Below are 70313 nucleotides of genomic sequence, written 5' to 3'. Positions count from 1 at the left end.
CCAAAGGCAACACCTTTTTGCCGATGATTGTGGGCGTCGTTGCAGAGGCGTTGCTTGGGCAGCCAGCGTAGAAGCCATGTTGGATGGGTGACGTAGTCACATTTTGCACAGTCATTTTTTTTTCTTTTTTCCTTCCAGGCTTTGGTGCTCGAGTCGGACATGTACACTATGAATCAGTTTTTAAAAAAAGTGCTGTAGCATACCTCGCGACATGCCTGGTAATGTTCGCCGGCAAGCATTTGGTGTGACGTCATGGTTACATTCGAGAGTACGCATGCAAGCAAGCACGCGTGGCTTTGACCTCTGGGAAAAAGAAGGTTGCAGTTTTAACATCTTTGTAAGCGAAACAAGAAACTTCAAGCGGACTAGGGATAAAAGCAATGCAGTGAAGCCAGCGCCGCCACTGTCGGTGCACAATGCTGGTTGTGCAAGGGTGGACGTCGGAATTGCTTTGCTACTGTTTGCCTGGCTTTTGGCCAGGACTAAGTACGAGGTGTGAAAGAATGGACTTTAATTCGGTGCTAATGAATTGCATCGCTTCTCGGCCTTTTGGCTAGGATCAAGTTGTTCGGGTGGCCGTTGTTTCAAGCCTCCCTGCGAGACCTGGGGTCACGTCACGTCACGTTGGCGTCGGCTCCGGTTCCTGTGAAGTCCGTCCCAGCGGTCGTTCCTGTGGCTGCGCCGCTCCGCGCGCACGCCTGCTGCCTCGGGTTCCCGGCTCCTGCCTGGTGCCGGCTCGCCCCATGCCTGGTGGTGCAAGGTCCCCGGCCCACGCCTGCCGTCCCGGAGCCCTCCTGCGGTACACCGGGCTCCACCTAGTCCTGCGCGGCCCTCGCCTCGGCTGAGCCGCGTTCTACCAGTGTGCAGCTCGCCTGCACGTAACCAGTCCCCCTCAAGCCTCGCCCGACCCGGCGACTTGCGGAATCCACCTACGAGTATGGCCACGCCATTTGAACTCCCGGTGAGGGAGAATTGTTTCATGTTCTCAGCGCCCGAGGGCGACGTTTCTGTGGACGATTTGATAGATGCTATAGAGGAAACAGCCGGTGACGATAGCGTTTTGATGTTGCAGCACATGGGGGGAGCAAAATTTCTGGTTTGCACCCGCAACGCTGGTCAGGCGACGAAGCTGATGGTCGCAGAGGGTTTTAGGGTTAGCGGAGTGAATGTGCCGGTAGAGGCCATTGGGCCGCCGGTAACGTATGTAAACGTCTACCGCTACCCCGGCTTTCTGTCGGACGAGACCCTCAGTAATGCCTAGGCTCAGTTTGGTAAGGTGAAGGGAATTTCGTTTGCCACCTTAGCCACTCGCCAGACCAAGCTGAACGGGGTGCGTCTCGTTAAAATTGAGATGCGTCGCCCTGTCCCCAACTTTATAACGATTGCGGGGCACAAAGTAATGTGCGAATATAGAGGCATGCGTCGGGTATGCGCGCGCATCGGCGAGGTCGGGCACATGGCGACCGCGTGCACGGCCGCGTTTTGCAAGCGTTGTGGCGTCTTCGGCCACGACACAGAAGGCTGTATAGCCGAGTGCACGCGTTGCGGGGGCCGTCACGGGACGCGCGATTGTTTCCGCAGGCGCTCCTACGCGGCCGCAGCCCGCGGTTCATCGGTGCTGACAGTCACCAACGCAGCACCTAGCCAGCCATCCGGCGCCCCTTCGCCGAGGTCGAGTGAGTCCTCTTCGCGCCTTCAGGTCCTTGCGCCTAAGACCGCGTCCCGCACGACTGCGAAGGGCCCTCTCTCTTGGCGTCGCGACGGGGAATCATACTCGAGCTCCGGTAGCAGTGCGGAGTCATCATGCGTCAAGGAAGAGATGCGCGGAGCGTCTGCCTCCGTTGCTTCCGCGTCGGCGTCTTCTGGCGCAGATACAGCCGATACCGAGACGGGCCCGACGCGATCGGCGTCCCCTACGACACCCGCAAGCCCATCGGGTGCCGAGGACTGGCCGCCTTTGGCTACCTTGGATGACGCGTCCGCGGCGCCTCGTGATCAAGAGGAGACAGACCACTCAGCCTCCAACGCGCCGACCAACTTGCTGGCCCCTGTTACAGCACAGGATTTAGGAGGGCTTCCGCAAGCCCCAGCCCGGGAGGACAGGCCCATCGTCAGCCGCGGGCACTATGCCCTGCCTGAGGTCGACGACCATGCGTCGTCGGACCCTTCCCCGGAGCGGGCTGTGCCCCACAAGGGCCGGCGACCGGACCCGCCCGTGGTTCACCCGGCGCCTGGCCGCGAGCGGCGATCTCGTTCGCGTTCGCGTCGTCGCCGCGGGGACGGGGCTGGTCACGATTCGGGCGCGCGGGCCTCAAGTCGCGACGCGAGCCGTGGGCCGAGGTCTCGCTCGCGTCGTCGTCAGGGAGACGAGCCGCAGCATGACTCCCGTGAGGGTTCCCCCACTCGCGAGGCAAGGCAGCGGCGGACCAGGCTTGAAGTGAGCAGCAGCGACAGCGACGCCCCGCCGAAGGCGATGACCCCGAGGTTGGGAAAGACCACCGCGTCCAAGGGGGACCCCGCCGCGGATGGCGGTGAAACAACCGAGTAGGCGGTGGCGTTGCGGCGCCGTGTTGTGCCGGGGAGGGGGGGGGATTTACTCGGTTGTGTTGGACGCGTCCGAGTCCATTTTTTTTGCGTTGCCGCGCCTTTGTGCCTGAAGTGTACGAACGCTGGTCGCGTCCCGTGCTCCAAGCGCGGTTTCTCATGTCGCGTCTCATGTTTGCTAAAAAGGCTACCTCAAAATCGAAGCGGCGCGCCTGCTCCGACGGCCTCGCCGCATTCCGCTCTCCCGCTTTCTCTCACCCTCTGCTGTCTCGCTCACCTGGCTGGGCCCCTTCCACTCTTTAGTGCAGCATTCTTCTCGCCCCCCTTCGCCCGCGCTCCACTGATGCCCAACTCTCCTAGTTATCGCGCCTTTCATCGTTCCTTCTCCCCCCCAAGAGAGGCAGCGCGCTCCGACTGACGGAACATGACTACGCTGCGGTTCGCCACGCTGAATATTCGCGGCTTTCGCGATACGGGCAAACAAGCAGCCGTATTGTCGTTTGCCCGTTCCAAAGGCATTGATCTCCTCTTTGTCCAGGAGACAAACTTTCGCTCCCCGCTCGACGTAATTAGCTTTAAGCGCAACTGCCAAGCTGAAGGTTTTTTTTCTCTAACATGTGCGAGGGCTTGTGGCGTCGGGGTCGTATTTGTGACGGGCAGGTTCCGACAGAAGTCCCATTGTGTCTTCGGTGCAAACGGGCGTACACTTGTGCTCGACGTCTTCGTTGACGGGTCGAAGGTGCGCTTCGTTAACGTTTACGCACCGGTGACGAGGTCGGACACCAACAATTATTTTAAGGAGCTGCATGGCTACCTGGTGGTGTCCGTTCCCCACGTGGTTCTCAGGGACTTCAATTGCGTCGTGGACTCTGTAAGAGACGTCCGGGGCCCGGGTCTAGGCGGCTCAACTTTCCATGCCAAAGAGCTGGTCAAGATCCTCCGGCACCTGCGGCTCATGGACGCCTGGGTACACGTACATGGAAACGAGTTCGCCCCACCCGAACCTCGCGGACAACGGCCAGCAGGCTGGACCGAGCCTACGTCCCCGAGCGCCTCGTCGGTTCTATTGCGGCGTGCGAAGTCCTCACCCTCCCCGACGGGCTGGTGGACAGAACCGACCACCTCCCGCTGGTCACAACGGTGAGGGGGACGCCCGGCCCTCGTCCAAGAAACGAAGCTTGGCGCCTCGACCCGGCGCTCATAAAAGACCGCACGAGCGCCCTCAGAATATCCGCGTTCCTGGAGGAGACGATTGAGGCCTCTCCCTGTACCAGCCCTGCGGAATGGGACGACTTGAAGGCGAGATGGAGAGCGTTCCTGCAAGAAGGCAGCGTGATGAAGAAGCGCATCACAAAAGAGATGAATGAGCTACTCCGCCGGATGCGGATTGTACAGAGCGCAGACCACCTCACGACTTGTACACGCGACTATCTCCACTCGCTTCAAGTTAAGCACGATCGCCTCTTCCAGGAAATCGCGCGCAACGCACGTGAATCCCGAGTCGCTGCGGGGGACGTGCCAGACCTGGACATGAATGAGGTGCGAGGTACCGGTTCCCTTCGAATCTCGGAGGTGCAAAGGCCCGACGGCAGCCTGGTCACTGACCCCACCGAGATCGAAGCGGAGTTCCATAACTACTTCGAGGCCTTTTTTCATGAGCCGGACCCTTGTGGCCCACTCCCGGAAGCGGCTCTCATGGCCAGTCTGTGTTCGCGCCTGCCCCGACTCACCGAAGATGAGGGCACAGTTCTGTGTGGCGCAGCAACGGAAGAGGAACTTTGCGCTGCCATCCGAGCCATGCCGCCTAACTCGGCTCCAGGCACTGATGGCCTGACAGCCGGCTTTTCCTCGACCTTCTTTGAAGTTTTGCGAGCCCCGCTGCTGGCCATGGTCAACCTGGTCCTCCAGAAGCACGTGAAACCGGATTCATTCAGCGAAGGGCTCATCACCCTCATTCTCAAAGACGGCGCATCCCCGCGCGAACGGTCGTCATGGCGCCCGATCTCTCTACTCAATGTAGACTATAGGATCGTGGCGTCCATATTGAACACCAGGCTGAGGACCTTCTTGCCGGACTTGATAGCTCCCCACCAAGCCTGCGCCGTGCCTGGCCGGTCAATGTTTGCCAACCTCATCGCCACAAGAGATGTTTTTGAATACGCGACCCAGAAAAGAGTCACCGGTGCCTTCCTGTCTCTCGACCAAGCCAAGGCGTTCGACAGGGTGAGGCACACGTACCTCTTTGAAGTGCTCTGTCAGTTCGCGCTCCCGCAGGAGTTTGTGGCTGCCATCGAGCTTCTGTACACCAACCTGCGTAGTTGCGTCGCGGTGAACGGCACGACCACTGCTTTCTTCCGGTACACGAGAGGCATTAGGCAAGGGTGCCCCTTAGGCCCAACCCTGTTTGTCCTCTCGATAGAGCCTCTGCTCACAACTCTGGCTGGCGACGAACGCATTCGAGGCCTGCCAATGACCGGTGCCGAAGAGATTAGAGTCCTGGCGTTTGCCGACGACATATCCCTGTTCCTCAAGGATGCACGAAGTCTCGACCGCTTCCGCAGCGTATTTGAACTATACGCTAAGGCGTCAGGAGCCCAACTGAACGAGAGAAAGAGCCGAGCACTGCTCGTCGGTCCGTTCCCTTCTGAAGCAATAGGCGACATAGAACCGGTCTGCACGGTTAAGGTCCTCGGCGTCTACTTTAACCGAGAAGGCGTCGACGTTTCCGCATGGACAAGGGTCATCGACAGGGCTGCACAGCTCACCGAGCGCGCTGCACTGCTCAACTTGATCCTGCGTGAAAAGGCCGTCGCAATCAAGACTAGTGTTCTTGCCTTGGCCTCCTACGTGAGCAGGGTGACAGCGATGCCGGCGCGGGTGGCCACACGACTCGGCACGTTAGCCAACGACCTACTATGGGGCAGGACACCACCCCCTGTCAAACGAACCCTCCTCCAGTTGGAAGTTAAAGAGGGGGGGCTGGGCCTCCCACACGCACTCACCTTGAGCAAACTGCTCGCCTTGAAAACGGCTCGCAAGATGGCGCAAGCAGAAAACTACATCGGGAGAGGCTTGCTGCACTATTGGAGCGGCCCGTCGAACAGTTGGCTCGATGCCGGTCGACGCACTGGCCTGCACGCTGAATCGCCCTCGCCCTTTTACAGGGTAGCAGCGGCGACGGCACGCATGCTGCAGCAAGGAAGCGCCGAATTGTGATCCCGACGCGGAGCAGCCGGCCCGCATAGTGGAGGCACTCACGGCAAGCCAGCTCAGCGACGAGGACAAGCAACGAGCAGAGCAAGCTAAGCGCGACCTTTCCCTGCTTCATAGCCTGCTACCCTGCGATATCCAGGATTTTCTCTGGAAGAGGGCGTGGGAGGTCCTCCCTACTAGGTGCCGCCTGAAGAAACTAGGCATTGTGCCCGACGACGGCTGCCCAAATTGCAGGGAACCAGAAACGCAGAAGCACGCCTTGCTGGAGTGTTCAGCTGTGCGGCCAGTCTGGCGCATGGCAGCGCACACCTTTGGGATCTGCCCCCCACCAGGTCACAGACGCAACAAGGGCGCGTTTGCGCGGCTTGTGACCGCCTGTACCCTTTTTGTTGTGTGGCAGCGCCGCTCCCTCGCGGAAGTGCGACGACGGCCAGTTCAGGCAGCACCACCGGCCGTTACGCGTATCAGAAGGGTGGTGTGGGAGCTCCTCTCCCGGGAACTTGAGGCCAGTGGAGAGGAGATGTTCCTCCGCCGCTGGCACACGAAATTTTTCTTCATGAGAGAGGGCAAGTTGGCTGCCCCAATTTTGCACTATTAACCCCTCTCGGTTCCCGAGGAGTGCCTAGCTCAGGAGCAATCGCATGTTTTGTCCCAAACAAAGGTGACCCCCCCCCTCCCCGCTCCCCAGATACACCTCTGTAGCACCGGTTTACATATAAACACTTGCTTGACACTGTAGTGTTGCCGCTGGCCCCGCCCGTCGACACCAAGGCGTCGCTGGTTATCGTACATATGTATATGGCATCCCGTTCACAACTGTGTGTGTGTTTTTTTCCTGATTAGTTTAACTCCATCTATGTAACAAGCTCCTTTGTATTTGCTTGTGTAAGCGTACACTTGTATATATTCAATGTTCTCCCGCTTGTTTATTTTGTAAAACCCATGTCATTTTACCTGTCGTTTCAGTTTGATGTTCAATAAACTTCTCTTTGTGTAGTGAGGAATCAATCAAAGCCACACCTCGCATCACTACGGAAGCCTGGCATGACCTGAAGGAGTCCTGGAAAGTGCTCCTCCAAGAGGAGGGAAGGCAGAGGAAAAGGCGCAACACAGCCAGAATCAACGAAATTCTGCGCAGAATGCGCATTGTCCGGAGCACCGACACCCTCACCTGCTGCACCCGGGACTACCTGGACGCTTTAAAAAAGCAGTACAACCGGCTGCTCAGAGTCTCCCTTGGAGACCGCAGAAACATCCAGGCTGCCTCAGAAGACCCGAAGGAGCCCTACTTAAAAGACGTCTCTGGCAACGGCTCCACCAAGATCGCGCAGGTGAAATGCCTTGATGGCTCCCTCACTGAGGACCCGGCCGAGATCGTGGCTACGTTCCACGACTACTTCAGCTCGGCTTTCCGTGAGCCGAACCCTGACACGACCCATTCAACACCCCTTCTCATAAGGGAGTTATGCAAGAGCTTACAACGTCTCGAAGAAGACGAATGCCTGACGTTGTGTAGCCCTGCGACAAAGTCCGAACTGAAAGCCGCCGTCGCGTCCATGTCGCCACAGTCGGCCCCAGGGACGGACGGCCTCACCGCCGGGTTTTACGTCACCTTCTTTGAAACTTTGGCTGCACCACTCCTAGCCATCGTAAACTCTGTCCTGGAGGGACATGCGAAACCCGCTTCATTTGGCATGGGCCGAATAGCCCTCATCCTAAAGGACGGCGCCTCACCGAACGAACCTTCATCATGGCGCCCAATTACGTTGCTTAACGTTGACTACAAAATTGTGGCGGCCATCCTCAACAACCGACTGAAGGTTTTCCTCCCCGACATCATCGCCTCCCACCAGGCATGCGCCGTCCCAGGTCGATCGATGTTTGGGAACCTCAACTTGACCAGAGACGTCTTCATGTACGCCACCGAGAAGAGAGTGTCAGGAGTCTTCCTTCCACTCGACCAAGCGAAGGCCATCGACTGGGTGCGCCATGCCTACCTCTTTCAAACCCTTCCTGAATTCGGCCTCCCGGAGACCTTCGTGCGGACCATCGGGCTATTATACTCGGACTTACGGTGCAGAGTGGTCGTCAACGGCTCGATGACAGACACCGTCGACTACACAAGAGGCATTAGACAGGGGTGCCCTCTCGGCCCGACCCTGTTCGTGCTGTCTATTGAGCCACTCCTTACGTCCCTAGCCTGCGACGTGAACATCCGAGGCCTGCCGCTGACTGGTACGGACGAACTGAAGATCTTGGCGTACGCGGGACACATATCCCTTTTCCTTCGAGATTCCCGAAGCCTTCAACTCTTTCGACGAACCTTCGCCACCTATGCTGAAGCGTCGGGGGCCATGTTGAATGAAGAGAAAAGTAAAGCCCTCCTATTCGGCCCTTTCCCTGCAAGTGAAATAGGAGGTTTTGAAGTGGTCCCCACTGTGAAGGTTCTTGGCATATACTTCTCATGTGAAGGGATGGCGCCGACCACGTGGTCACGAGTTCTAGACCGAGCCCGCTTACTTGCTGAGCGTGCAAGGCTCCTGGAACTCACGTTGCGAGAGAAGGCTGTCGCCGTTAAGACCAGCGTCCTCGCCCTGGCCGCTCACGCCAGCCGAGTCGCGACGATGCCCACGAGGACTGCAAACGAACTCGACACACTTGCCAATGCCCTCATGTGGGACGACAAACCACCTCTCGTAAAACGGAACCTCCTGCAGATGGCAGTGTCCGAGGGGGGCCTGGGACTCCCACACGCCCTGACCCTGAGCAGGGTGCTAGCTCTGAAGACCGCCCGCATCCTCGCGCACACCAGCAGCTACTTTGGCCGCAAGCTGCTCCTTTACTGGTGCAGCACAAGGCTCGATTGGCTGGAAGTTGACCGGGCCACAGGACCTTTCGCCGAGTCACCGGCACCCTACTACAAGGCAGCGGCGGCAACGGCGCGAATGCTCCGCAAAGAACTACCCACCGGCGACGTTGACGCGGACCCACCTGCGCGAATAATTGAAGACCTCTCCCGTCGTCAGCTGAGCGAAGAGGACGCGAGAAGAGCGAAGCATGCGAAGAACGAATTATCCACCCCCCGTAGCGGTGCTCCCCGTGAGGCGCAGGACTCTAGAACTTTGTTTCGCATATGTATACTAGTACATAACTATGTTGTACATGCATATTTGTCCGCAAAAAAGGGTACGCTTTGTATAACGTCAACAAACGCGCCCCTTTCCTTTTCATTAGCCAAGTGTGCCTTCCATTCTTCCTTTCCGATTTGTGTCTGGCCAAATTATGTCCATGCATTATGAACACTTCGTCGTGTGATCGCTTCTTGTTAGATTTGAAACAAACTCCTCTTTCTACTATTGTGTCCTGCCAAATTATGGCCGAGTATTGTGTATCACTGTTACCTGAACGCGCCCTGATTTGAATTCAATAAACTTACTTTTGTGTAGTAGTACTAGCACATAACTGTGTTGTACATACATATTTGTACACGTGAATAAAATTTAAAAAAAAAAGTACAAACTGTATAATGTTAACAAGCGCGCTCTTTTTCCTCCTATTGGCCAAGTGTTCCTTCTATTCTATTCTTCTTTTCCGATTTCTGTCTGGCCAAATTATGTCTATGCATTATGTACACGTCGTCATGTGAGCGCTTCTTTTTAGAACTGAAACAAACTCCTCCTGGTACTATTGTGTCCGGCCAAATTAAGGCCGAGTATTGTGTATCACTCTTACCTGAACATGCCCTGATTTAACTCAATAAGCTTCTCTATGTGTAGTATCTGTTCTTATCAGCTTAATATCTGATACGGATCCTATTTGGATCCAAGATATTAAACTTATTTTTGCATTGCGGTGGAGTGCTTGAAGCTTGCTTCACCTCCACCACGGGTTGGCCCGGTATTGCACTACCTCCGGGATCGGCCCACTCACCCCTGCGGGGGTGAGTTCGACAATAAATTCAATGACAGAAAGAGTGTTCGAATTTACCAAGGATATCGGGGTAAACGGCGTGGGTGCGGCGAGTGTCCGAGACGGTGGCGTCACGCCGCCCCGGCTGACGCGGTATTCGCGTGCGGGGAGTGCGCTAGCTGTGTTTACACGTACGATTGCTGTGGGAAAATAAATGTTTCTGTGGAAATTTCATAATTAGAGGCCCCACTTTTTTTTGGTTATGTTCACGCGTACATACTCAAGTTTTTTTATTTTTTTAAACATCCCTACACATATTAATAAAACTATTGAGTAATTTATTATTACTGTTTCGGAGGAAAGCTAGAAGTGTGTATACGATGTGTATGTACATATGTGTGTAGAAGTGTGTATGTATGTGCCAAGCTAATTCCGCTTTTCCAATTCACCCGTTTCGGAACGAAAAATAAAACAGCCTCTAGAAAATGGTTGTTGGTGTTTCTGTTTACAGTTGCAGTGACAAACGAAGGCATTTTTATTTCACATCTTCACGCGACGTCTTAACCTGAAGATGCGTGCTCTCACCGCGTCTATGCATCTACACTATTCCCCATCACAAATTAAAATCGCAAAGAACGCCACAGGACCCACCCCGCACACACCTGCTGTACGGTGGAGCGGCAAAGCCCCGATTTGCTTTTTCTATGTCCACTGACCTGGGTCCCAGCTTCTGCCAGCGGTGGCTGTAATTCATTGCCACGCGGTCAGCTACCTCGCTGGCGCCCTCAGCCATCACCTTGATGACGATATGATGATATGTTAGGTATGACGTCCCAAAACCAACATATGATTATGAGAGACGCCGTAATGGAGGGCTCCGGAAATTTCGACCACCTGAAGTTCTTTAACGTGCACCCTAATCTGACCACAGGGAAATGCAGCCGCCGCGGCCGGGTTTCGATCCCACAACCTGCGGGTCAGCAGGCGAGTACCTTACAGCCACTAGACCACCACGATGGACATCGCCTTGTTGATCACACACTACATTTCTGAACACCATCTCATACCAGCTCATCCACCGTTGGCTCTCGTTAATTACAACAAACATCCTCGCACGCTCACCTCAATGGAATTGCCAGTTGCTGGAAGTTCCAAGAAAATTGCGCACTAGACGTACGGACGCACGACGCACGTACCTGAAGCGCAGTGGAACCCAGGACGCGTGACATCACGTCCCGGGCGAGCTTTGCTGTGCTTTGCCTCTGTACCCACTCATTACTCCTCACAGCTTCACTAAGCCGAGTATGTAGAAGTCGAAGAAGCAGAACAACAAACCGGCCAATCCCCCACAGTGGGTGTGAGCCACAAGTGAAGGCCAACAAAAACGAGCAACACCAGCGAGCGCAGTGACGAAGCTATCGTATGGGGCGAAATAATCCACAAATATGGCTGCACGTTGACGCACGGTCGCATTTGTGCAACCACCCGTCTCCCGAAGACCGTCTGTCGCGAGTCTTCTCGCACGTTACTCAGCGGAATTCGACGAAAAGCGCAGGCGAGTACTTCTCCACTGATTTCCGCGACCACTTGACGACCGCCTTCTGACGACCGCCTCATGTCCGTCTGGCACGATCGACGGAGCGCCGCACCAGCGCCTCGTACACGCCACCATAGCACTCCTACCCCTCGGAATCAGCAAAACTTGGACAAGCATTTACGACCACGACAGGCAGAGCCTGCCGGCCCGTTGAACTCTTGAACGACATCACAGCGGCATGTCGCACACTCACGTTCCGTCACCCTCTGCCACATGACCCTTCATTCAACGGCTTCACAACGCACGCGGTAGACGTTTCGCACGCATTCCCGGGTCTGCCTTTTACGGCAGGACCTTCGTCAACCTCGGTGCCGTGTTCCGCCACGTCGGAACTTGCAAGGCATACGTTGAGCGCGCTGAAGCAGCCAAAGGCAACACCTTTTTGCCGATGATTGTGGGCGTCATTGCAGAGGCGTTGCTTGGGCAGCCAGCGTAGAAGCCATGTTGGATGGGTGACGTAGTCACATTTTGCACAGTCATTTTTTTTCTTTTTTCCTTCCAGGCTTTGGTGCTCGAGTTGGACATGTACACTATGCATCAGTTTTTGAAACAAGTGCTGTAGCATCCCTCGCGACATGCCTGATAATGTTCGCCGGCAAGCATTTGGTGTGACGTCATGGTTACATTCGAGAGTACGCATGCAAGCAAGCACGCGTGGCTTTGACCTCTGGGAAAAAGAAGGTTTCAGTTTTAATATGTTTGTAAGCGAAAGAAGAAACTTCAAGCGGACTAGGGATAAAAGCAATGCCGTGAAGCCATCGCCGCCGCTGTCGGTGCACAATGCTGGTTGTGCATGGGTGGACGTCGGAATTGCTTTGCTACTGTTTGCCTGGCTTTTGGCCAGGACCAAGTATGAGGTGTGAAAGAATAGATTTTAATTAAGTGCTAATGAATTGCATCGCTTCTCGGCCTTTTTGCTAGTCCAATTGACGAGTTAGCTGCTTTTTCGCGCGAGTCGCAGGACGGACCTGGGGTCACGTCAAGCCGACGTCGACCCCCGGGTCTCGCTGCAAAGGAAGTCTTCCAGCCTCCCGGGAGCTGCCGTTCCAGCCTGCAGTTCCTGGCCTCCGGTCCCGGGCCCTTCTGCTCGGTGACCCCCACCCCATGCCTGGCGACGCACGGACTCGGACCCGCCTGCTTCCCTGGCTCCTCCCGTCCCGTCGCCTACCTCTTTGCCACCAGATCTCGGACCCAGCACCTGCTGAGCCTGTATACTAGCACGCAGCACTCCTGCGTACCCACCAGTCACGCCCCCCCTCGTCTTCCTTGGAGGAGCGCCCCACCAGTGCCCATCATGGCAGCTCAATCGAACCTCCCGGTGAGGGAGAATTGTTTTTTCTTTAATGTGCCTGACGGCGATTTTTGTATAGATGATTTAATTGACGCTGTAGAGCGTACCGCGGGGGAGGATAGCGTGCACGTCCTCCAGCATATGGGAGGCGCGAGATTTCTTGTGTGCACGCGCACTGCGGCTCAAGCCACCAAATTAATGGTGGAAGAAGGTTTTGTAGTGCGTAACGAGAAAGTAGCAGTGAGGCAGTGGGGCCTCCGATTACGTTTGTCAACGTGTTTCGTTACCCCGCCTACCTCCCCGAGGACCCCTTGGTTAATGCACTGGCCCAGTACGGGAAAGTGAAGAGCGTGGCTTTCGCGACGGTCACAAACCGGCAAAACAAACTCAATGGTGTGCGTGTTGTACGCATCGAAATGTTAAAACCAGTGCCAAACTTTGCGACCGTCGCGGGGCACCGTGTAATGTTTGAGTACAGGGGCATGAGGCGTGTTTGCGCGAGATGCAGCGACACGGGGCACATAGCCTCTGCGTGCCAAACTCCTTATTGCAAGCGCTGTGGCACTTTTGGCCACGAGACAGAGGGCTGCGAAGCCGAATGCCAAAGATGCGGCGGCCACCACGGGACCAGGGAGTGCTTCAGGAGGCGTTCTTATGCGTCAGCCGCCCGCGGGCTCTCATTGGTCTCAGACCTCGCGTCCAACCCGAACCGACCAAGTGGTCCGTCACCCCCCAGGCCGGGAGAACAGAAGTCGAGCCTTCAAGTCTTGTCGCCCAAGACAGCGCCCCGTACGACCGCAAGGGAGACCCTCACTAGCGACCGAGATACGGACACTGACCCGTCCACCGGGGGTAGCAGCACAGCGACATCATCTGCCGACGAGGAAAAGAGTCCTGACAGTAGAGAGGATGCGTCCACCTTGTCTTCTGAAGCGGAGTCAAGCGAATTTGCCACAGATCCGGCGCTGTCACCCCCCTCTTCCTCGCCTGCCCCCCCGACAGCTCAGGACGACAGTCCAACCGTGACGCCGGAGCGGATTGAGGTAGAGTCTTTCACCGAGACAGGAGAGCTCCCCCCCCCCTCCAGCCTAACACCCGCCAATGTGCTGGCGCCCGTAACTACACGAGATTTGGAAGACGGCACCCAAGACCCCGCCCGCGAGGAAGCACCTATTGTGAGCCAGGGCTATTACTTCCTACCAGTCGAAAGTGAAGATAACAGATATGCCAGCGCACCTCCCTCCGCCTCTACCTCGGCACGCCTTGCCCGAGAAACAGATGCGCCCACAAGCCAGCCCGCAGCCCGTGAGCAACGCGCGCGCTCGCGCTCACGAAGGCGGCACAAGGAACACGATAAGAAGGCAACGCGAGAGCGAACGGCCAGCTAAGAGCCAAGACAGCGCCGACCGGGAGTCGAGGGACGGAGCAGCGACAGTGACGCCCCGCCCCACGCCAAAGCAAAGAAACTCGATTTAGGCTGCGAGGCCAAAGGGGCACCGCCACCCTAAGACGCCGCCTTCAAGTTCTTTGTATGCGCTGCTCGGCGCTCTCGCCGGCTGCGCAGTTCCCCCCCGCCCCTTTTTCTTGATGCGCCTTTCCTCCTCGCTTTCCTCTCGCCGCCAATGCTCCCCCTCACCGGCGTAGCTGCTGCTGCTCGTTCCCTCGCCTGCTCCATTACCCTTGCACTCGTGCCCGGCCGCGCTAGCTGATGCCCCCTCTCCGCTTTGCCACGTGGAACGTGCGCGGCTTTTGCGATCGCGTCAAGCAAAGCACGGTCGTTTCATACGCGAAATCACAGGGCATCGACCTGCTATTCGTCCAAGAGGCGAACTTTCGGACCCCACTTGACGTGTCCCGATTCCGCCGCACCTGCCAGGTGGAGGGGTTATTTTCTCTAACCAATGCAAAGTCGTGTGGCGTCGGCGTCGTGTTCATTTCCGGCAGGTGCCGGGAAAAGGCGCATTGCACTTTCGGAGCTGACGGACGCATCCTCCTCGACATTTTCATCGATGGACGGAAGCTCCGCGTTGTCAACCTCTACGCTCCCGTGACGCGCAATGATACAAACCGCTTCTTCCGGGAATTGTACGAATACCTGTTCGAACCCCTTCCCCACGTAGTCCTCGGTGACTTCAACTGCGTCATCGACACTGCGAGGGACATCAGGGGCCCGGGGCGCGGCGGTTCAGCTTACCACGCTAGGGAGTTATTAAAGATCCTCCGCCACCTCAAGCTGTCGGACGCCTGGGTTCAGCTTCACGGGGACGCCTTCGTGCTGACGAGGACCTCGAGAGTCACGGGTAGCCAGCTGGACCGAATATACCTTCCCGACGCATTGCTCCCTTCGCTTGCCTCGTGCGAGGTAATTGCGTTACCAGCCAGCCTGGAGAAATTGTCGGACCACGCCCCGGTGGTTATAACGGTGAGAGCGCAGCCGGGACCTCGACGGCGAGGCACCGCTTGGCGCCTCGACCCGGCGATCCTAGAAGACACTGAAAGCGTCACCAGCTTGAAAGCCCGCCTGGAGGCGACAATCTTAGCTTCTCCCCGCGAGTTCCCGGAGGCATGGGATGACCTGAAGACGACGTGGAGGGGCCTCTTGCCGCAGGAAGGTAGCGCAAGGAAAAAACGCAACGCAGCGCGATTGAACGAAATCCTACGAAAAATGCGTATCGTTCAAAGTGCCGACGCCCTCACTGCTTGCACCCGAGACTATCTCCACTCGCTTCAGGTCCAGCACGACCGAATCCTCAGAAGGACCGCCCGGGAAGCCCGTACAGTACGCGCCGCCTCAGGAAACCCACCCGAGGTCGACCTGCGCGAGATGAAGGGGAACGGGTCCCTGCGTATCACGGAAGCGCTCCGCCCTGACGGCACAACCACGTCAGACCCAGCTGAAATAGAAGCCACATTTCACGACCACTTCAGGCTAGTTTTCAGCGAACCTGACCCGGCGGAATCGCGCCCAGACCCAGCCCTTGTCAGAGACCTTTGTCGGAACCTGCAACGTTTGGAGGCTGATGAGTGCGGGACCCTGTGCGCCCCGGCATTGCTCGAAGAAGTCCGCCAGACAATCGCGTCGATGCCCCCAAACGCAGCGCCTGGCACAGACAGCCTGACCGCCGGGTTCTACATTACGTTTTTTGACGTCCTGGGAGACCCTCTCCTCAACGTCGTGAACACGGTAATCGGCAAGCGAGTCAAGCCAGCCTCCTTCGGTGCGGGGCGTATTGTCCTGATCCTGAAAGACGGTGCACCCTCAAACGACCCGTCATCATGGCGCCCCGTCACCCTACTAAACGTAGACTACAAGATCGTGGCGTCCTTCTTGAACTCCAGACTTAAGATTTTCCTGCCGGACATGATCGCCCCGCACCAGTCCTGCGCCATCCCAGGGCGCTCAATGTACGCCAACCTCACCCTGACGAGAGACGTATTCGAGTTCGCCTCCTGCAAATGCATTGCGGGGGCCTTCCTGTCCCTCGACCAGGCGAAGGCGTTTGACAGGGTGAGACACTCGTACATGCTGGAGGTGCTACGCGAGTTTGGTCTCCCGCCGGACTTCGTCGCGGTCATAGCGCAACTATACACGGACCTGCAGTGTGGCGTAGTCGTTAACGGCACCATGACGACCCTCTTCGCATACACAAGAGTAATTAGGCAAGGGTGCCCCCTAGGCCCAACCCTATTCGTCTGCTCAATCGAGCCTCTGATTACATCAGTCGCCTGTGACAACCTCATTAAGGGCCTGCCTTTAACAGGCCAGGAAGAGCTTAAAATCCTTGCGTTCGTAGACGATATATCTCTCTTTCTAGGAGACGCACGCAGCCTCGCCCGATTCCGCCAAGTATTTAGCGCCTACGCCGCGGCATCTGGAGCAACACTAAACGAAGCGAAGAGCAAGGCCTTACTCTTCGGCCCCTTTCCTACCGAGGTCATCGAGCCGATTGAGGCAGTACCGACGGTGAAGGTGCTGGGGGTCCTATTCACCTGTGAGGGCGTGGCGGCATCCACGTGGTCGAGAGTACTGAGCAGGGCACAGCTCCTCATAGAGCGAGCCAAACTCCACGAGCTCAACCTGCGAGACAAAGCCATTGCGGTTAAGACAAGCGTTTGCGCCCTCGCCTCCCACGTTTCCTGCATCGCCATCATGCCCTCCAGAATCGCCAGCGCCCTTAACAAAGGCATCACCGCGTTCATGTGGGAAGGCAAGCTCCCGCCCGTCAGGCGTCACCTCCTGCAGCTGTCAACAAGCGACGGTGGACTCGGCCTTTCCCACGCTCTGACCACGGGAAAAATTCTTGCTATCAAGACCGCCCGAACCTTGGCGAAGGCAAGTGTGTATGCCGGCAGGAACCTGCTCCTTTATTGGGCAAGCGTGCGTAACCGCTGGCTTGACGCAGGCAGCTACCGCGGTCCGTTCGCTGAGTATCCCTCCCCCTTTTACAGGGCCGAAGCGGCGACAATGCGTATGCTCACCTGCGAAGACCCAGGCGGTGAGATAGACTCAGACCCACCAGCCAGACTGATCGAGACCCTCACAGCCAACCAGCTCCACGATGAAGACAGGAGCCGCGCGAAGAGAGCGAAGCGGGAAATTGCCGCACTCGGCCGCTATGCCCCCCGCGGAGTGCAAGATTTCATTTGGAAACGGGCATGTGACGTCCTCCCCACACGGCAGAGGCTATACCGCCTCGGCATCGTCCCCGACGCCCGTTGCCCGAACTGCCAGCAAACAGAGACCCTCAACCACGCTCTGTTCGACTGCGTGGCCGCGAGGCCCGTGTGGCGCATGACCGCGCACTCTTTCGGCATTCGCCCCCCTCCTTATCACAGGCGCAATAAAGGCCCCTTCGCTAAACTCGTCTTCGCCATCACCCTCTTCGTGATCTGGCAACGGCGATCACTAGCCGAAGCGAAGAAGAAATCTGTGAGGGCGGCGTATCCCGCTATGAGTAAAATCAGGAGGTTGCTGTGGGAGCACCTATCAGAGGAACTTGAAGCCAGCGGCGAAGACACGTTCCTCCGCCGTTGGCATACCAGGTTTTTTTTCTTGAGGGATGGCAAGCTGGTCGCCCCTATATTCCCCTACTAACTGCCCCCCTCACCGCCTTTCTTTATTCTTTGCGCCGCAACTTGCGCCCCCCTCCCCCTCTATTCCGGCCTCCACTTCATATATGAGGCCTCATCTCGCTTTCCCGTGTTGGTGCGAACAGTGCCTAACTTACGTGGCGCGGAGACGTGTCTGAACGGTGTGTAGCAGTTAGAGCAGGGTGCGCCGTTTCTGTTTCTCACAGGCGAGCAGCACCTAACGGCGGGCCGTAAACGCGGTATGCCCATATGCAACCCGCAGCCAACACTACCTTTGAATACATATGTATGTAAATAGTCACTTGTAAATAGTTATGCACTCTCACGTATCTTTGTACATATGTAAATAGATGCCTATATATGTGCGTGTGTTTATGTATCAATAAAAAAAACTTTTGTTAAATGGTTAAAAGTGTATTTCTTCGCGTATTTTTTTGGCGTCCTTGCAAAATGCAAGTTACCGGAATTTGTTAATTTAATCGAAGTACCTATATGTGCTCCTTTAACCAGTCCTGTAACCAGCCGAACTGTCGGCTGTGTATGATGTTCACCCTGTAGCATCAGTGTACAACTTTATGTGTCAAGAGCCAAATAAATTCTCTTTGTGTAGTGTTGGCTTGTCCATCCTACTCCTGCTCTTTGAAGAAGCAATCGACCACCCGCCCGGTTAGTGCGGTGTCTTTCTCCGTCTCTTCTTGTGTTGTTGTTGTTGTGTGCATGCCATCTTAGCTTGTTCGAGCGACCAGCAATTACTGCCTGCGGATTCTTGGACCCTCCTGCTGACGCCTGGTTCCTGCTGCCCTAGATTTCTGGCTCTGATCTTTGGTAAAATGCTAGTTCTTTAAAACACTTCCTTTTTTGCCCCTCTTTTCCGCCCCCCCCCCCCTTGAGGGGTGGATTCTTGTGCTCGGCGAGGCGGGCTGCTCCAACCGGCCTTGCCGGCAGCTCCCCGTCCGCAAAGCGCCCTTTTCTTGCGTATTGGTTGGCTCAGCGGCTCTTGCATCACCTGCCCAAGTGATGTAAGATAGCGCAAGTTTTCCTTGCACGCATTCTCTTCGGAGCGCTCCTCTACTCTGGACACCAGCGAGCTCCGCTGGTGATCGGGTGGAAGCGGCGTCCCCGTTCTCTCCTCTTCCTTCTTCACTTTCTTTTTCTCTCTTTTTCTTTTCTTCTCTTCTACTTTCCGTCCACGTGGCCCTTGCTAAGGCTTCCCTTGCGCTTCCACTGTTGCCAGCTACACTAACAATGTAGTCAGGCGCCTTTTTTTTCTGCCCCCGCGCGCTTCCTATTTTTTCCTTCCTTTTTTTTCGGAAGCGCCTCTGCTGACACGTGTCAGTAGAGGGTCCGCTCAACTGGTATCTCCTGCCTTCCTCTTTTTTTTTCTTCACTCGTTCTCGTTCTTCTGTCTTCTTTACTAATTCCTCCTCGTACCCTCCTCTCTGCTGAGCCAGTCAGCACTCCCTCTGCCTTCTTGGGGCAGCCAGCTGCACTCACCATGTAGCTGGTAGCCTGCTGCTCTCACTAGGTGCGCACGCCTTTTTTTTCTCTTCCTTTCTTTCTTTCTTTTGTTTTTCCTCTCTGGGCGAGCGTACCCCTCTCCTCTCTTCTCCCCCGACCAGGGGGAGGGGGTCACACACTCCTTTCTTTTCTTCAGCTCCACTTCAGCATGGGTTGACGATCACCCCCCGCGCTTTCTTCTTTTTCTTATTCAAGTGTACAGTGCTGTCTTTCATTGAAGTGTTTCATTGCTTACATGATGCTCAAGTGCCAGTACGTTGATGTACCTTTTACTGCGCATACCCCGGTTCCTCAGACAGGGTTCACTGTCCAATAGGTGATGAGCGAGGAGGCAGGTCCCGCAAATGAGGGGGTGGATTGCAACATACCGAGGCCAAAGGACGCCCAAAATCAAGCAACGCTCGCTGATGAAGGAAAGGCTCTCAACATCTTCTTTCCTATTCCCCACAGCTTTACCTGCCCTATAGATCTCTGTGGGGTACGGTACTCCGGGGTCTCCTGGACGAGCAGGCGCCAGAGCATAGTAAGGCACCTTCTAGACGAGCATGAGAGCAGGGTGAAGGTGACCTACACCTGCACCCTATGCTCTACCACTGGCCTCGGTCTCCACCCTACACGCCACCCCTGCTTCGCGAGAGAGGGACACGAGCTCTCACTCCTCGACCTCTATAGGCACAAATGTCCAGAGTGTCCGGTCACCCTCACCTCAAGGAAAGGTCTGGACAACCACATGAGGAAGCATAGAAGGGCACAAGCGCAGGAGACAACCCAGCAACCAATGACTGCGAGGACTACAAGCGCGGCACCTGCTGCAACTCCCACGGGAAGACCCCGCCGTGCCACTGCCAGCAACAGAGCCCCACGGACCATGACACTTCGATCGTCGCAGAGCTCAAACTCGACGACTTCAACAGGACCGTCACCCAGCGAGAACTGGACGACATTTAGCAAAACGCCAGACACTGCATCACCACCGGAACTGGCACTAACACCTTTCTACCCCTTCTAGGTGACCTACCGGAACTCCCTGATGAGGATTCGACAAACACGGGCAACCCACCGCCCACGCCTAGCGAGGTCTCCACCGCGAGGAGCAGGTCCTCATGTGCTTCACTATTCTCGCAGGATGACAACGCGACCTCCATCCCGCCAAGTCCCAGACAGCATGAGTCGCCGCACAGTGACATGGACCAGGACAACCCACAGCATTTCCGGCCACCATTACCGGAACGGGCCCTTACCCCTCTCCCTCCTCTCTTAGGCAGCATAGCTGGCTCCCCCAGCCAGAACTCCAGGAATGCTACAAATCCAGCGGCAACCAGCGAGGAGGAGTCCTTACCAGAAGGGTCACGGTGTTCTTCCCGTATCCAGCAGGACCCAGATACAGCCCGCGCTTCTCCGAGGACTAGCAAGCAAGGAGCACCGCAACAAAACATGGCAACGACACAGGAGGACCCTAGCCCAAGACCGTCAGCCAGGACCACCACACGCAGCGCCGACTCCCCCACACAACCAACGTCATCCGAGGGACTTTCGCTAGACGACGCAGGCGGCGAGTCACAGGACCCCGCCCCACAGCCAGAGAACCCCGACGAGATCACCCTCTCCGGGCCAATCGATGACACGAGCGTGCTAGCAGAGCACACCCAGCAAATCCGGCAACTGCTTCGGGAGCCCGCCACCGCTGAGCGCTGGGACGACTTCCTCTCCATCCTGGAGGAGGCCGTCTCGGCGGTGAGGAGGGAGGCGAAAATTCCGGAAAAACCCGCCGAAAGGAAACCCCGCGTCCCGACCAACCCGAACAACGCCCAACAGATACAGGGCCTGTATCGTCGCAACTGCCGTCGGGCTGTTCGTGTCATCGTGCAGGGCGAGACAAAACACTGCGAGATTCCGCTTGACAGACTGGAGCAACACTTTGCTGAAACATGGGCACCGAAGGAAGGGAACACCCACCTGCTCCTTAACAAGGCTCGTCCGGACGACATGACAGAGATCTGCCTCGCCCGATTCACCGGCGACGAGGTGGCGGCCCGTCTTCGCAGATGCGAAAACACGGCTCCCGGCAGTGACAGGATCACCTACCGTCATTGGAAGGAACATGATCCTGATGGTCTCTTTCTCTTCCCAGCATTCAACGTGTGCCTCCAGTTCAAGCGAGTGCCCGATGCCTGGAAGGAAACGAGGACCATCCTCATCCACAAGAAGGGTGATCCGAGTGAGGTCACGAATTGGAGATCTATTGCCCTTGGGAACACTATCTCCAAGCTGTATGCGGGTTGCCTAGCTTCTCGCATGCAGCAGTGGGTGTGTGACCATGACGTGCTCTCGAGGTGTCAAAAGGGGTTCCTGCCGCACGACGGCGCGTTTGAACACAACTTCGTGCTGCAGGAGCGCCTGGACGCCGCGCGGGCCGGCGGTGGTGACCTTTGCGTGGCCTTTCTCGACTTCGCCAACGCATTCGGCTCAGTTCCGCACAACGCACTAATCGATTCTCTTCGTGGTGCAGGTGCGGGAGAGGACTTCTGCGCAATCATCACAGACCTCTACCGAGACAACGCCACCCGGATTGTCGCCGAAGCTGGGACAACCGCCCCAGTCACAATCTCAGCCGGAAACAGACAGGGCTGCCCACTGAGCGGCCTGCTCTTCAACTTGGTGCTTGATCCAGTCATTCGGGCAGTCCAAGGAGGTGAGAGGCAGCACAATGTGCTGGCTTACGCCGATGATTTGACCCCCTTGGCGGACAGCCCCAAGAAACTGCAGGACCGCATCAACGTCGTGGCGGCTCTTGCTGGCCAGCTGGGACTTCGGCTGAACCCCAAAAAGTGCAGGAGCCTGCACCTCTCTGGTAGGACTCCCGTAGGCACAAGGGACACGAAATTCTTTGTCGACGGAGAAGAGATCCCTCGCATCAGTGACTACGAGAGTCAATCTTTTCTAGGACGCCCCGAAAAGGAGGATATATGAAAAGGAGGATATATACAAAACATGAGGCGCTATATACATATGTACAATAACCAACCACGCCTTGGTGTGAACAGACGGGGCCAGCGGCACAAACAGTGTCAAACAGAACTCGCTTCACCAGAGTGCAAATTACTTTATGTGAACAGGCGCTTCAGTGGTGTGTCTGGGGAGAGGGGCGAGGGGGGGTCACCTTGGGTTTTTTTTTCTTTGACATGTGTCGTTCCTAAGTTGGTCGACTCCCAGGAAACCGAGAGCTGTTAGTAGCGTAGGATTGGGGCGACCAACTTGCCTTCTCTTAAGAAGAAGAATTTCGTGTGCCAGCGGCGGAGAAACATCTCCTCTCCGCTGACCTCGAGTTCCCGGGAGAGGAGCTCCCACAACAGCCTTCTTATACGTGCGACGGCAGGTGGCGCTGCCCGAACTGGCTGTCGCCGCGCTTCCGCGAGCGAGCGACGTTGCCACACTACAAAAAGAGTGCAGGCGGTCACAAGCCGCGCAAACGCTCCCTTGTTGCGTTTGTGACCTGGTGGGGGACGGATCCCAAAGCAATGCGCCACCATACGCCAGACAGGCCGCGCGGACGAAAATTCCAGTAAGGCGTGCTTTTGTGTTTCTGACTCCCGGCAGTTTGGGCAGCGGTCGTCGGGCACAATGCCTAGCCGCTTCAAGCGGTCTCTGGTGGGGAGGACCTCCCACGCTTTCTTCCAAAGACAATCCTGAATTTCGCAGGGTAGCAGGCTATGCAGCAGGGAAAGGTCGCGCCTAGCCTGCTTCGCTCGTTGCCGGTCCTCGTCGCTCAGCTGGCTTGCCGTAAGTGCCTCCACTATGCGGGCCGGCTGCTCCACGTCGGGGTCGCAATTCGGCACTTCCTTACGCAGCATGCGTGCCGTCGCTGCTGCCACCTTGTAAAAAGGCGAGGGCGATTCGGCGTGCGGGCCGAAGTGTCGACCGGCATCCAGCCAACTGTTTGACGGGCCGCTCCAATAGAGCAGCAGGCCTCTTCCGACGTAGTCGCCTGCTTGCGCCACCTTGCGAGCCGTCTTCAAGGCGAGCAATTTGCTCGAGGTGAGCGCGTGCGGAAGGCCTAGTCCCCCTCCTTAACCTCCAGCTGGAGGAGGGTTCGTTTGACAGGGGGTGGTGTCCTGCCCCACAGCAGCTCATTCGCTAACATGCCGAGCCGAGCAGCAACCCGCGCCGGCATCACCGTCACCCTGCTCACGTAGGAGGCCAAGGCAAGGACACTTGTCTTCATTGCAACAGCCTTTTCGCGCAGCATCAAGTTGAGCAGTTTTGCACGGTCTGTGAGCTGTGCAGCCCTGTCTATGACGCGCGCCCATGTTGAAGTGTCGACGCCTTCTCGTGTAAAGTAGACGCCGAGAACTTTGACCGTGCTGACCAGTTCTATGTCGCCCAACGCTTCAGGAGGAAACGGACCGAAAAGCAGGGCTCGGCTCTTCCTCTCATTTAGCTCGGCTCCTGACGCCCCAGCGTACAGCTTGAATACGCTGCGGAAGCGGTCGAGGCTTCGCGCGTCCTTGAGGAACAGTGAGATGTCGTCGGCAAACGCCAGGACTCTGATCTCTTCGGTACCGGTCATTGGCAGGCCTCGGATGCACTCGTCGCTGGCCAAGGTTGTCAGCAGGGGCCCGATCGAGAGTGCGAACAGCGTTGGGCCCAAGGGGCAGCCTTGCCTGATGCCTCTCGTGTACCCAATAAAGGCCGTAGTCATGCCGTTCACCGCGAGCAACTGCGCAAGTCACAGTACAGTAGCTCGATGACAGCCACTAACTCCTGCGGGAACCCGAACCGGTGAAGCACTTCAAAGAGGTACGTGTGCCTAACCCTGTCAAACGCCTTGGCTTAGTCTAGGAACAGGAAGGCACCCGTGACTCTCTTTAGGGCCGCGTATTCGAAAACGTCTCTGGTGGCCGTAAGATTGGCAAACATAGATCGGCCAGGCATGGCGCAGGCCTGGTGGGGGGCTATCAAATCTGGCAAGAAGGTCCTCAGTCTGGTGTTAAGTATGGACGCCACGATCTTGTAGTCTACGTTGAGTAGGGAGATCGGGCGCCATGATGACAGTTCGCATGCAGATGCACCGTCCTTGAGGATAAGGGCGATGCGCCCTGTGCTGAAAGAGTCGGGTTTTGTGTGCTGCTGAAGGACCAAGTTGACCATGGCCAGGAGCGGGGCGCATAGGACATCGAAGAAGGTCACGTAGAAACTGGCCGCGAGGCCGTCAGTACCCGGAGCCGAGTTCGGCGGCATGGCTCGGATGGCTGTGCGGAGTTCCTCCTCCGTTGCTGCGCCACACAAGACTGTGCACTCGTCTTCGGCGAGTCTGGGCAGGTGCGCACACAGACTGTCCATGAGAGTTGCCTCTGGAAAAGGGCCGCATGAATCCGGCTCGTGGAAGACAGTCTCAAAGTAGTCTCGAAACACCGTTTCGATTTCGGCGGGGTCCGAGGTGAGGCTGCCATCAGGACGTTGCACCTCTACTATTCGCAGGGAGCCGTTTCCACGTGCTTCAGTTAAAGCTGGTCCCGCTGGTTCCCCCACAGGGTTCCCTTGTTCGCGTGGGTTGCGCGCGTATTCCCGGAAGAGGCGATCGTGCTGAACTTGAAGCGAGTGGAGGTAGTCGCGCGTGCATGCCGTGAGGTTGTCCGCGCTCTGTACTATCCGCATGCGGCGGAGTATCTCGTTCATTTGTCTTGCGATGCGCTTCTTCCTCACGCTGCCTTCTTCTTGCAGGAATGCTCTCCATCTCGCTTTCAAGTCGTCCCATACAGCCGGGCTAGTGCAGGGGGTAGCCTCAATCGTCTCCTCCAAATACGCGGATATTCTCGGAGCACTCGTACGGTCTTGGATGAGTGCCGGATCGAGGCGCCAGGCTTCATCTCTCTGGTGATGGCCAGGTGTCCCCCTCACCGTTGTTACCAACGGGAGATGATCCGTTCTGTCCGAGAGCCCTTCGGGGAGGGCAAGGACTTCGCACGCCATGATGGATTGGACAAGGCGTTCGGGGACGTAGGCTCGGTCGAGTCTGCTGTCCGTGGTCCGCGAGTTCCGAGTTGGGACGAACTCGTTGCCGTGTGCGTGTACCCATGCATCCATGAGCCGCAGGTGCCGGAGGATCTTCACCAGCTCTTCGGCGTGGTAGGTCGAGCCCCCTTGGCCCGGGCCCCGGATGTGTCTTGTGGAGTCTACGACACAGTTAAAGTCTCCGAGAATGACATAAGAGACGGGCTCCAGCAGGTGGCCCTGCAGCTCCTTAAAGTAGGTATTTGTGTCCGATCTGGTCACCGGTGCATAAACGTTCACAAAGCGCACCTTGGACCCATCGACGAAGACGTCGAGCACAAGCGTGCGCCCATTCGCTCCGAAAATACAGTGCGACTTTCGCCAAAACCTGTCCGTGACGAACACGACACCAACGCCGCAAGCCCTCGCGGATGTTAAAGAAAAAAAGCCGTCAACTTGGCAGTTGCGCCTGAATAAGGTAACATCAAGCGGGGAGCGGAAGTTGGTCTCCTGCAGAAAGAGAAGGTCGATGCCCTTAGTTCGGGCGAACGTCACTACAGCGGTCTGTTTATTCCTGTCGCGAAAGCCGCGAATGTTTAACGTGGCGAACCGCAGCGTGGCCATGATCCGTCAGTTGGAGCGCGGTGTCTCGCTTGGGGCGAGAAGGAATGCTGAAGGGCGAGATAACCAGGCGGGCTGTGCATCAGCGGAGCGCAGGCGAGGAGGAGCGAGGAGGATGCTGCACCATGGGGGAGAAAGAGCCTGCCAGGCGAGAGTGGGACAACGGAGGGCGAGGGGAGTGGGCGAGCGGAGTGCGAGGCGAGGCGGGAGAGCGGAAGGCACCGAAGCCCTCGGGACGGGCGCGCCGCCTCGTTCTTCGCGTAGCCTTCTCAGGACTTGGGCGGCGGCTCCCGTTTGCCCCCACCCGCTTGCTCAAGCTTCTGGGACTTCGCGTGGGGCGGAGCGTCACTGTCACTGCTTTGGCCTACCAGTTTTGATCTGCGCTGCCGGGCGTCCTTGCTAGCGGTCCTCTCGTCTACGTCGCGCTTGTCGTCACCAGGGCGTCTTCGCGAGCGTGAGCGTGACCGCTGCTCGAGGCCGTGGGGCGACTGGCCCGTCCTCGCATCAGACTTCCGGCTTAACCGTGCCGTTGGGGCCGGGGAGGGACAAGTCGTGGTGGGGTTCTTGCGCTCACCATCCTCAGGTAGCACGTAGTACCCTTTGCTCTTGATGGGCAGTTCGTCCTGAGCGGGTCTCGAGGATGGGCCTCCAGGTCTTCGGAGGTAACTAGCGCTAGCACGTTGGCCGGCGTTGGCGGGGTGGGGGAGGGGGCCCTTCCCTGTTCAGTGACGTCATCGGCCGGCGCCTTTTTTACCGGTGACGAAATTGCGTGGTCCGCCTGGTCCGGCGGGGGTGCCAGCGGTGAAGGGGGGGGGGGCGGACTGCGCGGAAGCAGTATCCGAGAAACTGGCCTCTGTTTCGGAAGGTGCGGCGGTAACCTCCTCGCTCATCTCGCTCTTCTCTCTCTCGCTGGCAGGTGAATCCGCCTCGCTGCTGGTAGTAGGCGAGTCTTTGTTTGTGGTGTCGTCGCTTCGCTCCCTTGCTGCCGTGCTGGGCTTGGACTTAGGCGTAAGCACCTGAAGCCGCGATTGTGGCTTTTCTGACCGGGGCGATAAAGAGCCACTAGGTGGGGCTAGGTTAGAGGCGTGGTCGGAAGTCAAGGGGAAACCGCGGGCGGCCGACGCGTAGGATCGCCTTCTGAAACACTCCCTCGTCCCGTGGTGACCTCCACAACGCTTACATTCACTAGTACAGCCCTCGGTGTCATGGCCAAAAGTTCCGCACCGTTTGCAAAAAGGGGCGGAGCATGCCGTCGCCATGTGGCCCACTTCGCCGCATCGTGCGCAAACTCGCCTCATGCCGCGATACTCGAACATTACGCGGTGCCCTGCGATGGTCGCGAAGTTTGGCACCGGTTTGCTAATCTCAATCTTAATGACCCTTACACCGTTGAGCTTGTTTTTGCGAGTGGCCACAGTGGCAAACGATATGCCCCTCACTTTGCCATACTGAGCTAGGGCGTTGCTCAGTACCTCGTCTGACAAGTAGGTGGGGTACCAGTAGGCATTCACGTACGTGACCGGCGGCCCTACGGCCTCAACCGGTACGTTTTCGCCGTTAACCCGGAAGCCTTCCGCCACCATTAACCTTGTCACCTGACTGGCGTTACGCGTGCAGACGAGGAACCTAGCCCCGCCCATGTGCTGTAGAACAAGTACACTATCATCCCCAGACACTAGTATTATGGCGTCGATTAGATCATCTATCGAAACATCGCCATCAGGCGCCGTGAACATGAAGCAATTCTCCCTCACCGGGAGGTCGGACGTCGACGCCATTCTGGTGCGCGTTGCCGCTGGCTGCCAGGAAGGCGTGGCTGGTAGGACTGGTATCGTGCAGGCACGCTGCACACTCGTAGGACTGCGGCTCAGCCGAGGCGGGTGCCGCGCGGATACAGGAGGCGCCGGGTGGGTTGCAGCAGGACTCCGGGACGGCAGGCGTAGACCGGGGGCCTTGCTTCACCAGGCATGGGATGGGTAGGCGTCAGACAGGGAGGTCCGAAGCCCGAGGCGGCGGTCGCACGTGCGGAACGGCGGTGCCGCGGAAGCTGACTTTGGAGACTTGAACCCCGGTGTCGACGTCGGCAGGACGTGACCCTGGGTCTCGCGTGGGGGCGCTAAGAAACGGCTAACTCGACAATTGGTCTTGCCAAAAGGCCGAGAAGCGATGCAATTCATTAGCACTTAATTAAAATTCATTCTTTCACACCTCGTACTTAGCCCTGGCCAAAAGCCAAGCAAACAGCAGCAAAGCAATTCCGACGTCCACCCATGCACAACCAGCATTGTGCACCGACAGCGGCGGCGCTGGCTTCACGGCATTGCTTTTATCCCTAGTCCGCTTGAAGTTTCTTGTTTCGCTTACAAACATGTTAAAACTGAAACCTTCTTTTTCCCAGAGGTCAAAGCCACGCGTGCTTGTTTGCATGCGTACTCTCGAATGTAACCATGACGTCACACCAAATGCTTGCCGGCGAACATTATCAGGCATGTCGCAAGGGATGCTACAGCACTTGTTTTAAAAACTGATGCATAGTGTACATGTCCAACTCGAGCACCAAAGCCTGGAAGGAAAAAAGAAAAAAAAATGACTGTGCAAAATGTGACTACGTCACCCATCCAACATGGCTTCTACGCTGGCTGCCCAAGCAACGCCTCTGCAACGACGCCCACAATCATCGGCAAAAAGGTGTTGCCTTTGGCTGCTTCAGCGCGCTCAACGTATGCCTTGCAAGTTCCGACGTGGCGGAACACCGCACCGAGGTCGACGAAGGTCCTGCCGTAAAAGGCAGACCCGGGAATGCGTGCGAAACGTCTACCGCGTGCGAAGTGAAGCCGTTGAATGAAGGGTCATGTGGCAGAGGGTGACGGAACGTGAGTGTGCGACATGCCGCTGCGATGTCATTCAAGCGTTCAACGGGCCGGCAGGCTCTGCCTGTCGTGGTCGAAAACGCTTGTCCAAGTTTTGCTGATTCCGAGGGGTAGGAGTGCTATGGTAACGTGTAAGAGGCGCTGGTGCGGCGCTCCGTCGATCGTGCGAGACGGACATGAGGCGGTCGTCAGAAGGCGGTCGTCAAGTGGTCGCGGAAATCAGTGGAGAAGTACTCGCCTGCGCTTTTGGTCGAATTCCGCTGAGTAACGTGCGAGAAGACTCGCGACAGACGGTCTTCGGGAGACGGGTGGTTGCACAAATGCGACCGTGCGTCAGCGTGCAGCCATATTCGTGGATTATTTCGCCCCATTACGATAGCTTCGTCACTGCGCTCGCTGGTGTTGCTCGTTTTTTTTGGCCTTCACTTGTGGCTCACACCCACTGTGGGGGATTGGCCGGTTTGTTGTTCTGCTTCTTCGACTTCAACTTACTCGGCTTAGTGAAGCTGTGAGGAGTGATGAGTGGGTACAGAGGCAAAGCACAGCAAAGCTCGCCCGGGGCGTGATCTCACGCGTCCTGGGTTCCACGGCGCTTCAGGTACGTGCGTGGTGCGTCCGTACGTCTAGTGCGCAATTTTCTTGGATTTTCCAGCAACTGGCAATTTCATTGAGGTGAGCGTGCGAGGATGTTTGTTGTAATTAACGAGAGCCAACGGTGGATGAGCTGGTATGAGATGGTGTTCAGAAATGTAGTGTGTGATCAACAAGGCGATGTCCGTCGTGGTGGTCATGTGACTGTAAGGTACTCGGCTGCTGACCCGCAGGTTGTGGGATCGAAACCCGGCCGCGGCGACTGCATTTCCCTGTGGTCAGATTAGGGTGCACGTTAAAGAACTTCAGGTGGCCGAAATTTCCGGAGCCCTCCATTACGGCGTCTTTTATAATCATATGGTGGTTTTGGGACGTCATACCCCACATATCATCATATCGTCATCAAGGTGATGGCTGAGGGCGCCAGCGAGATAGCAGACCGCGTGGCAACGAATTCCAGCCACCGCTGGCAGAAGCTGGGACCCAGGTCAGTGGACATAGAAAAAGCACATCGGGCTTTGCCGCTCCACCGTACAGCAGGTGTGTGCGGGGTGGGTCCTTTGACGTTCTTTGCGATTTTAATTTGTGATGGAGAATAGTGTAGATGCATAGACGCGGCGAGAGCACGCGTCTTCAGGTTAAGACGTCGCGTGAAGATGTCAAATGAAAATGTCTTCGTTTGTCACTGCAACTGTAAACAGAAACACCAACAACCATTTTCTAGAGGCTGTTTTATTTTTCGTTCCGAAACGGGTGAATTGGAAAAGCGGAATTAGCTTGGCACATACATACACACTTCTACACACATATGTACATACACATCGTATACACACTTCTAGCTTTCCTCCGAAACAGTAATAATAAATTACTCAATAGTTTTAATAATATGTGTAGGGATGTTTAAAAAAATAAAAACTTGAGTATGTACGTGTGAACATAACCAAAAAAAGGGGGGGGCCCTCCAATTATGAAATTTCCACAGAAACATTTATTTTCCCACAGCAATCGTAAGTGTAAACACAGCTAGCGCACTCCCCGCACGCGAATACCGCGTCAGCCGGGGCGGCGTGACGCCACCGTCTCGGACACTCGCCACACCCACGCCGTTTACCCCGATATCCTTGGTAAATTCGAACAATCTTTCTGTCATTGAATTTATTGTCGAACTCACCCCCGCAGGGGTGAGTGGGCCGATCCCGGAGGTAGTGCAATACCGGGCCAACCCGTGGCGGAGGTGAAGCAAGCTTCAAGCACTCCGCTGCATTGCAAAAATAAGTTTGATATCTTGGATCCAAATAGGATCCGTATCAGATATTAAGCAGATAAGAACAGATTGGAATTTTATTAAGTTTCAGACAATGCATAGGATGTTTTGAATTAGCCGGACGACATTGTTTAGTTCCTGTACATGGCACCGGGATAGCCAGTGGGAAACCGGACACGTATGGTGGTACAAGGACGCCAGGGCGTTGGTCATCGCAGGAACCTCCGGGACAGCAGCGGCTTAGCCAGGGCACCTGGCAGGTGGTAGGCGATGTGGCGACGTAGTACGGTAGGTCTTGCCTTGGTCAGCGGTGGTCTAGCTGCGTCCATGTCCCACGTGCACGTGGTAGATGGCGCGGGACGCTGCCACCACCTCGCTCACGCAGAGTTTCTTCAAGAGACACAGGTAGGTGCGGGAGCACGGACGCAGGAGGACGCGGTCGTTGGCCGGGTCCCAAGCGCCGAGAGCCCCGACGATGACGGCGGCCACCGTTACTCTTTGGTAGCGGCGACGCAGGTAGTCGGCGACGGGTTGGTAGCGTGCGACCTTGTCGTTTCGTGTGTTGGTAAAGGCCTCCGGTGTATTCTCGAACGGTCAAGCCACGTCGATCACCAGGGCCTCCTCCCCGCGAACCAAGACAAGGTCAGGACGCAGTCCAGTGTCGCCCACCGGCCGGTTCTCGTACGCTATGGTGTAGTCGCGGGCGACGGCTGTGCGAAGGCGTGAGACCACCGCGTTGTGCCGTGCCTGAGACATGTCGCTATGCGTCATGCAGTGGCATAGCACGTGCGGTAGCGTCTCCCTCGCGTAGTCGCATACCCGGCAACGCTGGTCTCGGTCAGTAGGGCCCCACATGACGGCGCCATTCAGGGGAAGCAGGTTGAGGCGCACCCGGTGGATAAACCGCCAGTCGGCGAAGTGCGTGAATGCTCCCGTGGTGATGAAATGGGAGCTCGCACGATCCGCCGAGACGCAGGCCATCACCTTCCCCTGGTTGGGCTGGTCATGGAGGGCGTTGTCCCGGACGTGGGCCAGCACATCTCGTAGCGTCCGCATGACCCGGTTCCTCTGGGTTGGAGGAAGCGTTGCGTCGCCGCAGGTGATGGTGACGTGGTCCGGCCGCAGGGACCACGAGACTTCTAGCCTTCGCGATGCCTTACGGGCCTCGGTCCACACGCTGCGCAGCTGGGTTGCCGGCCTTGAGTGGACGATCTGTCGGTCGCCAGAGAGGTACGCCTCCAACTCAAAACGGGTAGCCTCCCATCCGAGGCGGGTGGAGGCGATCTCGTAAGCGTCGGACAGGGCGAGGTCCCGTAGTGACTGGTCTGATGTCGTCAGGAGCTTAAAAGCGGAGTCGATACGACAGATGTCGTATAACTCCGCTGCCACCGGTATCGCTGCAGCTCCTCCGGAGGCGCTCCCGTAGACGTAGTGTGTCGAGGCATTCACCGGTAGGTAGAGTGTGCGCTTGACCATGGGCCTGATGGCAAGGTCCAACCTGTGCCAGTCTATTTTGGTGAGGGCGCCGCACCTCATGGAGAAATTGAGGGCGGGGAACACAAATGTCTTGAGGGCGTCAATACGCTACCAGGGGGCTAGAAAGGACGAAAAAATCGCCGTGGCGTTGCGTATGGCGTCGTCAATGACATTGGCTCCCGCTCTCTGTGGAAGGCGGAAACCCACCGAGCGTCCGAGGTAGCGGAGCGGCTCGGAGTCACTCAAAGCTGTGACCGGGACGCCGGAGACCCGGAACACGGTTGGCCGCATTCCGACAGGGTGACGCCGCTGAGGTGCAGGATCGTACACTTGCTCGGGTTGAGAGATAGCCCGAGCGGTGTTGATAGCGCCTCGACCATGTCGATGCGTTGCTGGAGAAGCGCAGGACAGTCGGCCAGGGGCGTCAGGTTGTCGGCATAGGCGAGGATGTTGTGGTCGTCGCCTGTGACTTGGACGCCTCGAACCACGGGGTCTATGACCAGGTTGAAGAGACACCCGCTGAGCGGGCAGCCCTGGCGTAGACCCGAGTGGATGACGACCGGATCTGTTGTGCCATCCGCAGCAACGATGACAGTCTGGTTGTCACGGTAAAGGTCCTCAATGAGGGCGATGAACGTCTCCCCAGCACCGGAACCACGGAGGGCGTCCAAGAGGGCTTGGTGAGGCACGGTTCGAAAACGCCGTCATACGGGAGGAAACCTTTCTGGCACTTTGACAAGACCTGGTGATCCATGATCCAGGCTTGCAGGTGCGACGCAAGGCACTTGTCGTATAACTTAGAGGCAGTACTGCCGAGTGCAATGGGGCGCCAGTTGCCCGGGACAGAGGGATCACCTTTCTTGTATATGAGTACCGTACGCGACTTTCGCCATGAGTCCGGGGTGCGACGGCGGTGGACGCAGGCGTTGAGAAGGGCGGACAGGAAGCGGGCCTCCGGGTCGACGGACCTCCAGTGGTGGTACGTCAGTCTGTCAGGACCGGGAGCCGTATTGTCCGACTTCCGGAGCCGGAGCAGGACCTCGTCCGTCGAGAAGGACGCCGTTTCCACCGGGACAGGGGCCGCGGGTCGCTGGAACAGCGCTGAGGTGTCTGCCGTGCGAGGTGACCAGGTGGAGGCCCAATGGTCCTGGATGTCTCGTATGGGGATGGTACAGGACCGTGTAGAACCCTCCAGCGTCTCTACCGCAGGAACCCTCCACGTCGGCGGTTCCTGCGGTAGAGACGCTGGATCTGCGTGGCGTTGTCAGGGTTGACGTCTCGAGCAGGGCGTCCCGGTGTTGACGGGGGGAGACGGACACCCTCCGCGGCCAGAGCAACAGCCTGAGACCACGCCTGCTCACACGTCGCCCATGAGTCTGGCGTTGGGGCTGAACGGAGCGTGGCTCGCAAGACGCGGACCTGCTCCGCAAGCAGCATGGTGCGGTCCGGTGGCATCTCCATTGTTGGTGCTTCCACAGGAGTGTCGTGTGCATCGTCGTCGGCTTCATGCGTGTCAGTGTCTTCCAACCGCTCGGAAAGAGAAGGGGATGACAATGAGCGGGAATTGGTCAACAAAGCGCGGCGGTCGACGACGGTGCCCGCAGCTGGGACACTCTGTTCGTCCACCGGCTCGTTGGCCGATGCGTCGTCGGAGTCGTCGGTACCAGGGACGTCGGAAAGCTCCGTGGACATCCGTGAGGACGCCCTCGAAGCAGACGACGTGGAGGCGGGACCGGTATGACGACGAGAAGACGAGCCGGGCGTGGATGAAACCTCGCCAGTCGTGGACTGGGGACCAGGATCTGGTGGCACGGACGGTGGCGTTCCGAGAACCAAAGGCGATTGCTGTGGCGTGGAGAGCCGGAGCCAGAAGTGGATGAGGAGTGGCCCGGCATGGTAGACGCCTCGGAGCTTGGCGCCGATGGAGAACCGGTAGCCGTAGTGCTGGAGTCCGACCCGGTACTCGAGGATGAGGTCGATGTGGAAGACTGGCCTCCACGACGTCTTCGAGACCGGGAAACGGTTGCTCGGGTCTGTAATTGTGGTGGGGCTCGACAATCTGCACCGGAAGGAGCTGGGCCAGGGGGTGGTGAGTTCTCTGTACCAGAAGAACGGGAGGAAGTCGCCTTAGGCTGCCGTGGGGTGCGAAGAGGTACATAAGGGCGGACTCCTCTTGCGCGTGCCGTGCCATAGTATGCCGAGCCAAGGAGCGCTCGCAGTTGAAGTAGCTCGGCCAATATTCCACGGGTGGAAGGGCTCGTTCGAGGCAGGACCCGGGCAGTCGTGGCGGGCGGACAGTGAATTCAGCCGGGCATCACAGGCGACGCACCGGTACAGGCGCCTCGTTGGCCGAACCCCGTGTTTCTGCTCCATGTGGGACCGCCACGCGGACAGTCGGAGCGAGACTGATGTGCGGGCTTGGCAGCCCGCGCAACAAGGATAAGGACAACGGAGGATACCAGGCACCGGCAGGTACACCGTCATGATGCCCTGGTGAATGACGGGCGGTCGAGAGCGAAGAGGGCCCGACGCTGCCGTTGGAACGCCAGTAGGCGCGGGGGTGCCAGGACGAGGCCGCTGGGCCGGAGGCGACGCCGGGGTGCTCAACCCCTAAGGGGGAGCGGGACGCTGCCGACGGCTACCGGAACCCAGGACGAGCGGCTCGATGGACATGGCAGGTGGTCGGCGGGGGGTAGGCATGGCTACGCAGGGACTTCTCCAAGACCCCGTGGACGGTCGGCCGGGCAGGAAGGCCGGGGCGACGACGACGACGGCGGCAAAGTGGTCAGGACGACCAGGGTCCGTTGGTGTCACCAGCGGGCATTTGCGACCGGACCGGGAGCGGCACGCAAGAAAAGGCTTGTAGACTCTCACCACTCCCGGAGGGCGTCTTCTCCCGCTGGCCGGACCGGAACGCCTCGTCGATAGATGTCCACGTCCCCGTGGCTTGATGTGCGGGCCGGTAGGCTCGGACGACGACGTCGGTGGTGTGGTCACGAAGACCGGGGCGCGTAGATGTCATAAGCAGGCATTGACGACCGGGCCGGGAGTGGCAGGCAAGAAAAGGCTCGTAGACTCTTACCACTTCCGGAGGGCGTCTGCTCCTGCTGGTGGGCCCGCCGCGTCGGTAGATGGCCGGAGACTCCTTCGATGGTACAGCAGGGCCGAGGAACCAGGTGGACCCAGGTACAGCGTAGCTCCGTGGTCCCCCTCCCCCTACAGCGTAGCTCCAGGGGGAGGGGGACCTTCCAGGGCGGCCGACTCCTCGGGAGGGACCGTTCTCGTCTTTTGGCTGTAAAGATCGAAAGTGGGAGATCCACGTGTCACTTTGATCTTAGCCAAAAGGCCGAGAAGCCACCGTGAGTCAATTCACGGTGGCTCACGAGAACCGGTTCGTCGGCAACACTGGCCTACGCCCTGACCTGGTCGTTGTGCGCGGCGAGGAGGCCTTGGTGATTGACGTGGCTTGCCCATTCGAAAACACACCAGAGGCCTTCTCGAACGCCCGCAACGACAAGCTCGCCAAGTACGAACCCGTCGCTGCCTACCTCCGCCGACGCTACCAGAGAGTGACGGTGGCCACGGTCATCGTTGGAACACTTGGCGCCTGGGATCCGGCCAACGACCAAGTCCTGAGGCGACTGTGCTCCAAATCTTATCTGCGGCTGATGAAGAAACTTTGCGTCAGCGAGGTGGTGGCGGCGTCTCGGTCCGTTTACCACACTCACGTCGGCCACGGCCGCAACTAACGGTAATCTACCACTACGAAGCCTGGTCCCCTCCTTGATCAACTGATTCCCACCATCAAATCACCACACACGGGTTCCTGTCCGGCACAAGTTCCCTGGTCACAGTGTTCCTGAAAACACCACATCCGGAGCCTACCAGGCGCTTTTTTCGATCCTGGACTACGTCTCACAGGGTTCAACTTCTGGCATCACTGTTTTGGGGCACTTTCCAGCCGTCGGTCCTGGTCCTATCAAAATCACAAACGAGTGCATTTACAGTCACTAGAAGACTTGTATTGAACATCAGTAAACGCACTCTGTTCTTATCAGCTTAATATCTGATACGGATCCTATTTGGATCCAAGATATTAAACTTATTTTTGCAATGCGGCGGAGTGCTTGAAGCTTGCTTCACCTCCGCCACGGGTTGGCCTGGTATTGCACTACCTCCGGGATCGGCCCACTCACCCCTGTGGGGGTGAGTTCGATTATAAATTCAATGACAGAAAGAGTGTTCGAATTTACCAAGGGTATCGGGGTAAACGGCGTGGGTGCAGCGAGTGTCCGAGACGGTGGCGTCACGCCGCCCCGGCTGACGCGGTATTCGAGTGCGGGGAGTGCGCTAGCTGTGTTTACACTTACGATTGCTTTGGGAAAATAAATGTTTCTGTGGAAATTTCATAATTGGAGGCCCCCCCCCTTTTTTGGTTATGTTCACACGTACATACTCAAGTTTTTATTTTTTTTAAACATCCCTACACATAATAATAAACTATTGAGTAATTTATTATTACTGTTTTGGAGGAAAGCTAGAAGTGTGTATACGATGTGTATGTACATATGTGTGTAGAAGTGTGTATGTATGTGCCAAGCTAATTCCGCTTTTCCAATTGATCCGTTTCGGAACGAAAAATAAAACAGCCTCTAGAAAATGGTTGTTGGTGTTTCTGTTTACAGTTGCAGTGACAAACGAAGGCATTTTTATTTCACATCTTCACGCGATGTCTTAACCTGAAGACGCGTGCTCTCGCCGCGTCTATGCATCTACACTATTCCCCATCACAAATTAAAATCGCGAAGAACGCCACAGGACCCACCCCGCACACACCTGCTGTACGGTGGAGCGGCAAAGCCCCGATGTGCTTTTTCTATGTCCACTGACCTGGGTCCCAGCTTCTGCCAGCGGTGGCTGTAATTCGTTGCCACGTGGTCAGCTACCTCGCTGGCGCCCTCAGCCATCACCTTGATGACGATATGATGATATCTGGGGTATGACGTCCCAAAACCACCTTATGATTATGAGAGACGCCGTAATGGAGGGCTCCGGAAATTTCGACCACCTGAAGTCTTTTAACGTGCACCCTAATCTGACCACAGGGAAATGCAGCCGCCGCTGCCGGGTTTCGATCCCACAATCTGCGGGTCAGCAGCCGAGTACCTTACAGCCACTAAACCACCACGACGGACATCGCCTTGTTGATCACACACTACATTTCTGAACACCATCTCATACCAGCTCATCCACCGTTGGCTCTCGTTAATTACAAGAAACATCCTCGCACGCTCACCTCAATGGAATTGCCAGTTGCTGGAAGTTCCAAGAAAATTGCGCACTAGACGTACGGACGCAGCACGCACGTACCTGAAGCGCCGTGGAACCCAGGACGCGTGAGATCACGCCCCGGGCGAGCTTTGCTGTGCTTTGCCTCTGTACCCACTCATCACTCCTCACAGCTTCACTAAGCCGAGTATGTAGAAGTCGAAGAAGCAGAACAACAAACCGGCCAATCCCCCACAGTGGGTGTGAGCCACAAGTGAAGGCCAACAAAAACGAGCAACACCAGCGAGCGCAATGACGAAGCTATCGTAATGGGGCGAAATAATCCACGAATATGGCTGCACGTTGATGCACGGTCGCATTTGTGCAACCACCCGTCTCCCGAAGACCGTCTGTCGCGAGTCTTCTCGCACGTTACTCAGCGGAATTCGACGAAAAGCGCAGGCGAGTACTTCTCCACTGATTTCCGCGACCACTTGACGACCGCCTTCTGACGACCACCTGATGTCCGTCTGGCACGATTGACGGAGCGCCGCACCAGCGCCTCGTACACGCCACCATAGCACTCCTACTCCTCGGAATCAGCAAAACTTGGACAAGCGTTTTCGACCACGACAGGCAGAGCCTGCCGGCCCGTTGAACGCTTGAATGACATCGCAGCGGCATGTCGCACACTCACGTTCCGTTACCCTCTGCCACATGACCCTTCATTCAACGGCTTCACAACGCACGCGGTAGACGTTTCGCACGCATTCCCGGGTCTGCCTTTTACGGCAGGACCTTCGTCGACCTCGGTGCGGTTTTCCGCCACGTCGGAACTTGCAAGGCATACGTTGAGCGCGCTGAAGCAGCAAAAGGCAACACCTTTTTGCCGATGATTCTGGGCGTCGTTGCAGAGGCGTTGCTTGGGCAGCCAGCGTAGAAGCCATGTTGGATAGGTGACGTAGTCACATTTTGCACAGTCATTTTTTTTTCCTTCCAGGCTTTGGTGCTCGAGTTGGACATATACACTATGCATCAGTTTTTAAAACAAGTGCTGTAGCACCCCTCGCGACATGCCTGATAATGTTCGCCGGCAAGCATTTGGTGTGACGTCATGGGTACATTCGAGAGTATGCATGCAAGCAAGCACGCGTGGCTTTGACCTCAGGAAAAAGAAGGTTTCAGTTTTAACATGTTTGTAAGAAAACAAGAAACATCAAGCGGACTAGGGATAAAAGCAATGCCGTGAAGCCAGCGCCGCCGCTGTCGGTGCACAATGCTAGTTGTGCATGGGTGGACGTCGGAATTGCTTTGCTACTGTTTGCCTGGCTTTTGGCCAGGACTAAGTACGAGGTGTGAAAGAATGGATTTTAATTAAGTGCTAATGAATTGCATCGCTTCTCGGCCTTTTGGCTAGGATCAAGTAGTTCGGGTGGCCGTTGTTTCAAGCCTCCCTGCGAGACCTGGGGTCACGTCACGTTGGCGTCGGCCCCCGGTTCCTGTGACGTCCGTCCCAGCGGTCGTTCCTGTGGCTGCGCCGCTTCGCGCGCACGCCTGCTGCCTCGGTTTCCCAGCTCCTGCCTGGTGCCCGCTCGCCCCATGCCTGGTGGTGCAAGGTCCCCGGCCCACGCCTGCCGTCCCGGAGCCCTCCTGCGGTACACCGGGCTCCACCTAGTCCTGCGCGGCCCTCGCCTCGGCTGAGCCGCGTTCTACCAGTGTGCAGCTCGCCTGCACGTAACCAGTCACACTCAAGCCTCGCCCGACCCGGCTACTTGCGGAATCCACCTACGAGTATGGCCACGCCATTTCAACTCCCGGTGAGGGAGAATTGTTTCAGGTTCTCAGCGCCCGAGGGCGCCGTTTCTGTGGACGATTTGATAGATGCTATAGAGGAAACAGCCGGTGACGATAGCGTTTTGACGTTGCAGCACGTGGGGGGAGCAAAATTTCTGGTTTGCACCCGCAAGGCTGGTCAGGCGACGAAGCTGATGGTCGCAGAGGGTTTTAGGGTTAGCGGAGTGAACGTGGCGGTAGAGGCCGTTGGGCCGCCGGTAACGTATGTAAACGTCTACCGCTACCCCGGCTTTCTGTCGGACGAGACCCTCAGTAATGCCTTGGCTCAGTTTGGTAAGGTGAAGGGCATTTCCTTTTCCACCTTAGCCACTCGCCAGACCAAGCTGAACGGGGTGCGTCTCGTTAAAATTGAGATTCGTCGCCCTGTCCCCAACTTTATAACGATTGCGGGGCACAAAGTAATGTGCGAATATAGAGGCATGCGTCGGGTATGCGCGCGCTGCAGCGCGGTCGGGCACATGGCAACCGCGTGCACGGCCGCGTTTTGCAAGCGTTGTGGCGTCTTCGGCCACGACACAGAGGGCTGTACAGCCGAGTGCACGCGTTGCGGGGGCCGTCACGGGAAGCGCGATTGTTTCCGCAGGCGCTCCTACGCGGCCGCAGCCCGCGGTTCATCGGTGCTGACAGTCACCAACGCAGCACCTAGCCAGTCATCCGGCGCCCCTTCGCCGAGGTCGAGTGAGTCCTCTTCGCGCCTTAAATTCCTTGCGCCTAAGACCGCGTCCCGCACGACTGCGAAGGGCCCCCTCTCTTGGCGTCGCGACGGAAAATCATACTCGAGCTCCGGTAGCAGTGCGGAGTCATCATGCGTCAAGGAAGAGACGCGCGGAGCGTCTGCTTCCGTTGCTTCAGCGTCGGCGTCTTCTGGCGCAGATACAGCCGATACCGAGACGGGCCCGACGCGATCGGCGTCCCCTACGACACCCGCAAGCCCATCGGGTGCCGAGGACTGGCCGCCTTTGGCTACCTTGGATGACGCGTCCGCGGCGCCTCCTGAGCAAGAGGAGACAGACCACTCAGCCTCCAACGCGCCGACCAACTTGCTGGCCCCTGTTACAGCAAAGGATTTAGGAGGGCTTCCGCAAGCCCCAGTCCGGGAGGACAGGCCCATCGTCAGCCGCGGGCACTATGCCCTGCCTGAGGTCAACGACCATGCGTCGTCGGACCCTTCCCCGGAGCGGGCTGTGCCCCACAAGGGCCGGCGACCGGACCCGCCCGTGGTTCACCCGGCGCCTGGGCGCGAGCGGCGATCTCGTTCGCGTTCGCGTCGTCGCCGCGTGGACGGGGCTGGTCGCGATTCGGGCGCGCGGGCCTCAAGTCGCGATGCGGGCCGTGGGCCGAGGTCTCGCTCGCGTCGTCGTCAGGGAGACGAGCCGCAGTATGACTCCCGTGAGGGTTCCCCCACTCGCGAGGCGAGGCAGCGGCGGAACGGGCTAGAAGTGAGCAGCAGCGACAGCGACGCCCCGCCGAAGGCGAAGACCCCGAGGTTGGGAAAGACCACCGCGTCCAAGGGGGACCCCCCCGCGGACGGCGGTGAAACAACCGAGTAGGCGGTGGCGTTGCGGCGCCGTGTGGTGCCACGGAGGGGGGGGATTTACTCGGTTGTGTTGGACGCGTCCGAGTCCGTTTTTTTGTGCGTTGCCGCGCCTTTGTGCCTGAAGTGTACGAACGCTGGTCGCGTCCCGTGCTCCAAGCGCGGTTTCTCATGTCGCGTCTCATGTTTGCTAAAAAGGCTACCTGAAAAACGAAGCGGCGCGCCTGCTCCGACGGCCTCGCCGCATTCCGCTTTCCCGCTGTCTCTCACCCTCTGCTGTCTCGCTCACCTGGCTGGGCCCCTTCCACTCTTTAGTGCAGCATTCTTCTCGCCCCCCTTCGCCCGCGCACCACTGATGCCCAACTCTCCTAGTTATCGCGCCTTTCATCGTTCTTTCTCCCCCCAAGAGAGGAACCACGCTCCGACTGACTGAACATGACTACGCTGCCGTTCGCCACGCTAAATATTCGCGGCTTTCGCGATAGGGGTAAACAAGCAGCCGTATTGTCGTTTACCCGCTCCAAAGGCATTGATCTCCTCTTTGTCCAGGAGACAAACTTTCGCTCCCCGCTCGACGTAATTAGCTTTAAGCGCAACTGCCAAGCTGAAGGTTTTTTTTCTCTAACATGTGCGAGGGCTTGTGGCGTCGGGGTCGTATTAGTGACGGGCAGGTTCCGACAGAAGTCTCATTGTGTCTTCGGTGCAAACGGATGCACACTGGTGCTCGACGTCTTCGTTGACGGGTCGAAGGTGCGCTTCGTTAACGTTTACGCACCGGTGATGAGGTCGGAAACCAACAATTATTTTAAGGAGCTGCATGGCTACCTGGTGGAATCCATTCCCCACGTGGTTCTCGGGGACTTCAATTGCGTCGTGGACTCTGCAAGAGACGTCCGGGGCCCAGGTCAAGGCGGCTCAACTTACCACGCCAAGGAGCTGGTCAAGATCCTCCGACACCTGGGGCTCACGGACGCCTGGGTACACGTACATGGAAACGAGTTCGCCCCCACCCGAACTTCGCGGACAACGGCTAGAAGGCTTGACCGAGCCTACGTCCCCAAGCGCCTCGTCGGTTCTATTGCGGCGTGCGAAGTCCTCACCCTCCCCGACGGGCTGGCGGACAGAACCGACCACCTCCCGTTGGTTACAACGGTGAGGGGGACGCCCGGCCCTCATCCAAGAAACGAAGCTTGGCGCCTCGACCCGGCGCTCATAAAAAACCGCACGAGTGCCCTGGGGAATTTCCGCGTTCCTGGAGGAGATGATTGAGGCCTCCCCCTGTACCAGCCCCGCGGATGAGACGACTTGAAGGCGAGATGGAGAGCGTTCCTGAGAGAAGAAGGCAGCGTGAGGAAGAAGCGCATCACAAAAGAGATGAACGAGCTACTCCGCCGGATGCGGATTGTACAGAGCGCAGACCACCTCACGACTTGTACACGCGACTATCTCCACTCGCTTCAAGTTCAGCACGATCGCCTCTTCCGGGAAATCGCGCGCAACGCACGTGAATCCCGAGTCGCTGCGGGGGACGCGCCAGACCTGGACATGAATGAGGTGCGAGGTACCGGTTCCCTTCGAATCTCAGAGGTGCAAATGCCTGACGGCAGCCTGATCACTGACCCCACCGAGATCGAAGCGGAGTTCCACGACTACTTCGAGGCCTTTTTTCATGAGCCGGACCCTTGTGGCCCTCTCCCGGAGGCGGCTCTCATGGCCAGTCTGTGTTCGCGCCTGCCCCGACTCGCCGAAGATGAGGGCACAGTTTTGTGCGGCGCAGCAACGGAAGAGGAACTTCGCGCTGCCATCCGAGCCATGCCGCCTAACTCGGCTCCAGGCACTGATGGCCTGACAGCAGTCTTTTACGCGACTTTCTTCGAAGTTTTGCGAGCCCCGCTGCTGGCCATGGTCAACCTGGTCCTCCAGAAGCAGGTGAAACCGGATTCATTCAGCGAAGGGCGCATCACCCTCATTCTAAAGAACGGCGCATCCCCGCGCGAACTGTCGTCATGGCGCCCGATCTCTCTACTCAATGTAGACTATAAGATCGTGGCGTCCATATTGAACACCACGCTGAGGACCTTCTTGCCGGACTTGATAGCTCCCCACCAAGCCTGCGCCGTGCCTGGCCGGTCAATGTTTGCCAACCTCACTGCCACCAGAGATGTCTTTGAATACGCGACCCAGAAAAGAGTCACGGGTGCCTTCCTGTCTCTCGACCAAGCCAAGGCGTTCGACAGGGTGAGGCACACGTACCTCTTTGAAGTGCTCTGTCAGTTCGGGCTCCCGCAGGAGTTTGTGGCTGCCATCGAGCTTCTGTACACCAACCTGCGTAGGTGCGTCGCGGTGAACGGCACGACCACTGCTTTCTTCCGGTACACGAGAGGCATTAGGCAAGGGTGCCCCTTAGGCCCAACCCTGTTTGTCCTCTCGATAGAGCCTCTGCTCACAACTCTGGCTGGCGACGAACGCATTCGAGGCCTGCCAATGATCGGTGCCGAAGAGATTAGAGTCCTGGCGTTTGCCGACGACATATCCCGGTTCCTCAAGGATGCACGAAGTCTCGCCGCTTCCGAAGCGTATTTGAACTATACGCTAAGGTGTCAGGAGCCCAACTGAACGAGAGAAAGAGCCGAGCACTGCTCTTCGGTCCGTTCCCTTCTGAAGCAATAGGCGACATAGAACCGGTCTGCACGGTTAAGGTCCTCGGCGCCTACTTTAACCGAGAAGGCGTCGACGTTTCCGCATGGACAAGGGTCATCGACAGGGCTGCACAGCTCACCGAGCGCGCTGCACTGCTCAACTTGACCCTGCGTGAAAAGGCCGTCGCAATCAAGACTAGTGTTCTTGCCTTGGCCTCCTACGTGATCAGGGTGACAGCGATGCCAGCGCGGGTGGCCACATGACTCGGCACGTTAGCCAACGACCTACTATGGGGCAGGACACCACCCCCTGTCAAACGAACCCTCCTCCAGTTGGAAGTTAAAGAGGGGGGGCTGGGCCTCCCACACGCACTCACCTTGAGCAAACTGCTCGCCTCGAAAACGGCTCGCAAGATGGCGCAAGCAGAAAACTATGTCGAGAGAGGCTTGCTGCACTATTGGAGCGGCCCGTCGAACAGTTGGCTCGATGCCCGTCGACACACTGGCCCGCACGCTGAATCACCCTTGCCCTTTTACAGGGTAGCAGCGGCGACGGCACGCATGCTGCGCAAGGAAGCGCCGAATTGTGATCCCGACGCGGAGCAGCTGGCCCGCATAGTGGAGGCACTCACGGCGAGCCAGCTCAGCGAGGAGGACAAGCAACGAGCAGAGCAAGCTAAGCGCGACCTCTCCCTGCTTCATAGCCTGCTGCTACCCTGCGATATCCAGAATTTTCTCTGGAAGAGGGCATGGGAGGTCCTCCCTACTTGGTGCCACCTGAAGAAACTAGGCAATGTTCCCGACTACGGCTGCCCAAAGCAGAGAACCAGAAACGCAGAAGCACGCCTTGCTGGAGTGTTCAGCTGTGCGGCCAGTCTGGCGCATGGTAGCGCAAACCTTTGTGATCCGCCCCCCACCAGGTCACAGACGCAACAAGGGCGCGTTTGCGCGGCTTGTGACCGCCTGTACCCTTTTTGTTGTGTGGCAGCGCCACTCCCTCGCGGAAGTGCGACGACGGCCAGTTCGGGCAGCACCACCGGCCGTTACGCGTATCAGAAGGCTGGTGTGGGAGCTCCTCTCCCGGGAACTTGAGGCCAGTGGAGAGGAGATGTTCGTCCGCCGCTGGCACACGAAATTTTTCTTCATGAGAGAGGGCAAGTTGGCTGCCCCAATTTTGCACTATTAACCCCTCTCGGTTCCCGAGGAGTGCCCAACTCAGGAGCAATCGCATGTTTAGTCCCAAACGAAGGTGACCCCCCCCTCCCCGCTCCACAGATACACCTCTGTAGCACCGGTTTACATATAGACACTTGCTTGACACTGTAGTGTTGCCGCTGGCCCCGCCCGTCGACACCAAGGCGTCGCTGGTTATTGTACATATGTATATGGCATCCCGTTCACAACGGTGTGTGTGTTTTTTTCCTGATTAGTTTAACTCCATATTTGTAACAAGCTCCTTTGTATTTGCTTGTGTAAGCGTACACTTGTATATATTCAATGTTCTCCCGCTTGTTTATTTTGTAAAACGCATGTCAATGTACCTGTCGTTTCAGTTTGAAGTTCGATACACTTCTCTTTGTGTAGTATCTATTCTTATCAGCTTAATATCTGATACGGATCCTATTTGGATCCAAGATATTAAACTTATTTTTGCAATGCGGCGGAGTGCTTGAAGCTTGCTTCACCTCTGCCACGGGTTGGCCCGGTATACCACTACCTCCGGGATCAGCCCACTCACCCCTGCGGGGGTGAATTCGACAATAAATTCAATGACAGAAAGAGTGTTCGAATTTACCAAGGATATCGGGGTAAACGGCGTGGGTGTGGCGAGTGTCACGCCGCCCCGGCTGACGCGGTATTCGCGTGCGGGGAGTGCGCTAGCTGTGTTTACACTTACGATTGTTGTAGGAAAATAAATGTTTCTGTGGAAATTTCATAATCGGAGGGCCCCCCCTCTTTTTTTTGGTTATGTTCACACGTACATACTCAAGTTTTTATTTTTTTTAAACATCCCTACACATAATAATAAAACTATTGAGTAATTTATTATTACTGTTTCGGAGGAAAGCTAGAAGTGTGTATACGATGTGTATGTACATATGTGTGTAGAAGTGTGTATGTATGTGCCAAGCTAATTCCGCTTTTCCAATTCACCCGTTTCGGAACGAAAAATAAAACAGCCTCTAGAAAATGGTTGTTGGTGTTTCTGTTTACAGTTGCAGTGACAAACGAAGGCATTTTTATTTCACATCTTCACGTGACGTCTTAACCTGAAGACGCGTGCTCTCGCCGCGTCTATGCATCTACAGTATTCCCCATCACAAATTAAAATCGCAAAGAACGCCACAGGACCCACCCCGCACACACCTGCTGTACGGTGGAGCGGCAAAGCCCCGATGTGCTTTTTCTATGCCCACTGACCTGGGTCCCAGCTTCTGCCAGCGGTGGCTGTAATTCGTTGCCACGCGGTCAGCTACCTCGCTGGCGGCCTCAGCCATCACCTTTATGACGATATGATGATATGTGGGCTATGACGTCCCAAAACCACCGTTAGATTATGAGAGACGCCGTAATGGAGGGCTCCGGAAATTTCGACCACCTGAAGTTCTTTAACGTGCACCCTAATCTGACCACAGGGAAATGCAGCCGCCGCGGTCGGGTTTCGATCCCACAACCTGCGGGTCAGCAGCCGAGTACCTTACAGCTACTAGACCACCACGACGGACATCGCCTTGTTGATCACACACTACATTTCTGAACACCATCTCATACCAGCTCATCCACCGTTGGCTCTCGTTAGTTACAACAAACATCCTCACACGCTCACCTCAAGGGAATTGCCAGTTGCTGAAAGTTCCAAGAAAATTGCGCACTAGTCGTACTTACGCACCACGCACGTACCTGAAGCGCCATGGAACCCACGACGCGTGAGATCACGCCCCGGGCGAGCTTTGCAGTGCTTTTCCTCTGTACCCACTCATCACTCCTCACAGCTTCACTAAGCCGAGTATGTTGAAGTCGAAGAAGCAGAACAACAAACCGGCCAATCCCCCACAGTGGGTGTGAGCCACAAGTGAAGGCCAACAAAAACGAGCAACACCAGCGAGCGCAGTGACGAAGCTATCGTAAAGGGGTGAAATAATCCACGAATATGGCTGCACGTTGACGCACGGTCGCATTTGTGCAACCACCCGTCTCCCGAAGACCGTCTGTCGCGAGTCTTCTCGCACGTTACTCAGCGGAATTCAACGAAAAGCGCAGGCGAGTACTTCTCCACTGATTTCCGCGACCACTTGACGACCGCCTTCTGACGACCGCCTCATGTCCGTCTGGCACGATCGACGGAGCGCCGCACCAGCGCCTCGTACACGCCACCATAGCACTCCTACCTCTCGGAATCAGCAAAACTTGGACAAGCGTTTTCGACCACGACAGGCAGAGCCCGCCGGCCCCTTGAACGCTTGAACGACATCGCAGCGGCATGTCGCACACTCACGTTCCGTCACCCTCTGCCACATGACCCTTCATTCAACGGCTTCACAACGCACGCGGTAGACGTTTCGCACGCATTCCCGGGTCTGCCTTTTATGGCAGGACCTTCGTCGACCTCGGTGCGGTGTTCCGCCACGTCGGAACTTGCAAGGCATACGTTGAGCGCGCTGAAGCAGCCAAAGGCAACACCTTTTTGCCGATCATTGTGGGCGTCGTTGCAGAGGCGTTGCTTGGGCAGCCAGCGTAGAAGCCATGTTGGATGGGTGACGTAGTCACATTTTGCACAGTGATTTTTTTTCTTTTTTCCTTCCAGGCTTTGGTGCTCGAGTTGGACATGTACACTATGCATCAGTTTTTAAAACAAGTGCTGTAGCATCCCTCGCGACATGCCTGATAATGTTCGCCGGCAAGCATTTGGTGTGACGTCATGGTTACATTCGAGAGTACGCATGCAAGCAAGCACGCGTGGCTTTGACCTCTGGGAAAAAGGAGGTTTCAGTTTTAACATGTTTGTAAGCGAAACAAGAAACTTCAAGCGGACTAGGGATAAAAGCAATGCCGTGAAGCCAGCGCCGCCGCTGTCGGTGCACAATGCTGGTTGTGCATGGGTGGACGTCGGAATTGCTTTGCTACTGTTTGCCTGGCTTTTCGCCAGGACTAAGTACGAGGTGTGAAAGAATGGATTTTGATTAAGTGCTAATGAATTGCATCGCTTCTCGGCCTTTTGGCTAGACCAATTGTCGAGCTAGCCGTTTTTTGCGCCCCCGCGCGAGACCCAGGGTCACGTCCCGCCGACGTCGACCCCGGGGTTCAAGTCGCCAAAGTTAGTTTACGCGGCATCGCCGTCCTGCACGTGCGACCGCCGCCCCGAGCCTCGGACCTCCCTGTCCAGCGCCCACCCATCCCATGCCTGGTGAAGCAAGGCCCCCGGTCTACGCCTGCCGTCCCGGAGTCCTCCTGCTACCCACCCGGCGCCTCCTGTATCCGTGCGGCACCCGCCTCGGCTGAGCCGCAGTCCTACCAGTGTGCAGCTAGCCTGCACGATACCAGTTTCAACTAGCCACGCCTTCCTGGCAGCCAGCGGCAACGCGCACCAGAATGGCGTCAACGTCTGACCTCCCGGTGAGGGAGAATTGCTTCATGTTCACGGCGCCCGAAGGCGACGTATCGATAGATGACCTAATCGACGCGATAGAACTAGTGTCTGGGGATGACAGTGTATTTGTTCTACAGCAAATGGGCTGGCTAGGTTCCTCGTCTGTACGCGCAACGCCAGTCAGGCGACAAGGTTAAGGGTGGCGGAAGGCTTCCGTGTTAATGGTGAAAACGTACCGATGTAGGCCGTAGGGCCGCCGGTCACGTACGTAAATGCCTGCCGGTACCCCGCCTACTTGTCTGACGAGGTACTTAGCAACGCTCTAGCTCAGTATGGCAAAGTGAGGGGCATATCGTTTGCCACTGTGGCCACTCGCCAAAACAAGCTCAACGGTGTAAGGGTCATAAAGATCGAAATGACCAAACCGGTGCCAAACTTTGCGACCATCGCAGGGCACCGCGTAATGTTCGAGTATCGTGGCATAAGGCGAGTTTGCGCACGATGCGGCGAAGTGGGCCACATGGCGACGGCATGCTCCGCTCCTTTTTGTAAACGGTGCGGAACCTTTGGCCATGACACCGAGGGCTGTACTAGTGAATGTAAGCGTTGTGGGGGTCACCACGGGACGAGGGAGTGTTTTAGAAGGCGATCCTACGCGTCGGCCGCCCGCGGTTTCCCCTCGACTTCCGACCACGCCTCTAACCTAGCCCCACCTAGCGGCTCTTTATCGCCCCGGTCAGAAAAGCCACAATCGCGACTTCAGGTGCTTGCGCCTAAGTCCAAGCCCACCACGGCAGCAAGGGAGCGAAGCGACGACACCACAAACACAGACTCGCCTACTACCAGCAGCGAGGCGGATTCACCTGCCATCGAGAGAGAGAAGAGCGAGACGAGCGAGGAGGTTACCACCGCGCCTTCCGAAACAGTGGCCAGCTTCTCGGATACTGCTTCCGCGCAGTCCGCCCCCCCCCTTCACCGCTGGCACCCCCGTCGGACCAGGTGGACCACGCAATTTGGTCACCGGTAAAAAAGGCGCCTGCCGATGACGTCATTGAACAAGGAAGGGCCCCCTCCTCCATCTTGCCAACGCCGGCCAACGTGCTAGCACTAGTTTTCTCCGGAGACCTGGAGGCCCATCCCCGAGACCCCGCTTAGGACGAACTGCCCATCAAGAGCAAAGGGTACTACGTGCTACCTGAGGATGGCGAGAGCAAGAACCCCACCCCGACTTGTTCCTCCCCTGCCCCAACGGCACGGTTAAGCCGGAAGTCTTAAGTGAGGACGGGCCAGTCGCCCCACGGCCTCGAGCAGCGGTCACGCTCACGCTCGCGAAGACGCCCTGGCGACGACAAGCGCGACGTAGACGAGAGGACTGCTAGCAAGGACGCCCGGCAGTGCAGATCAAAACTGGTAGGCCAAAGCAGTGACAGTGACGCTCCGCCCCACGCGAAGTCCCAGAAGCTTGAGCAAGCGGGTGGGGGCAAACGGGACCCCCCGCCCAAGTCCTGAGAAGGCTACGCGCAGAACGAAGCGGCGCACCTCTCCCGAGGGCTTCGCCGCCTTCCGCTCTCCCGCCTCGCATCGCACTCCGCTCGATCACTCCCCCCGCCCTCTGTTGTCCCACTCTCACCTGGCTGGGCCCTCTCCCCCATGGTGCAGCATCCTCCTCGCTCCTCCTCGCCCGCGCTCCGCTGATGCTCAGCCCGCCTGGTTATCTCGCCCTTCAGCATTCCTTCTCGCCGCAAGCGAGACACCGCGCTCCAACTGACGGATCATGGCCACGCTGCGGTTCGCCACATTAAACATTCGCGGCTTTCGCGACAGGAATAAACAGACCGCTGTAGTGACATTCGCCCGAACTAAGGGCATCAACCTCCTCTTTCTGCAGGAGACCAACTTCTGCTCCCTGCTTGATGTTACCTTATTCAGGCGCAACTGCCAAGTTGACGGCTTTTTTTCTTTAACATCCGCGAGGGCTTGCGGCGTTGGTGTCGTGTTCGTCACGGACAGGTTCCGGCGAAAGTCGCATTGTATTTTCGGAGCGAATGGGCGCACGCTTGTGCTCACCGTCTTCGTCGACGGGTCCAAGGTGCGCTTCGTGAACGTTTATGCACCGGTGACCAGATCGGACACAAATACCTACTTTAACGAGCTGCACGGCCACCTGCTGGAGCCCGTCCCTTATGTCGTTTTCGGAGACTTTAACTGTGTTGTGAACTCCACAAGAGACATCCGGGGCCCAGGCCAAGGGGGCTCGACCTACCATGCCAAAGAGCTGGTGAAGATCCTCCGGCACCTGCGGCTCACGGACGCATGGGTACACGCACACGGCAACGAGTTCGTCTCCACTCGGACCTCGCGGACCACGGCCAGCAGACTCGACCGAGCCTACATCTCCGAACGCCTTGTCCAATCCATCATGGCGTGCGAAGTCCTCGCCCTCCCCGAAGGGCTCTCGGACAGAACGGATCATATCCCGTTGGTAACAACGGTGAGGCGGACACCTGGCCATCACCAGAGAAATCAAGCCTGGCGCCTCGATCCGGCACTCATCCAAGACTGTACGAGTGCTCCGAGAATATCCGCGTATTTGGAGGAGACGATTGAGGCTACCCCCTGCACTAGCCCGGCTGTATGGGACGACTTGAAAGCGAGATGGAGAGCATTCCTGCAAGAAGAAGGCAGCGTGAGGAAGAAGCGCATCACAAGACAAATGAACGAGATACTACGCCGCATGCGGATAGTACAGAGCGCGGACAACCTCACGGCATGCACGCGCGACTACCTCCACTCGCTTCAAGTTCAGCACGATCGCCTCTTCCGGGAATACGCGCGCAACCCACGCGAACAAGGGACCCCTGTGGGGGAACCAGCGGGACCAGCTTTAACTGAAGCACGTGGAAATGGCTCCCTGCGAATAGTAGAGGTGCAACGTCCTGATGGCAGCCTCACCTCGGACCCCGCCGAAATTGAAACGGTGTTTCGAGACTACTTTGAGACTGTCTTCCACGAGCCGGATTCATGCGGCCCTTTTCCAGAGGCAACTCTCATGGACAGTCTGTGTGCGCACCTGCCCCGACTCGCCGAAGACGAGTGCACAGTCTTGTGTGGCGCAGCAACAGAGGAGGAACTCCGCACAGCCATCCGAGCCATGCCGCCGAACTCGGCTCCTGGTACTGACGGCCTCACGGCCAGTTTCTACGTGACCTTCTTCAATGTCCTATGCGCCCCGCTCCTGGCCATGGTCAACTTGGTCCTTCAGCAGCACACAAAACCCGACTCTTTCAGCACAGGGCGCATCGCCCTTATCCTCAAGGACGGTGCATCTGCATGCGAACTGTCATCATGGCGCCCGATCTCCCTACTCAACGTAGACTACAAGATCGTGGCGTCCATACTTAACACCAGACTGAGGACCTTCTTGCCAGATTTGATAGCCCCCTACCAGGCCTGCGCCATGCCTGGCCGATCTATGTTTGCCAATCTTACTGCCACCAGAGACGTTTTCGAATACGCGGCCCTAAAGAGAGTCACGGGTGCCTTCCTGTCCCTCGACCAAGCCAAGGCGTTTGACAGGGTTAGGCACACGTACCTCTTTGAAGTGCTTCACCGGTTCGGGTTCCCGCAGGAGTTAGTGGCTGTCATCGAGCTACTGTACTGTGACTTGCGCAGTTGCTCGCGGTGAACGGCATGACTACGGCCTTTATTGGGTACACGAGAGGCATCAGGCAAGGCTGCCCCTTGGGCCCAACGCTGTTCGCACTCTCGATCGAGCCCCTGCTTACAACTTTGGCCAGCGACGAGTGCATCCGAGGCCTGCCAATGACCGGTACCGAAGAGATCAGAGTCCTGGCGTTTGCCGACGACATCTCACTGTTCCTCGAGGATGCGCGAAGCCTCGACCGCTTCCGCAGCGTATTCAAGCTGTTCGCTGAGGCGTCAGGAGCCGAGCTAAATGAGAGGAAGAGGCGAGCCCTGCTCTTCGGTCCGTTTCCTCCTGAAGCGTTGGGCGACATAGAACCGGTCAGCACGGTCAAAGTCCTCGGCGTCTATTTTACACGAGAAGGCGTCGACACTTCAACATGGGCGCGCGTCATAGACAGGGCTGCACAGCTCACAGACCGTGCTAAACTGCTCAACTTGACGTTGAGCGAAAAGGCTGTTGCAATGAAGACAAGTGTCCTTGCCTTCGCCTCCTACGTGAGCAGGGTGACGGTGATGCCGGCGCGAATAGCTGCTCGACTCGGCATGTTAGCGAATGAGCTGCTGTGGGGCAGGACACCACCCCCTGTCAAACGAACCCTCCTCCAGCTGGAGGTTAAGGAGGGGGGACTAGGCCTTCCGCACGCGCTCACCTCGAGCAAACTGCTCGCCTTGAAGACGGCTCGCAAGGTGGCGCAAGCAGGCGACTACGTCGGAAGAGGCCTGCTGCTCTATTGGAGCGGCCCAACAAACAGTTGGCTGGATGCCGGTCGACACTCCGGCCCGCACGCCGAATCGCCCTCGCTTTTTTACAAGGTGGCAGCAGCGACGGCACGCATGCTGCGTAAGGAAGTGCCGAATTACGACCCCGACGCGGAGCAGCCGGCCCGCATAGTGGAGGCGCTTACGCAAGCCAGCTGAGCGACGAGGACCGGCAACGAGCGAAGCAGGCTAGGCACGACCTTTCCCTGCTGCATAGCCTGCTACCCTGCGAAATTCAGGATTTTCTTTGGAAGAAGGCGTGGGAGGTCCTCCCCACCAGACACCGCTTGAAGCGGCTAGGCATTGTGCCCGACGACCGCTGCCCAAACTGCCAGGAGTCAGAAACACAAAAGCACGCCTTACTGGAATTTTCGTCCGCGCGGCCTGTCTGGCGTATGGTGGCGCATTGCTTTGGGATCCGTCCCCCACGAGGTCACAAACGCAACAAGGGAGCTTTTGCGCGGCTTGTGACCGCATGCACTCTTTTTGTATTGTGGCAACGTCGCTCGCTCGCGGAAGCGCGGCGACAGCCCGTTCGAGCAGCGCCACCTGCCATCGCACGTATAAGAAGGCTGTTGTGGGAGCTCCTCTCCCGGGAACTCGAGGCCAGCGGAGAGGAGATGTTTCTCCGCCGCTGGCACACGAAATTCTTCTTCTTAAGAGAAGGCAAGTTGGTCGCCCGAATCCTACGCTACTAACAGCTCTCGGTTTCCTGGGAGTCGACCAACTTAGGAACGACACATGTCAAGGAAAAAAAAACCCAAGGTGACCCCCCCTCGCCCCTCTCCCCAGACACACCACTGAAGCGCCTGTTCACACAAAGTAATTTGCACTCTGGTGAAGCGAGTTCTGTTTGACACTGTTTGTGCCGCTGGCCCCGTCTGTTGACACCAAGGCGTGGTTGGTTATTGTACATATGTATATAGCGCCTCATGTTTTGTATATATCCTCCTTTTCATACTTTGTTGAAGCATTGATACATATGCTTTGTGCATTCCCATTAGTATTTATCTCTGTATATACAACGCAACCCCCCCCCTCCCTGCATATTCCCTTTGTTAAACATAGCAGCTGAAATATGTTTGTGTTGTTTCCTGATTAGTTTAATTTTATGCTTGTAAATAGGTATAGATAACACGCTCTTTTGTATCTAGTTGTGCTAATGTATAATTGCATATATTCAGTGTGCCCTCTGTTTGTAGTTTTATTGTAAATGCATATAAATATTTGTACGAAGTTCAATAAAATCTCTTCATGTAGTATCAGGTTTAATATCTTGCATCCAAATAGGATCCGTATCAGATATTAAGCTGATAAGAACAGAGGTTTTCAAAAATGTTAGGAACATTTCTGACCGAAAAGGAAAAACTTGTTCTCATTTTTGTTCCTTCAACCAGAAAGGAAGAAGGTGGTGTATCGTGAACTGTGTAGAAAGAGAGAAGGTGAAAATAGGAAAAAGCAGGGGAGAAAAAGTGAAACGGGCGTGTGCTGTGTAGTATCACATTTATTTTGCAATGTCTTTGGGAGGGTGACTTTGTCAGCACGTGGCCCAGCGAGTGACAGTCACTTTATGGCCACGTGTGCGCAGTACACTTCCCGAGAAGCTGCAATGGTCTCGCTCACTGCAAGCTTCTTAAGTATCCGGAGATATCTTCGGCTGCAGAGTTTTTTGAAAACTCTGTCATTTGCCGGGTCCCAGGAGCCAAGCATGCCGACGACGACTGCCTCGATCGTGACTCTCTGGTAGCGGCGAAGCAAGAAGTCCCGAACTGGTTCGTATTTTCGTTCCTTTTCCAGTCGGGCTGCCTCGAGTGCTTTGAGCCGGTTGTCAAAGGGGCAGGTCACGTCCACGATCATCGCCTCTTCCCCCCTGGCGAGAACGAGGTCGGGGCGAAGGTTGGTGGTACCAACCGCTCTGTTTTCATGGGTGACCGTGAACTTCTTGCTGGCGGCTTGCTTCACCCGCTCCACAATCTTGTTGTGACGACTGGTGTAGGCCACGCTATAGCGCATGCAGTGGCCCAGGACGTGTGGCAGCGTTTCCACTGCGTAACCGCACACACGGCACCGTTTGTCGGTGGAGGTGGTCCATGGGTTTGCTCCATTCACAGGTAGGAGGCTCAGGCGTGCCCTGTGAATGAAGCGCCAGTCGCAAAAGCGGGTGAGCTTGCCAGAGCGCATGAAGCGGGAGCTGCTCGGGTCTGCGGCGACGCATTCCATTGCCTTCTCTTGATTGGGCATTTCTTGAAGGAAGCGATCGCGTGCCCGCATCATTAAGAAGCGCAGCGTTCTCACCACTTTTCTTCGTTTCTTTGACGTGAGAGTTTCCTCTCCGTCACATGTGATGCTGGTCCCCCCGTCCTCGAAAATTTCCCAGGTGACGTGTAGCCTGCGGGAGGCCTTCCGAGCCTCGGTCCAGACGGACTGCAGTTGCGTTGGCCGTGCCTGGAAAACGCCCTCCGTTTCGCCGCTGAGGTAGCAGGCAAGCTCCTCGTTGGTGGCCTGCCTGCGAATGCGCTTGGAGACAATTTTGGTTAGCGCTTCGATGGCAACTTCCCGGACCTCGAGATCGGCTGAGGTCAGAAGCTTGAAGGCGTTGTCCACGCGGCAGGCGTCACTTGTGTCTGCGGCGAGGGGGATTCCAGCTGCTCCGGTCGCTGCACTGCCGTAGAGGTAGTTGTTTCCAGCTTTACCTGGAAGATAAAGAGTTTCCTTTATCAGGGGCCGGAGTGCGTCGTCTAGGCGGGCCCATTCCGCCTTGCCCACTTGTCCGCACCGCATGGCGAAGTTGAGTGCTGGAAAGACAAAAGTTTTCAGTGCATCAATTCGCTGCAATAGGGCAAGCATGGACTCGAGCAGGGTGCGGCCGACGGAGATCGCCTCATCGACCTTAGAGCGGTCTTGGAGAAGGCTGAACCCGACGGGGCGTCCTAGAAAAGATTGACTCTCGTAGTCACTGATGCGAGGGATCTCTTCTCCGTCGACAAAGAATTTCGTGTCCCTAGTGCCTACGGGAGTCCTACAAGAGAGGTGCAGGCTCCTGCACTTTTTGGGGTTCAGCCGAAGTCCCAGCTGGCCAGCAAGAGCCGCCACGACGTTCATGCGGTCCTGCAGTTTCTTGGGGCTGTCCGCCAAGGGGGTCAAATCATCGGCGTAAACCAGCACATTGTGCTGCCTCTCACCTCCTTGGACCACCCGAATGACTGGATCAAGCACCAAGTTGAAGAGCAGGCCGCTCAGTGGGCAGCCCTGTCTGTTTCCGGCTCAGATTGTGACTGGGGCGGTTGTCCCAGCTTCGGCGACAATCCGGGTGGCGTTGTCTCGGTAGAGGTCTGCGATGATTGCGCAGAAGTCCTCTCCCGCACCTGCACCACGAAGAGAATCGATTAGTGCGTTGTGCGGAACTGAGCCGAATGCGTTGGCGAAGTCGAGAAAGGCCACGCAAAGGTCACCACCGCCGGCCCGCGCGGCGTCCAGGCGCTCCTGCAGCACGAAGTTGTGTTCAAACACGCCGTCGTGCGGCAGGAACCCCTTTGGACACCTCGAGAGCACGTCATGGTCACACACCCACTGCTGCATGCGAGAAGCTAGGCAACCCGCATACAGCTTGGAGATAGTGTTCCCAAGGGCAATGGGTCTCCAATTCGTGACCTCACTCGGATCACGCTCCTTGTGGATGAGGATGGTCCTCGTTTCCTTCCAGGCATCGGGCACTCGCTTGAACTGGAGGCACATGTTGAATGCTGCGGAGAGAAAGAGACCATCAGGATCATGTTCCTTCCAATGACGGTAGTTGATCCTGTCACTGCCGGGGGCCGTGTTTTCGCATCTGCGAAGACGGGCCGCCACCTCGTCGCCGGTGAATCGGGCGAGGCACATCTCTGTCATGTCGTCCGGACGAGCCTTGTTAAGGAGCAGGTGGGTGTTCCCTTCCTTCGGCGCCCATGTTTCAGCAAAGTGTTGCTCCAGTCTGTCAAGCGGAATCTCGCAGAGTTTTGTCTCGCCCTGCACGATGACACGAACAGCCCGACGGCGGTTGCGACGATACAGGCCCTGTATCTCTTGGGCGTTGTTCGGGTTGGTCGGGACGCGGGGTTTCCCTCCGGCGGGTTTTTCCGGAATTTTCGCCTCCCTCCTCACCGCCGAGACGGCCCCCTCCCGGATGCAGAGGAAGTCGTCCCAGTGCTCAGCGGTGGCGGGCTCCCGAAGCAGTTGCCGGATTGGCTGGGTGTGCTCTGCTAGCACGCTCGTGTCATCGATAGGCCCGGAAAGGGTGATCTCGTCGGGGTTCTCTGGCTGTGGGGCGGGGTCCTGTGACTCGCCGCCTGCGTCGTCTAGCGAAAGTCCCTCGGATGACGTTGGTTGTGTGGGGGAGTCGACGCTGCGTGTGGTGGTCCTGGCTGACGGTCTTGGGCTAGGGTCCTCCTGTGTCGTTGCCATGTTGTGTTGCGGCGCTCCTTGCTTGCTGGTCCTCGGAGAAGCGCGGGCTGTATCTGGGTCCTGCTGGATACGGGAAGAACACCGTGACCCTTCTGGTAAGGACTCCTCCTCGCTGGTTGCCACTGGAGTTGTAGCATTCCTGGAGTTCTGGCTGGGGGAGCCAGCTACGCTGCCTAAGAGAGGAGGGAGAGGGGTAAGGGCCCGTTCCGGTGATGGTGGCCGGAAATGCTGTGGGTTGTCCTGGTCCGTGTCACTGTGTGGCGACTCATGCTGTCTGGGACTTGGCGGGATGGAGGTCGCGTTGTCATCCTGCGAGAATAGTGAAGCACATGAGGACCTGCTCCTCGCGGTGGAGACCTCGCTAGGCGTGGGCGGTGGGTTGCCCGTGTTGGTCGAATCCTCATCAGGGAGTTCCGGTAGGTCACCTAGAAGGGGGAGAAAGGTGTTAGTGCCAGTTCCGGTGGTGATGCAGTGTCTGGCGTTGTGCTAAATGTCGTCCAGTTCTCGCTGGGTGACGGTCCTGTTGAAGTCGTCGAGTTTGAGCTCTGCGACGATCGAAGTGTCATGGTCCGTGGGGCTCTGTTGCTGGCAGTGGCACGGCGGGGTCTTCCCGTGGGAGTTGCAGCAGGTGCTGCGCTTGTAGTCCTCGCAGTCATTGGTTGCTGGGTTGTCTCCTGCGCTTGTGCCCTTCTATGCTTCCTCATGTGGTTGTCCAGACCTTTCCTTGAGGTGAGGGCGACCGGACACTCTGGAAATTTGTGCCTATAGAGGTCGAGGAGTGAGAGCTCGTGTCCCTCTCTCGCGAAGCAGGGGTGGCGTGTAGGGTGGAGACCGAGGCCAGTGGTGGAGCATAGGGTGCAGGTGTAGGTCACCTTTACCCTGATCTCATGCTCGTCTAGAAGGTGCCTTACTATGCTGTGGCGCCTGCTCGTCCAGGAAACCCCGGAGTACCGTACCCCACAGAGATCTACAGGGCAGGTAAAGCTGTGGGGAATAGGAAAGAAGATGTTGAGAGCCTTTCCCTCATCAGCGAGCATTGCTTGATTTTGGGCGTCCTTTGGCCTCGGTATGTTGCAATCCACCCCCTCATTTGCGGGACCTGCCTCCTCGCTCATCACCTATTGGGCAGTGAACCCTGTCTGAGGAACCGGGGTATGCGCAGTAAATGTACATCAACGTACTGGCACTTGAGCATCGTGTAAGCAATGAAACACTTCAATGAAAGACGGCACTGTACACTTGAATAAGAAAAAAAAAGAAAGCGCGGGGGGTGATCGTCAACCCATGCTTAAGTGGAGCTGACGACCTAAGACAAAGGGGAAGAAAAGGTGTGACCCCCTCCCCCTGGTCGGGGGAGAAGAGAGGAGAGGGATACGCTCGCCCAGAGAGGAAAAAGAAAAGAAAGAAAGAAAGGAAGAGAAAAAAAAGGCGTGCGCACCTAGTGAGAGCAGCAGGCTACCAGCTACATGGTGAGTGCAGCTGGCTGCCCCAAGAAAGCAGAGGGAGTGCTGACTGGCTCAGCAGAGAGGAGGGTACGAGGAGGAATTAGTAAAGAAGACAGAAGAACGAGAACGAGTGAAGAAAAAAAAAGAGGAAGGCAGGAGATACCAGTTGAGCGGACCCTCTACTGACACGTGTCAGCAGAGGCGCTTTCGAAAAAAAAAGGAAGGAAAAAAAGAGGATGCGTGCGGGGGCAGAAAAAAAAGGCGCCTGACTACATTGTTAGTGTAGCTGGCAATAGTGGAAGCGCAAGGGAAGCCTTAGCAAGGGCCACGTGGACGGAAAGTAGAAGAGAAGAAAAGAAAAAGAGAGAAAAAGAAAGTGAAGAAGGAAGAGGAGAGAGCGGGGACGCCGCTTCCACCCGATCACCAGCGGAGCTCGCTGGTTTCCAGAGTAGAGGCGCGCTCCGAAGAGAATGCGTGCAAGGAAAACTTGTGCTATCTTACATCACTTGGGCAGGTGATGCAAGAGCCGCTGAGCCAACCAATACGCAAGAAAAGGGCGCTTTGCGGACGGGGAGCTGCCGGCAAGGTCGGTTGGAGCAGCCCGCCTCGCCGAGCACAAGAACCCACCCCCCAAGGGGGGGCGGAAAAGAGGGGCAAAAAAGGAAGTGTTTTAAAGAACTAGCATTTTACCAAAGACCAGAGCCAGAAATCCAGGGCAGCAGGAACCAGGCGTCAGCAGTAGGGTCCAAGAATCCGCAGGCAGCCATTGCTGGTCGCTCAAACAAGCTAAGATGGCATGCACACAACAACAACAACACAAGAAGAGACGGAGAAAGACACCGCACTAACCGGGCGGGTGGTCGATTGCTTCCTCAAAGAGCAGGAGTAGGATGGACAAGCCAACACTACACAAAGAGAATTTATTTGTCTCTTGACACATAAAGTTGTACACTGATGCTACAGGGTGAAAATAATACACAGCCGACAGTTCGGCTGGTTACAGGACTGGTTAAAGGAGCACATATAGGTAGTTCGATTAAATTAACAAATTCCGGTAACTTGCATTTTGCAAGGACGCCAAAAAAATACGCGAAGAAATACACTTTTAACCATTTAACAAAAGTTTTTTTTTATTGATACATAAACACGCACATATATAAGCATCTATTTACATGTGTACAAAGATACGTGAGAGTGCATAACTATTTACAAGTGACTATTTACATACATATGTATTCAAAGGTAGTGTTGGCTGCGGGTTGCATATGGGCATACCGCATTTACGGCCCGCCGTTAGGTGCTGCTCGCCTGTAAGAAACAGAAACGGCGCACCCTGCGCGAACTGCTATACACCGTTCAGACACGTCTCCGCGCCACGTAAGTTAGGCACTGTTCGCACCAACACGGGAAAGCGAGATGAGGCCTCATATATGAAGTGGAGGCCGGAATAGAGGGGGAGGGGGGCGCATGTTGCGGCGCAAAAATAAAGAAAGGCGGTGAGGGGGGGCAGTTAATAGGGGAATATAGGGGCGATCAGCTTGCCATCCCTCAAGAAAAAAAACCTGGTATGCCAACGGCAGAGGAACGTTTCTTCGCCGCTGGCTTCAAGTTCCTCTGATAGGTCCTCCCACAGCAACCTCCTGATTTTACTCATAGCGGGATACGCCGCCCTCACAGATTTCTTCTTCGCTTCGGCTAGTGATCGCCGTTGCCAGATCACGAAGAGGGTGATGGCGAAGACGAGTTTAGCGAAGGGGCCTTTATTGCGCCTCTGATAAGGAGGGGGGCGAATGCCGAAAGAGTGCGCGGTCATGCGCCACACGGGCCTCGCGGCCACGCAGTCGAACAGAGCGTGGTTGAGGGTCTCTGTTTGCTGGCAGTTCGGGCAACGGGCGTCGGGGACGATGCCGAGGCGGTGTAGCCTCTGCCGTGTGGGGAGGACGTCACATGCCCGTTTCCAAATGAAATCTTGCACTCCGCGGAGGGCATAGCGGCCGAGTGCGGCAATTTCCCGCTTCGCTCTCTTCGCGCGGCTCCTGTCTTCATCGTGGAGCTGGTTGGCTGTGAGGGTCTCGATCAGTCTGGCTGGTGGGTCTGAGTCTATCTCACCGCCTGGGGCTTCGCGGGTGAGCATACGCATTGTCGCCGCTGCCGCCCTGTAAAAGGGGGAGAGAGACTCAGCGAACGGACCGCGGTAGCTGCCTGCGTCAAGCCAGCTGTTACGCACGCTTGCCCAATAAAGGAGCAGGTTCCTGCCGGCATACACACTTGCCTTCGCCAAGGTTCGGGCGGTCTTGAGAGCAAGAATTTTGCCCGTGGTCAGAGCGTGGGGAAGGCCGAGTCCACCGTCGCTTGTTGACAGCTGCAGGAGGTGACGCCTGACGGGTGGGGGCTTTCCTTCCCACATGAACGCGGTGATACCTTTGTTGAGGCCGCTGGCGATTCTGGAGGGCATGATGGCGATGCAGGAAACGTGGGAGGCGAGGGCGCAAACGCTTGTCTTAACCGCAATGGCTTTGTCTCGCAGGGTGAGCTCGTGGAGTTTGGCTCGCTCTATGAGGAGCTGTGCCCTGCTCAGTACTCTCGACCACGTGGATGCCGCCAGGCCCTCACAGGTGAATAGGACCCCCAGCACCTTCACCGTCGGTACTGCCTCGATCGGCTCGATGACCTCGGTAGGAAAGGGGCCGAAGAGTAAGGCCTTGCTCTTCGCTTCGTTTAGTGTTGCTCCAGATGCCGCGGCGTAGGCGCTAAATACTTGGCGGAATCGGGCGAGGCTGCGTGCGTCTCTCAGAAAGAGAGAGATATCGTCTACGAAGGCAAGGATTTTAAGCTCTTCCTGGCCTGTTAAAGGCAGGCCCTTAATGAGGTCGTCACAGGCGACTGATGTAATCAGAGGCTCGATTGAGCAGACGAATAGGGTTGGGCCTAGGGGCACCCTTGCCTAATTACTCTTGTCTATGCGAAGGGGGTCGTCATGGTGCCGTTAACGACTACGCCGCACTGCAGGTCCGTGTATAGTTGCGCTATGACCGCGACGAAGTCCGGCGGGAGACCAAACTCGCGTAGCACCTCCAGCATGTACGAGTGTCTCACCCTGTCAAACGCCTTCGCCTGGTCGAGGGACAGGAAGGCCCCCGCAATGCATTTGCCGGAGGCGAACTCGAATACGTCTCTCATCAGGGTGAGGTTGGCGTACATTGAGCGCCCTGGGACGGCGCAGGACTGGTGCGGGGCGATCATGTCCGGCAGGAAAATCTTAAGTCTGGAGTTCAAGATGGATGCCACGATCTTGTAGTCTACGTTTAGTAGGGTGACCGGGCGCCATGATGACGGGTCGTTTGAGGGTGCACCGTCTTTCAGGATCAGGACAATACGCCCCGCACCGAAGGAGGCTGGCTTGACTCGCTTGCCGATTACCGTGTTCACGACGTTGAGGAGAGGGTCTCCCAGGACGTCAAAAACGTCATGTAGAACCCGGCGGTCAGGCTGTCTGTGCCAGGCGCTGCGTTTGGGGGCATCGACGCGATTGCCTGGCGGACTTCTTCGAGCGATGCCGGGGCGCACAGGGTCCCGCACTCATCAGCCTCCAAACGTTGCAGGTTCCGACAAAGGTCTCTGACATGGGCCGGGTCCGGGCGCGATTCCGCCGGGTCAGGTTCGCTGAAAACTAGCCTGAAGTGGTCGTGAAATGTGGCTTCTATTTCAGCTGGGTCTGACGTGGTTGTGCCGTCAGGGCGGAGCGCTTCCGTGATACGCAGGGACCCGTTCCCGTTCATCTCGCGCAGGTCGACCTCCGGTGGGTTTCCTGAGGCGGCGCGTACTGTACGGGTTTCCCGGGCGGTCCTTCTGAGGATTCGGTCAGGCTGGACCTGAAGCGAGTGGAGATAGTCTCGGGTGCAAGCAGTGAGGGCGTCGGCACTTTGAACGATACGCATTCTTCGTAGGATTTCGTTCAATCGCGCTGCGTTGCGTTTTTTCCTTGCGCTACCTTCCTGCTGCAAGAGGTCCCTCCACGTCGTCTTCAGGTCATCCCATGCCTCCGGGAACTCGCGGGGAGAAGCTAAGATTGTCGCCTCCAGGCGGGCTTTCAAGCTGGTGACGCTTTCAGTGTCTTCTAGGATCGCCGGGTCGAGGCGCCAAGCGGTGTCTCGCCGTCGAGGTCCCGGCTGCGCTCTCACCGTTATAACCACCGGGGCGTGGTCCGACAATTTCTCCAGGCTGGCTGGTAACGCAATCACCTCGCACGAGGCAAGCAAAGGGAGCAATGCGTCGGGAAGGTATATACGGTCCAGCCGGCTACCCGTGACTCTCGAGGTCCTTTTCGGCACGAAGGCGTCCCCATGAAGGTGAACCCAGGCGTCCGACAGCTTGAGGTGGCGGAGGATCTTTATTAACTCCCTAGCATGGTGAGCTGAACCGCCGCGCCCCGGGCCCCTGATGTCCCTCGCAGTGTCGATGACGCAGTTGAAGTCACCGAGGACTACGTGGGGAATGGGTTCGAGCAGGTATTCGTGCAATTCCCGGAAGAAGCGGTTTGTATCATTGCGCGTCACGGGAGCGTAGAGGTTGACAACACGGAGCTTCCGTCCATCGATGAAAATGTCAAGCAGGAGGATGCGTCCGTCAGCTCCGAAAGTGCAATGCGCCTTTTCCCGGCACCTGCCGGAAATGAACACGACGCCGACGCCACACGACTTTGCATTCGTTAAGGAAAATAACCCCTCCACCTGGCAAGTGCGGCGGAATCGGGTGACGTCAAGCGGGGTCCGAAAGTTCGCCTCTTGGACGAATAGCAGGTCGATGCCCTGTGATTTTGCGTATGAAACGACCGTGCTTTGCTTGACGCGATCGCGAAAGCCGCGCACGTTCCACGTGGCAAAGCGGAGAGGGGGCATCAGCTAGCGTAGCCGGGCACGAGTGCAAGGGTAATGGAGCAGGCGAGGGAACGAGCAGCAGCAGCTACGCCGGTGAGGGGGAGCATTGGCGGCGAGAGGAAAGCGAGGAGTAAAGGCGCATCAAGAAAAAGGGGCGGGGGGGAGCTGCGCAGCCGGGGAGAGCGCCGAGCAGCGCATACAAAGAACTTGAAGGCAGCGTCTTAGGGTGGCGGTGCCCCTTTGGCCTCGCAGCCTAAATCGAGTTTCTTTGCTTTGGCGTGGGGCGGGGCGTCACTGTCGCTGCTCCGTCCCTCGACTCCCGGTTGGCGCTGTCTTGGCTCTTTGCTGGCCGTTCGCTCTCGCGTTGCCTTCTTATCGTCTTCCTTGTGCCGCCTTCGTGAGCGCGAGCGCGCGCGTTGCTCACGGGCGGCGGGCTGGCTTGTGGGCGCATCTGTTTCTCGGGCAAGGCGTGCCGAGGTAGAGGCGGAGGGAGGTGCGCTGGCGTATCTGTTATCTTCACTTTCGACGGGTAGGAAGTAATAGCCCCGGCTCACAATAGGTGCTTTCTCGCGGGCGGGATCTTGGGTGCCGTCTTCCAAATCTCGTGTAGTTACGGGCGCCAGCACATTGGCGGGTGTTAGGCTGGAGGGGGGGGGAGCTCTCCTGTCTCGGTGAAAGTCTCTACCTCAATCCGCTCCGGCGTCACGGTTGGACTGTCGTCCTGACCCGTCGGGGGGGGCAGGCGAGGAAGAGGGGGGTGACAGCGCCGGATCTGAGGCGAATTCGCTTGACTCCACTTCAGAAGACAAGGTGGACGCATCCTCTCTACTGTCAGGACTCTTTTCCTCGTTGGCAGATGATGTCGCTGTGCTGCTAGCCTCGGTGGACGGGTCAGTGTCAGTATCTCGGTCGCTAGTGAGGGTCTCCCTTGCGGTCGTACGGGGCGCTGTCTTGGGCGACAAGACTTGAAGGCTCGACTTCTGTTCTCCCGGCCTGGGGGGTGACGGACCACTTGGTCGGTTCGGGTTGGACGCGAGGTCTGAGACCAATGAGAGCCCGCGGGCGACTGACGCATAAGAACGCCTCCTGAAGCACTCCCTGGTCCCGTGGTGGCCGCGCATCTTTGGCATTCGGCTTCGCAGCGCTCTGTCTCGTGGCCAAAAGTGCCACAGCGCTTGCAATAAGGAGTTTGGCACGCAGAGGCCATGTGCCCCGTGTCGCTGCATCTCGCACAAACACGCCTCATGCCCCTGTACTCAAACATTACACGGTGCCCCGCGACGGTCGCAAAGTTTGCCACTGGTTTTAACATTTCGATGCGTACAACACGCACACCATTGAGTTTGTTTTGCCGGTTTGCGACCGTCGCGAAAGCCACGCTCTTCACTTTCCCGTACTGGGCCAGTGCATTAACCAAGGGGTCCTCGGGGAGGTAGGCGGGGTAACGAAACACGTTGACAAACGTAATCGGAGGCCCCACTGCCTCCACTGCTAATTTCTCGTTACGCACTACAAAACCTTCTTCCACCATTAATTTGGTGGCTTGAGCTGCAGTGCGCGTGCACACAAGAAATCTCGCGCCTCCCATATGCTGGAGGACATGCACGCTATCCTCCCCCGTGGTACGCTCTACAGCGTCAATTAAATCATCTATACAAAAATCGCCATCAGGCAAATTAAAGAAAAAACAATTCTCCCTCACCAGGAGGTTCGATTGAGCTGCCATGATGGGCACTGGTGGGGCGCTCCTCCAAGGAAGACGAGGGGGGGCGTGACTGGTGGGAACGCAGGAGTGCTGCGTGCTAGTATACAGGCTCAGCAGGTGCTGGGTCCGAGATCTGGTGGCAAAGAGGTAGGCGACGGGACGGGAGGAGCCGGGGAAGCAGGCGGGGTCCGAGTCCGTGCGTCGCCAGGCATGGGGTGGGGGTCACCGAGCAGAAGGGCCCGGGACCGGAGGCCAGGGACTGCAGGCTGGAACGGCAGCTCCCGGGAGGCTGGAAGACTTCCTTTGCAGCGAGACCCGGGGGTCGACGTCGGCTTGACGTGACCCCAGGTCCGACCTGCGACTCGCGCGAAGAAGCAGCTAACTCGTCAATTGGACTAGCCAAAAGGCCGAGAAGCGATGCAATTCATTAGCACTTAATTAAAATCCATTCTTTCATACCTCGTACTTAGTCCTAGCCAAGAGCCAGGCAAACAGTAGCAAAGCAATTCCGACGTCCACCCATGCACAACCAGCATTGTGCACCGACAGTGGCGGCGCTGGCTTCACGGCATTGCTTTTATTCCTAGTCCGCTTGAAGTTTCTTGTTTCGCTTACAAACATGTTAAAATTGAAACCTCCTTTTTCCCAGAGGTCAAAGCCACGCGTGCTTGCTTGCATGCGTACTCTCGAATGTAACCATGACATCACACCAAATGCTTGCCGGCGAACATTACCAGGCATGTCGCGAGGGATGCTACAGCACTTGTTTTAAAAACTGATGCATAGTGTACATGTCCAACTGTGATGTTTGTTGGTGAGGTTCGTCGCGCCGCAGAGCGTGTGACGCGTTGCGGATGGAGGAGACGGTATCTGACGTTAACAAACCACACTACAATTGTATTTGACAGCATACACACACGAAATACATAAAGCGGCAGCGTACACTACTAGTCAATTGTCTCACGTGGCGGTGCTTGGGGACCAGGAGGCTGTGGGCTGGTTGAGTCCCTGTGATGACGTAATCGTCGTCGGGTAGATGTCCGGTGTGGCAACGACGTAGCAGCAGCAGGGGTTAAGGGCCGAGTGAACGAACCGTCGCTCGGTAGCCGGTAGCCAGACAGGGCTCGTCCGCGCCAGGCCAGGACCTTGCGACGCTCGTCTCGACGGCGGTGGACAATCTGGAACCTCGCGCGTAGGTGCGGGTTCTCCGAGAGCAGCAGGCCGCGTCCCAGGTCTTGCCAGGCGAGGACCGTGAGGCGCTCGCTGTCCCGAAGACAGGCGCCCTGTGTATGCGAACCTCGCGCGTAGATGCGGGTTCTCCAACAACCTGCCGCCCGTTCTGCCGGCGTTCCAAAAAAAAAAAAAAAACTGTCTCGCCTGCGCGCGCCCTTCTTAATCTTCTCTGCAGCCCGAGCTCCTTCGTTTTTCTCGCCTTCCAGCGATCGGCCACTCCGTCGTCTGCTCTCGCTTTCCCTGCTTCGTCACATTACCCCCCCACTTAAGAAGGTTCTTCGCTGTGAAGAACTTGCAGCTGCCACTGGATCCCTTGGGACACCGTAGTACACGCGCACTCGGAGCACTGCACTACACTTCCGAGCCCCGCACACTCGGCACACATAAGAGACACAAAAGTTGTCACCAGTGTTCAGGGCCCCGCACACCCGACACTCTCAAAGGTACTCGCAAGACGAGATGAAAGTTGGTCCGTCACGGTAAGTAATGTGCACCGAAAAAAAAAATTCCATCAATTATACCCGACACTGCGAAATCCTCAAGCCGTGTAGCGATGATGTTCATGCGCTTGGCAACCGGCTCATATAGTCTGCTCCTACATTCTCACTGCCTTTTATATATTCAACGCTGAAGTCGTACTCCATGAGTATGAGGCTCCAACGTAGAACACGGCTGTTGATGTGTTTGGCGGAGTTGATGTAAACGAGAGGCTTGTGGTCGCTTTGTAGTATGAACGTTCGCCCGAACAAGTAAATATGAAATTTCTGGATGGCCCACGTGAGTGCCAGGGCTTCGCGCTCGATTGTCGAATAGGCAGTTTCTCGTGGTTGCAGTCGTCGGCTAGCGTACGACACTGGGTGTAGCATAGCACCATGCCGCTGCATAAGTATGGCACCTACGCTTGTTGACGAGGCGTCGGTGCGAAGTACAAAAGGCTGAGCGAAATCGGGTGCTCTCAAGACAGGTTGTGTAGACAGCATGGTCTTGAGTGCATCGAAGGCTTTCTGTTCCTGCACTCCCCAAATTACTTTGTTAGGGGCTCTCTTTTTAGTCAGTTCAGTTAATGGTCCTGCTATCTCGGAGTACTTGTGGACGAAATCTCTGTAATAGCCCGTAAGTCCAAGGAAAGAGCGTACTTCTTTTTTCGTCTGTGGGCGCTTGGCTGCCCGTATTTTATCAAGGGTTTCGATCTGGGGTTTGATGATGCCATTTTCGACGTGATGACCGAGGAACTTTACTGACCGCTGACCAATCTCACTTTTCGTTGGTCGAATCGTCAACCCGGATTCGCTAACTCGTTGAAGAAAGGCTTCAAGTGTGGCCACGTGTTCTGTCCACGTCTCGGTTGCAACGAGCACATCGTCGAAGTAAAAGTAAATATGGGGTATATCTGCTACCACCTTCCTCATTAGACGGTTGAAGACAGCTGGGGCGGTTTTAATGCCAAACGGCATGAAACGAAACTGATAAAGGCCTGCTGATGTAGAAAACGCTGTCATTGCTTTGGACTCTTCATGCATCGGGACTTGCCAATACCCTTTAGCAAAGTCGAACTTAGAAAAATATCGTGCCTTCCCCAGTTGTCCAAAAATAACATCAACTCGAGGTATGGGCTCATTGTCGTTCAGCAGTATCTTGTTGAGTTGCCGGAAGTCAATGCATAGACGTATTGTCCCGTCTTTTTTCTTGACAACTACTATCGGCGACTGGTAGGGAGACTCAGATGGCTCGATGATGCCTTGCTTCAGCATGTCTCTAATTTCTTGTTGAACTGCCTCTTTGGTAGCAAACGGTAGTGGATACGGCCGTATGTTCACTGGTGTATCCGTTGCGACATTCAACTTGCACTGGGTGAGATGTGTTCTGCCGGGAATGTCGGTGAATACATTCTCGTAGGTATGCAGTATTCTAGCGATCTGCGTGCGCTGTTTAGTAGAGAGTGCTTCCGATATGTTCACATCGGCAGCAGATTCTTTTTGCTGAAAAGGTACGCATGGTAGATCGTCGTGCTCAGTATCATCAGCCAGACACGCGACTGACGCTTCTTTTGTTGGCTGTGGTACCGATGGTCGTTCTTGATATTTTTTTGAGGAGGTTGACGTGAAACAGAGATGTTCGCGTTCCTAAATCAATAACGTAATCCACGTCATTCTTCCTCTCTAGAACTGTGAAAGGCCCTTTCCATGTTAGAATCAGTTTGTTGTTGTCCGACGGGAGTAGCAGCAGCACCTTGTCTCCAACAGCTAAACGCCGTGGTCTAGTCTTCATGTCATAGTGCTTCTTCTGCACAAGTTTGGCTTTCTGCAGCTCCTCCTTGGCTAGACGACAAGTGTTTTCAAGACGTCTCCGCAGGTCAACTACATAGCCGTACGAGGTCTTCGTCTCATCATCTAGATGATTACCAGTCCACATCTCTTTCAATATTGACATGGGCCCTCTGACGTAACGGCCATACAGTAAGTCAAACGGGGCGAAGCCCAAACTTGACTGCGGAACTTCTCTATAGGCGAAAAGTAAAGGCGCTAAGTACCGGTCCCAACTTTTCGGGTCCCAACTCAACCACCAGAGCCTGGAAGGAAAAAAGAAATAAAATGACTATGCTAAATGTGACTACGTCACCCATCCAACATGGCTTCTACACTGGCTGCCCAAGCAACGCCTCTGCAACGACGCCCACAATCATCGGCAAAAAGGTGTTGCCTTTGGCTGCTTCAGCGCGCTCAACGTATGCCTTGCAAGTTCCGACGTGGCGGAACACCGCACCGAGGTCGACGAAGGTCCTGCCGTAAAAGGCATACCCGGGAATGCGTGCGAAACGTCTACCGCGTGCGTTGTGAAGCCGTTGAATGAAGGGTCATGTGGCAGAGGGTGACGGAACGTGAGTGTGCGACATGCTACTGCGATGTCGTTCAAGCGTTCAACTGGCCGGCAGGCTCTGCCTTTCGTGGTCGAAAACGCTTGTCCAAGTTTTGCTGATTCCGAGGGGTAGGAGTGCTATGGTGGCGTGTACGAGGCGCTGGTGCGGCGCTCTGTCGATCGTGCCAGACGGACATGAGGCGGTCGTCAGAAGGTGGTCGTCAAGCGGTCGCGGAAATCAGTGGAGAAGTACTCGCCTGCGCTTTGCGTCGAATTCCGCTGAGTAACATGCGAGAAGACTCGCGACAGACGGTCTTCGGGAGACGGGTGGTTGCACAAATGCGACCGTGCGTCAACGTGCAGCCATATTCGTGGATTATTTCGCCCCATTACGATAGCTTCGTCACTGCGCTCGCTGGTGTTGCTCGTTTTTGTTGGCCTTCACTTGTGGCTCACACCCACTGTTGGGGATTGGCCGGTTTGTTGTTCTGCTTCTTCGACTTCTACATACTCGGCTTAGTGAAGCTGTGAGGAGTAAGGAGTGGGTACAGAGGCAAAGCACAGCAAAGCTCGCCCGGGGCGTGATCTCACGCGTCCTGGGTTCCACGGCGCTTCAGGTACGTGCGTGGTGCGTCCGTACGTCTAGTGCGCAATTTTCTTGGAACTTCCAGCAACTGGCAATTCCATTGAGGTGAGCGTGCGAGGATGTTTGTTGTAATTAACGAGAGCCAACGGTGGATGAGCTGGTATGAGATGGTGTTCAGAAATGTAGTGTGTGATCAACAAGGCGATGTTCGTCGTGGTGGTCTAGTGGCTATAAGGTACTCGGCTGCTGACCCGCAGGTTGTGGGATCGAAACCCGGCCGCGGCGGCTGCATTTCCCTGTGGTCAGATTAGGGTGCACGTTAAAGAACTTCAGGTGGTCGAAATTTCCGGAGCCCTCCATTACGGCGTCTCTCATAATCATATGGTGGTTTTGGGACGTCATACCCTACATATCATCATATCATCATCAAGGTGATGGCTGAGGGCGCCAGCGAGGTAGCTGACCGCGTGGCAACGAATTACAGCCACCACTGGCAGAAGCTGGGACCCAGGTCAGTGGACATAGAAAAAGCACATCGGGGCTTTGCCGCTCCACCGTACAGCAGGTGTGTGCAGGGTGGGTCCTGTGGCGTTCTTTGCGATTTTAATTTGTGATGGGGAATAGTGTAGATGCATAGACGCGGTGAGAGCACGCGTCTTCAGGTTAAGACGTCGCGTGAAGATGTGAAATAAAAATGCCTTCGTTTGTCACTGCAACTGTAAACAGAAACACCAACAACCATTTTCTAGAGGCTGTTTTATTTTTCGTTCCGAAACGGGTGAATTGGAAAAGCGGAATTAGCTTGGCACATACATACACACTTCTACACACATGTATATACACATCGT

At 56.7% G+C, this 70313-nt stretch overlaps 2 protein-coding genes, 3 non-coding genes and 1 pseudogene across 5 annotated transcripts; 3 read left to right on the top strand and 3 right to left on the bottom strand.

The window, feature by feature from the left end:
* The first annotated feature begins 9505 nt into the window (after positions 1 to 9505).
* On the top strand, positions 9506 to 9688 carry LOC142766471 (U2 spliceosomal RNA). The gene has a single exon (XR_012884537.1). It is a non-coding gene; the product is annotated as a U2 spliceosomal RNA (small nuclear RNA).
* Positions 9689 to 30416: 20728 nt separating this feature from the next.
* Positions 30417 to 30600, bottom strand: LOC142766510 (U2 spliceosomal RNA). Its single transcript, XR_012884560.1, has one exon. It is a non-coding gene; the product is annotated as a U2 spliceosomal RNA (small nuclear RNA).
* A 494-nt stretch (positions 30601 to 31094) lies between these two features.
* LOC142765919 (uncharacterized) lies at positions 31095 to 32036 on the bottom strand. Its single transcript, XM_075867723.1, has one exon. It carries the CDS (start codon positions 32034 to 32036, stop codon positions 31095 to 31097), a length of 942 nt encoding a protein of 313 aa, XP_075723838.1.
* A 3954-nt stretch (positions 32037 to 35990) lies between these two features.
* Positions 35991 to 36173, top strand: LOC142766455 (U2 spliceosomal RNA). The gene has a single exon (XR_012884528.1). It is a non-coding gene; the product is annotated as a U2 spliceosomal RNA (small nuclear RNA).
* An 8664-nt stretch (positions 36174 to 44837) lies between these two features.
* On the top strand, positions 44838 to 45010 carry LOC142766257 (U2 spliceosomal RNA; annotated as a pseudogene).
* An 8876-nt stretch (positions 45011 to 53886) lies between these two features.
* Positions 53887 to 55425, bottom strand: LOC142765918 (uncharacterized). The gene has a single exon (XM_075867722.1). The coding sequence runs from the start codon at positions 55423 to 55425 to the stop codon at positions 53887 to 53889; it is 1539 nt and encodes a 512-aa protein (XP_075723837.1).
* Positions 55426 to 70313: the final 14888 nt, after the last annotated feature.

The sequence above is a fragment of the Rhipicephalus microplus genome, chromosome 6 (genome assembly GCF_043290135.1).
Source record: "Rhipicephalus microplus isolate Deutch F79 chromosome 6, USDA_Rmic, whole genome shotgun sequence".
Lineage (NCBI taxonomy): Eukaryota > Metazoa > Arthropoda > Arachnida > Ixodida > Ixodidae > Rhipicephalus > Rhipicephalus microplus.
The sequence above is the reverse complement of the archived record's forward strand: the minus strand, read 5'-3'. Positions and strand labels throughout refer to the sequence as shown.

Bases quoted from the DNA above. Each gene is read 5' to 3' on its own strand.
- LOC142765919 (XM_075867723.1), bottom strand. From the start codon at position 32,036: ATGAGGTGCGGCGCCCTCACCAAAATAGACTGGCACAGGTTGGACCTT.
- LOC142765918 (XM_075867722.1), bottom strand. From the start codon at position 55,425: ATGAACGTCGTGGCGGCTCTTGCTGGCCAGCTGGGACTTCGGCTGAAC.